This window comes from Elaeis guineensis, chromosome 1 (assembly GCF_000442705.2).
Source record: "Elaeis guineensis isolate ETL-2024a chromosome 1, EG11, whole genome shotgun sequence".
Taxonomy (NCBI): Eukaryota; Viridiplantae; Streptophyta; class Magnoliopsida; order Arecales; family Arecaceae; genus Elaeis; species Elaeis guineensis.
In genome coordinates this window covers 151,065,148-151,137,236 of record NC_025993.2, presented here as the reverse complement: position 1 = coordinate 151,137,236, position 72,089 = coordinate 151,065,148, and the positions used below count along the sequence as shown (strand labels likewise).

At 37.2% G+C, this 72,089-nt stretch overlaps 3 protein-coding genes and 1 pseudogene across 5 annotated transcripts; 3 read left to right on the top strand and 1 right to left on the bottom strand.

Annotated features, from left to right (window-relative positions):
* Positions 1–9,897: 9,897 nt before the first annotated feature.
* LOC105060985 (DNA-directed RNA polymerases II, IV and V subunit 3) lies at positions 9,898–15,875 on the bottom strand. 2 transcript variants are annotated; one of them, XM_010944893.4, is made up of 3 exons: positions 15,300–15,874; positions 14,522–14,759; positions 9,898–10,360 (listed from the first exon to the last, which is right to left on the bottom strand). In XM_010944893.4, the coding sequence occupies exons 1-3, from the start codon at positions 15,767–15,769 to the stop codon at positions 10,097–10,099; spliced, it is 972 nt and encodes a 323-aa protein (XP_010943195.1). In that variant the 5' UTR covers positions 15,770–15,874; the 3' UTR covers positions 9,898–10,096. The 2 variants fall into 2 exon arrangements, with proteins under 2 accessions (XP_010943195.1, XP_029116508.1); XM_029260675.2 differs by lacking the exon at positions 9,898–10,360 and adding an exon at positions 10,538–10,585 and having other exon boundaries at positions 15,300–15,875.
* Positions 15,876–32,009: 16,134 nt separating this feature from the next.
* Positions 32,010–33,286, top strand: LOC105061045 (probable phosphopantothenoylcysteine decarboxylase; annotated as a pseudogene).
* Positions 33,287–43,194: 9,908 nt separating this feature from the next.
* Positions 43,195–51,275, top strand: LOC105060987 (cyclase-like protein 3). 2 transcript variants are annotated; one of them, XM_073243838.1, is made up of 6 exons: positions 43,195–43,740; positions 44,287–44,331; positions 46,276–46,348; positions 48,411–48,508; positions 50,116–50,186; positions 50,902–51,275. In XM_073243838.1, the coding sequence occupies exons 1-6, from the start codon at positions 43,332–43,334 to the stop codon at positions 50,959–50,961; spliced, it is 756 nt and encodes a 251-aa protein (XP_073099939.1). In that variant the 5' UTR covers positions 43,195–43,331; the 3' UTR covers positions 50,962–51,275. The 2 variants fall into 2 exon arrangements, with proteins under 2 accessions (XP_073099939.1, XP_010943196.1); XM_010944894.4 differs by having other exon boundaries at positions 43,201–43,740; positions 50,927–51,275.
* A 10,451-nt stretch (positions 51,276–61,726) lies between these two features.
* Positions 61,727–64,777, top strand: LOC140851734 (pentatricopeptide repeat-containing protein At1g79540-like). The gene has a single exon (XM_073243828.1). It carries the CDS (start codon positions 62,141–62,143, stop codon positions 64,496–64,498), a length of 2,358 nt encoding a protein of 785 aa, XP_073099929.1. The 5' UTR covers positions 61,727–62,140; the 3' UTR covers positions 64,499–64,777.
* The last annotated feature ends 7,312 nt before the right edge of the window (positions 64,778–72,089 follow it).

The window sequence follows — 72,089 nt, the reverse complement described above, 5'->3', positions numbered from 1 at the left end:
TTTAGTTCTAAGTTTAGATACCGATACCTTTATTGCATGAATAGCTTATAGTTTTGGGAGTTCGAGGAATGCAAGGAGAAACTTTAATATATCACGTACTGACATCGTGCCAGCTGGGGCTAGATGCAAGTGTAGGTGAGGTTGTGGCCTTCGGTTTGGAGCAATGTACCCTGCTCGCAACCTACTATTATAGGAAATATTGACCTCATAAATAAATTTAACTGTTTAATTGGAACACAATTTTGTGTTGGTCCTGACTTTATTTTCATAGTCAAGGGGAATAGACTGTCACTTATTTTCTTCCCTTTATGATTACTTTAACATTGCTTTTTTCTAGTTGCCGTATGAAATTTCTGAAATATAATGAGACTGCTCTTATCTTTTTATATTCTTATCTTTTGATATTTCTCTTGGTACCTGAAAGCTACAGAAGTGATCCTATTAAATGACCTAATGTGTACATGTTTGGCACTGATTTTTTGTACATTGAGAGAAGACATCCTTCATTAATGTAAGGGAGTGGCTATATATATCAACAAAAAGCTCAAATAATCTAATGTTACTATTTAACTATTTAATATCAGACATGTATGTAGAAGTAGGTGCATAGCACCACTTATCATGATTTTGCATGCCACCTGAAGAAGATTATTTTGTGAGGAAAAGCCTAAAAAATTCAACAATTTTAGTAGTTTGGTCATAGTCAACAAGAGATTTTTCTTAGTTTACTGATAACCACTGATAATTCTTCTATGTAAATATGTAACTGATTAAAGCAGATAATTTTGATAATAAAAATAATTAGTGGAAAATAAATAAAAGGGAGATGCTACTATTATATATATATATATTTTTTTTTGAAATGACACAATTATACAACTTTTAGACTGGCAATCACCAACATTAACTTGAAGAAAAATTCTGCCTGCTCGCCGGGTGCACAAGCATATGGCCCTTAATTCATTTCTCATTTTGATCATTTAGTTGCTAAAATGGTTTAGCTATGATAATTCATCAAAGTATGTGTCTGTCATTTAACTTTTCCAAAAACAAAGAAAAAGAAGAATATAAGCAGAGATTTTTGCTCCAATTTCAATGGCTTGATGAGTAATCAATAAACTGAACAGTAAAGCTTTACGTACACGCAGCAAGCAAAAGACATACTCATGTCTCATGCACACAAGTCTCATCAACTTGGAAGAAGACAAAATAGAAATGAATTAAAGGATGGAAAGATCCCCACCAACCCCTCACCCCAAAAGTCGAGTGGGGTTTGAAATGGGGAACAAGACTTTGAATTGTGAGGGCCATTCTAGCTTTCTTCACGGTTCCCCGATCTTCTTTTCAAGGCGCCTTTGTTTTTGTCCGAGAGGAAGCATCAAAAAGATCACTCCCTTCACCCCACACAATTATTGTGGAATAATATGATGGCGAGTCCTCCTTTTTGACTCGGTCCGCCCCCTTCTTCCTACAAGGACACCGACAGTCGAATTCCACATGAAATATATTTATATAGAAAGTAATTCGTAGGAAAAATAAAAGAAGAGTCGAAGATATAGAAACATATACATATGCAGGAAAGAAAAAAAACAGAAGCCTCTACTATACCACCTTTCCTTCCTCTCTCCAATATACAAATAGATGTTACCTATTGAGAAAAATATCACCCATCTCTCTCTCTCTCTCTCTCTCAGTCTGGTCTGAAAAGCTACTGTTGCAAAAGCTTGCAGGCCTGAGAGCGAGAATGGGTGCTTAAGTTGGCAATCCTGCGGGCGTGGTACAGTGATCTTTTTGCAGGCTATATATGGCTGTGACAGTGAAGAGATCGGTGCATGCTGTTCTTGAACAAAATTGTGAACATATAAGGACATCTAACTTTTTCCAATGTTTATTTGCTGACAGTATTCAAACTGCCGACTACTATATATGAAAGCATTTTAACAATGATCAATGCCGCTATTCCAAGAATTAACAACCTTTGCAAGAATATAATCTTGGTCAAGCTCCCCTGGAGAAACATGGACCAGGAGTACTGCACTGGGATATGGCATGACAGGCCTTTTTAGATGCATACAATTAGACAATGTCTAACATGGAAGACGCCAGATGTATGTATATGTATATAGGTTCAGTGTTGGCTGAACGGTCTGATTGTCCTACACATGCAGCATCAACCGTACATTTCTTCCTTGAGATGAATGTGATGGATAGAGAATAGGACAACTAGATAGTCTAATAAACAATAAATAATGGACCTGCCTCTCATGCATGTGGCCTTTGAGCACCGAAACATACATTGTTTTCTTACCAAAAAAAAAAATATATACAAGGCGAACAGATTGATCAATGATTTCCGTCTATCACAAGATAGGATTCGATCTTGCCTCAGTAAAAGAATTTCACAATTTCTAGCAAATCACGCATATAGAAAACAACCAACAAAAGGATTGATTAGGAAAAAAGAAGAAAAAAGCATATGTTGTGTGTTCTTCGGGGTGAAATGATTAATGTGATCACGATGAAAGTTACAGATTCAAGGAGTTCATAATTTTTTCCATGGAGTCATTGTGGGTTATTAGGATTCTTACGTGATCGAAGCGGGTTCTACTTCGAAAATGCTAACAACGAAGGATCACTTCAAAGCTGCCGGTGTCCATGTTTCTGTTAAACGGCAGTAGGTTTCTGGAACAATCTCTGCCACATGTCGCCCACGTACTTAGTCATGTCGTCTTCATGCTACGACCGATCAGATCGACTTTATATGCCCCGATATAGACAGGGCCGGTCCTGATATTTTTTAGACCTAGGACTAAATAAAAAAATGATACCTTCTCTATTAAAAATTAATATACATTAAATATTAATTATCATTGAAAAATTAATCTACGTGTAATAATTTTCTATAGATATATTCGTTAAGCAACGTATAAAACCCATCATTAACCTATTTAATTATTTTTCTTGTTCTAATATTGTAAAAAGCCATCCTTGCATCCTATTGGAACATCAATACAAAGTCTAGACCTGGGGCCTGGGGCGGTCGCCCAGTTTGACCTGCCCCAGGGCCGGCCCTGGATATAGATCTTCTATCTCTCTTGAATTTAGGCTAGCTTATTTTTAACCTGACGTTGCCTTATCCTTTTGATGAGACCCTCTAATACACACACGTATGTATTTATGTATGTAGAGGACGTATATATGTCTTGTTGAGCAAAATGTTATGGGATATAACCGCAATTTAATAAATCCTTGTCGAACCACTCGTGTTATGGTAATAATGATCGATGGACCACCCTAATCCAAAGTAGGCAATTTATATGGAACTTTATTATTATAGTGAAGTTTAGCAACGGTTACTCAAATTGTTTCTTCTTGTAGTATTAATTTGGAACTCCATATAACACCAATGACCTGTCAGGATAGGAAAAATCCTTGGTCATCAATTTGGATGAAACCTAGGAAACAAAGAGTGAACCTAAAAAAAAGCTCAATAATGTCTTTAATACCAGAAAGAAGTTTTAATGAGTTGTACTAAAAATGCACTCGGAGTGTACTTAAAATACTTGAGAGCGACGGATATTGATGGTTTAATGCAAGTAACAGTGGTCAGGTCTGGTGCAGGATTGCGAGCATGGCCAATTCGGACGTTTTGCTCACCCCAGTATGGGTCTTAAATAAGTGCCCTGACTCAGATCGAACAGCGTAAAACCAGAAGATCCTGGCCCCAAAAAAACCAAAAAAAAAAAAAAAAAAGGGACAGCTAGGTGCCATGCATCTGTACACTGGGCATCAGTCTCCATGCCTGCATTGGGTTAGTCTGACCACCTGGAGCATTTTTTTTGGAAAATTTATTTTGGGATGAGAAGTACCTGTTTTCTTTCTTTGTATTAAAAAACTAATCTTTATCTAGTCCAGGCTTTTCATATATAGGGCCTCTTTTTCTCATAGTTGCCGTAGAGCATTTGCAGAGAAACCCCTTTGAGTACTAGATTAGTTTATCTGGGATATACCATGATTCTTCTAATTAACTAGTTTCATCGGGGCTAACTCACTAGGTCCACATCTAGGCAATTAATTTCAGTCGACAAGATCTAGACAACATGATTAGCGTTTTGGACCGTGGCTTATTATAGGTCTAAATGTCATGAGGTATTAGTTGGAACCAAAACTACTTACTCCACTTCCATCACTAGAAAAAGTCTCATTAATATATTTGACAAAATAATTGGGAAATTAAGAAGATACAGAGAGAGAGAGATCGCATCTATGTCAACTCCCAAATAATCTTTATTTTCTCATGGTTCCCACATGTCTGTTGTGCATAGTCCAACAAGTATATTTTACTTCGGCATCTTTCCGAGACAAAAATTAAAAAGAAAAAGAAAGTAGATGTTTTATATTCCAGCTACGAATAATTTCCATCTTCCAAGCATTTATTTCTCACTACCTGTAACATACAACTTGCAGCAATCACTTACCTCTTCTCATGTATGTCTCTCCTGCACGTCATTGCTTCAGATATAATGGACAAGTATCACGTGGAGAGCACTTCTTCAAATACTATCTGCAAGAAAAATTATTTGCACAGTTGCTATATATGCATAGCATTCAATTACATTAACTTTTCCTGTACTTTGCCTTTCTGTTATTATAATGTTCTTTTTTTCTTTTTTTTAATTAAAAAAATTAATAATTTTTCTCATCTATTAGATAAATAATGCCACGCTTACAATGGGATACATTAAGGTTACGTTTGACTGCTGACAATCTATCTAAATTACTGATAATTTAATATGATAATCTATATTATTGTATTTAATATATTTTTGAGATGATAATTTTGATTGCCTTGATAATTCAAATGAAAGACAATTTGAATTGTCTTGAAAAAGAGTGGCTATCCAGATTATCACTTCTTTTGATAATATTATAAAAAAAAATTTGGATAATTATGTTTCAAAAAAATCATACAAAATTTATTCTCCAACTCTCTCTCCTCCCCTGCACCCTTCTCTACGTGCGCCTCCGACCTACGACTCTTCCACCTTTATCCACCACCCTCTCGTGGATCCTTCATGTCTGTCCTCACCATCCCTATAGCTCCATATATGCCCGCCTCCCTCTTCACCCCCTCCAGTGTCCATGATTTTTCACTTTTTGGCCCACCATTTTTCTGCACCATCATCATGTCTACATCACTTCTTTTACTTCTAATCAGAAAAAAGAAAAGTATTAAAATAAAATTATTAAAAATATTTTAAAATTTTAATTTTATATTATCGATAATTTAATTATCATACTAAATATGTTAATTAAAATTTTTAATAATTTTATTATAATATTATATATATATTAAATATAATAATTAATATTATTGATAATTTAATGATAATAATCTATTCCAAAGATAATGCATATTATCTTTCAAAATTGTGTGGTGATACATCATGGTGACCGCACCTTGCCCTTGTTGCGCGGCAATTTTGTGGTCAAGTATCCGGATGTGTATTTTTCTTTTAAAAAAAATGTTTTTTCACTATCTACCATGAATATTTTTTTCATTATTTCTTAAGAAATGGTTGGGTGAGTGGTTTGGTTTCCAATCCAACGACGTGGACCAATGGGATACAGTGTTGTGAGTCCTAGATGCGAAAATTTCTAACGCCGGGTCCCCTGCTGGACCTATTAGAAACCGGCAAAATTGTCGGCCGTATTTAAGGCCTCGGCCGGGCAAAGTGAAGGCATCCATCGGAGTGGTTGGCAACAGGCCAAGGGGGTCATTTTGTTCACGGGTTTGGGACCGTTGGCGGATGGAGGTACGTGGGACCAAAAAATCCTTCCAACAGGGATTTAATAACGATTGCAGCGGACGAGAAGACCTCGCACGGTGGATAGCCAATGATACCAAGGACGGCTGGCCCTCTCCCATTTTTATTATATCGTGTACGCTGTCCTAGAGCCTGTTCTAAATGAGACGGTCAGGGAGGAGGGTCCTGCGCTCGCAGTCATAGGGCTTGCGTGAACTCTATGAGGGGAGGGACGTCCACTAGCTTTGCTTGCTTTCTGCATTGACTCCCATGATGAGCCTTGATTGAAGAGGGGTCACATTGGCTGTGGTTAGCTGCCATCTCATCAAAGACTAGAGACAGCTCAAAGAGGTGGCCCCTACCACACCCAACATGTTGGTAGATTCTAGATGCTGTTGTGCGGAGCCATGGACCATGGCAAAAGATTTATTTCTGGATAAAAATTAGTGAATTGATAAATAGCTTCTTTTTTTTAGATAAATTGATGAAAATTTTATCTCTGATTTGTTCTTGAGGAGGTTGAAAATTAATATATATACATATATATATATATCAAAAAAAAATATGATAGATAGATTAATTGGTATTTTATACCGCGGCCTTACCATGTGTTACTATAATAAGAGAATTTTTGATATCCAGGTTGAGCCTCTCGGTATTACTTTTTTTTTTTACTCGCCAACATATGTAACTTATTTAAGTTTTTTCAGTGTTGGATGGGATTTTACAATAGAACTCAATGATTTTATTGTAATATCTATCATTTATGAAAACCTTTATAATTTTTAAAGTACATGACCAAAGGAGTGATCCTATTCTAAAAGTTTTTGGAGAATTGTAGGTAGATGTTAATTGTGTGGCACATGCCTCTCATTTTTTCCAAACATAGATTTCTATATTGCCACATTTATTATAACGCCCTAGACTTTATAAGAAAAGGAGGTAATCCCATATGTTCGCAATATTCATGGGAAATTGAAGCTTTTTTTACCCACATTTTTTTTTCTTATCCTAAACTATTCATAAAAATAAAGTTTACACTCTCTTTGGGTAGCTTTCAGCATTCTATCATTTTTCTTTCAAGGGTTTTGAAAATCATGTGGCTGTAGAATCTAGAGTTCCTTGGATTCCACCTCAGATCTTAGTACCTCCCAACTTGTGAAAGAAGTTTGGCAAAGATTAGTTGGTCGGCCATCCAAATAGATGAGATTGATAGTGACAATTAGGTTGAAAGTGAATCGGAGGAAATCCATCCGGATCCAATTTCATATTCAAATTTATCTAGATATAAAAAAAAATTTAGACGTTCAACTAATATCCATATCTCTATTCATATCCACATCCTTCAAAGAAAAATAGATATGAATATGGATAGATAATTATATGCTTCGAATCCAGATATCCTATTTTATTTGAAACCCCATTCGATTTTATATAGTATTCATAAACTTCTAAGAAAAATATATATTCATATTAATATGCTATTAATTTGATTTATAATCCACTTAATAATATTTTTGATTTTATGATCATAAAATTTAATTATCTATCTGATATCTATATTTATATGCATACTTCCATTATCCGACTTGTATTTGTATTCATTTAAAATAAACATAGATATGAATTTATGTATCTGATTGAAACCATATTTGCATTTGCCAAACAAAAATAAAAATGCATATGGATGATATACAAGCATCTAATCCATATTCGATCGAGTTTTAGCACCAGTGTCAATTGGTTTTTTTATGAAACCACTCTAGCAACAACTCTTATTGGATTAATCGATGTAAAGTAATGGACGTTGTGAGGAAGGAGAGTAGGGCTTGCTCTTGGGCTTGAAGACCGATTTAGATAGGCCACCGACGCACGGAAGTGTTCGGTTGGCCTAAGGTCCTCTCGGAACGAAAGGTGCTTATAATCCTGCAAGTTCCGTCTTACGCACTCCCACGAAGAGAACTCCCATTATCTACCATCAGGTGTTTGGCATATCCTCTCTTGTGATCCCATATGCATGTGAAAGAAAACGGGATAAATAAAAAAGACACACATAAAGGTGCACAGAAACTTCAAAAATTGGGATCGACCAATGAGACATAAGATACTTAATTTTTCAAATTTTAATTTCTATTTTTCATTTTTGATGTATCAAAATGCGATCATTCCCGGACATTTTATTTATTTATCCAGAAACTAGAATATCTTAGAAAAAATTCAATTCAATATTTTTTTTCTCTCCTTTTGAACCAATCCGCAATTGAGTTTTGCGTATATGCTATATATATTGTTCAAGTTCGTCAATCTTATATATTATATGTGTCAAGATGCAGTTAACTAGCCGTACTTAGGATGCAAACAATCTTAGTTTTTTTGGGTGTGATGGAAAATATGTTGCTTTGAATGGCGTTGGAACCTGGAACTATGGTTACAAGAATCTAGAATGCCAGGTTTGAGTAAAAGAATGGTAGGAGACTTCGTAGGGAACATTCTTGGTCTTGGCATTTGTATCAACTCTGAGCAGACTGGCCATCGGTTCTAAAGGTGCCAAGGCTTTGACAATACGAAAAAGAAGAAAGTTTAAGAGGACTCGGCAAGATTTCTGAGAACATAAAGATAACGGCTGGCAAAAGCTCGACCTCTGAGAGGAAACACGCCATTGTTCGCATTCTGAAAGATTTGTCCCATTTATCCAACATGTCTAAGAGTTTCAGCCCTAGAACCCATCCAAAAATAATTTTTAGCCACTTGATGGATTTGATTTGAAGTCCAAACAAATACAACTCTATCATCTGTTTAGTGGTTGTCTTAACTATCACAATAACCAGTCCTCTGTCTACCCCAAGAAAAAGAGTGAAAGCAGATTTCAATTTAACTCTATTGATTCCAGCACCATGAATATCTACCAGAATTACAGTGATATAATGACAAGATCCTCATACAGTAATTCAACAAAATTCCCACGGCGATAACTGCCATGAATGTACTAATAAAAGCAAAGGCAGCCTTGTTTTCATTCTACATTTATATAGGTGCAGTGAGACCCTGAGCTGCCAATCGGTTTACCCTGGTAAACTTACGACAAACTGATTTTTAGATGAATGCATGAAAAAATGAGACTTTACCCTGGTGATTTAGAATAAATAAATAAATAATATGGGAAATAATGGCTGGATGCCGTGACGCCAAACGCTGGACGTGGATCACAATTTAACTGGGCTAAGGTCTCACCGGGAAAATATTATGTCTGACATTTAAAAAAACCGACCTTTTTTTTTTTTTTTTTTAAGTTCTACAATCAAAAAGATGAGACAATCTCTGAAGTCATTAATGGACAATGAAGGCTTAGATTTGATCCATCTTGTATTAATACCAAGATTCAAGTTTGATAAATAATATCAATACCTTCGTTGGTGTTATTTTGACACAGACAAGTGCTTCATATGGTCAGCGGTTCAATGGCTGCCTGGCTGGTTTAGATAGCTTGCTGCCGTACCAGAATTCAGTCCTTCCCTCTCTTTCAGCTGCTAGGTTACAGGGCAACCTGGTTCTGAGCCATCCAATGACTCCAAAGGATCCTCATTTATGGAATTAAATCCATGTAGATGCAGTTAAATATGTAAGAGAACGAACCATTGGAGTATTTTATGAACACAGCCTATCAACACAACTATTACTTGGCTCCACCACATTTTCAGTCGAGGAAACTGCTTCCAGAACTAGACCTCATGCCACAATAAAACAAATTACCAACTTCAAGACTTGGAAAGCCGAGATTAAAACGAGGATTGAGATGTAAAATTAATCCCCTTATACACTATATAGCCTTGAGGAACTGGTCCAAAGTCTTTAGGCAATGGGTTCCAAGCCATGGTTAGGGTAGCAGTTATTTGGATCCAGGTCCTGCCTTCATAATTCATGATCTCCATAAACTTTGATGGGCATTGCCCATCTTCTCCTCAAGAAGGATACTCATTGGCCTCGAACAAAATGGTATTCATGCATGCACATGAATTTTCATGCCCAAGATATGTCAGAGCAGACTCACAGCAGCATTACTAGAGGAAACAAGAGACAAAAGTGAGGAATGTACTGTAGCGGTGGAGCAGCACCCAAGCAGGCTATATGCAGTAATGTTAAGAAAGAAGTGGCATACTTACCATGCAGCATCACGAGAAAACAGTTCAAACACTACAATATTGGTATGCCTAGTCTCACACTTACATAGTAGCAGTAAATATTGAGTCTAGAACAGCAAAACTTGAAGAAGCCATATCCTTCTGCAGTCATTAGCCTCCGCCGTGAAGGTGTGCACTCAGTTCACCAAAATCAGATTCATCTTCTTGCAGACGAACTGCATCCAGCTTCTGCCTCAAGACCTCTAATGCATTGATGACCAATTGGGAAGCCCTGATGGCACCTGTTGACTCGACAGTGAAGATAAAGCTATCTTCTTTAGGATATATCTCAACAAGTCCAGGCTTCCCCATAGCCTCTGCTTTCTTGATCACTTCCTCATCATAAGTGTATGCCTCAGGATCAACCACCACTACCTAAAACATAAATTCGACAATCCACAATAAAATATTGTGGTCAAAATCTGAAGTTTCAAATGATGTGGCACACCATGAAAAATTGTGCATGATCGCGACAATTTGTTTAAGTTAGATCTGCTTGAATAGATCTTGTTGTTGAGGATAATAGTTCTGCCACTCCTATCAATAGGTAATCAAATTACCTCATTGTTATCCAGCGCAAGTTCGTTCAGCTGCAAGCAACTGCACGAAAAGCATAGGACACAACCAAGCATTGGTTCCTATATACTTGAGTTGCAGCAAACATAAACATCTTTAAAAGAAAATTGACCTATGATGTATTACAAAAACCTACTGTTTTGCAAAGAATGCATGTAATGACATCGACATGATATAATATGTCAAGCATAATAAGAGGAAGAATATCAAAAGCACCTTCAGGTTAAAAAAAAAAAAAAAAATCAATAATAAAAGATCTTTAGCCATGAACTGTCAAAACAACATTAGACGTCAGACGTCTCAAATCCTGGCATTGCAACTTGTCCAATCCATTCCCAGATCAAGAACAAAGTCTTGCATTAAATCTTCAAATTTACCCTAACAAGTAAACAGAGAAGATAAAATGCTGCCGCACATAATTTATAGGATATATTCACAGATCATGATGTTTACAATTCCCCCGATAGGACTAATTGCACATAATGTAAAGCTGATGCCATTAAGGTAGCTGCAGATACAGGTTAAAAGAGGCCCGTTGTGGACTGGAGGATTTGTAGTACATGCATTTAAGGAACTCTAAGAGATTCTGTGGAAGGAAAGGGCATGATGAACAAGAAAACAAACAGGCATGCTTACAAAAATGTAAATGGTCCTCATACAGACATCAATTAAGAAGAGTCTACTCACTCTTCTGTAGATGAGAATATCCAGACCCAGCTATTATGACATGGCTGAACAGCCTAAACTCCTCTAATATTACCTACTAAGATGCTATGTCCACAGCCAACAACCATCATATACATTCCATGCTCTTCTAAATTGTCACAATACTAATAGGCAGATATTAAGTACATAATATCTTACTTAATAGTTGTCATTGCCAACTGGAGTAGAAGCACAAACCATTTCAGTTCCCATGTCAAAGACTACAGACATTAGATAAATTCAGCAGCAAGTATTGATTTGCTTCGATATTTCTAAAAAAAATCAAGGATTGCCGACTCGAAACCAGGCACCGTGCCGGTCAGCCAACGGTACGAGTTGGTATGTCCCTATATCAGACTATATCGAGCCCGAACCAACACGGAAACGAGGGATGAACCGGAGAGGAAAAGAGAGAGTGGGGGAAGGAGGGAGAGGGAAGGAATGAGAGACCGATGGAGATGCCTGCAGTGGTTACCGAAGGACCGTTGAGGCCTATCGAGCTCCGCGGTCTTGTAAGAAAAACTAAAGAGAGAGGGGACAGGAAAAGAGAGGAGGGAGGGGAAGACGGCGGGGAGGCTACCGGATGGTCCAAAACCCCCCGCGATAGCCGTAGGGGGTTTTGAGCCACTCGGCGACCTCTTCGCCGCCTTCTCCTCCCGCCTCTCCCCTCCCTTCCTTTCTCGTAGAAGATCGTGGACATCTGGAGTCTCGATAGCCCCCCGATGGCCTCAGAGAGCTACTGTCGGCCTTCCCATATCCTTCCCTTCTCTTCTCTCTCTTCCTCTCTTTCCTTCTCCCTGGCTTCATTTTCGCTAGCATTTCGAATCGGACATTCAAACAGCACCGTTTAGCCACTGATACAGTTTGACACAGCCCGAATCCTCCGATTGGATCGGTTCGGCGAACCATGAAAAGAACATTTTCAGTAAAATATCAACAACGAGATAAACTAAGCTTTGGAAGTCCCTTTATATCCACCGCTACAAATGAGCATCGGTAGACTAGCAACTAATTCCCAATATGAAATCCAAAACCAAGAAATAAAAAATGCAACCATAACTAGTTCATTGAGCATGGTGATGATTGGCAATCTTGATCCATCTTTCTCGATATACCAGATGTGCAAAAAACCATTCATAGATTCATATATAAGACAACAAAGCCATTTGTCTTATTTCCTCTTCAATAGTTAATATCAATGATAAGGAACTCATTTCATCCACCCCCTGGGACCTCTCTAGGGTACAACTGTAGTATGGGAGCAAGGGTTAGAAGCGGTGGATTTTTTTCTCCATGGGTATATAGATCATCTATAGGGACATCATGCTGCACAACAATGTGAATTGGCTCCTATTTAGGATTTCTACAAGGATGAGCTGGCCATGGATGCTCCAACCTGTGGTTGGAGACCAAATTTGTCTTTGGCATGGGCCTCCCAACTTAGGGGGTGTGAACGAGTTGAGCTCCAGTAGCAGGATACTTGACTCGAAAGCTCGTGAGCCTATTTGAGTTCGTATATTTTTTAATAATGTTATGAATATAATATATATTTAATATATATTATTAGTAAGCTAAGGTTAAATTTGAGCTTGAGCATGGCTCGATCGATATTCGAGTTGAGTCGAATCGATCTTGAGTCTTGCCATTTTTCAACGAATTGAACTCGAGCTTAGAATATTAAGACTTAATTGACCTCGAGCCGAATTTCGAGCCCAAATATTTTGAATCTAGTCAAGCTCAATCTCTTAACTAATCGACTCAGCTCGACTCGATTGCACCCCTACTCCCCACCTATGCCCATCTCTGACTTTAGCCATATTTTTTCAGCTGAAGAGAAACACTGGGGAAACAGTCAATGAGGAATTACAGTGCATGCAACTTGCAAAACCTTTCTGCACAACAATGGCCTTTTTAATTCTTGGTTCCGCAATTATTGATTCATGTGATAAACAACTTTGAAAGTTGTGCCTAGGTTTTGGGAGTGGATAATGGATATGGAAACAAGCCATGAATCAACTAGGCCCCAACTATCACATTACATATCTTACTCATATTGCTTCCAACATTTGCCCTCCTTTGTTAAATATTCATTCCAGAATATTAGAACTTGAAGTTACTACCTTTTAATTCTAGAAAATATGGTTGGCCAATCTTGACTCTTGGGACACCATGTGAGGTGCCTGGTCATTATCGTTTGCCAAGGACGTCAAACTTCTAAGAAGCGTGATGTGGAGTCCTCTTTGCTTGAATGCAATGAAATGGGCTTTGGTGGACCATTAGAAGATGACTTTCAATGACTCCATGATCTACCTGCTTACCACAAGCTCTTTTAACAGGAGGTTTCATGGAGATGAGTACTGAAAAAGTTGGCTTAAGAGAGTAATCACAATGTTTTCTTTCAACAATCACTGAGAGGCAATTGACACACACATGCAAACTAAAAATTAGTTTCGAGGCAATAACTACTGAACCCCCTGCTATCTGGAGAGTTGTTTAATTTTCAAGTCCTGGAGGTATCCTTTTCTCACCTTTGTCTGCTTAAATAATTTCCCTAAAACTCGCTTTAAATTGTCTAAAAAGGACATCGCCCAGTGCAGCCAGATCGGCCAACTGTCAAGTCACTCCATAGGTACTAATATACTCCTCTAGCAGTAATAGCCCAACCCAAGAAGAGAAAGAATAAGCAAAAACATGATAATGGAACAAAAAATTAATTGCCAACTAAATCTTCAAGTAATGGTTGCATCAGAATATAAGTTCTTTTTTGTGTCTAAACACTACATCTTATACCATGCAAACAATTATTTTCCTTGATCTGAACATGAATGCAAGAACATATTGGCATTCAGACAATTATACAAATGACAATATTGTACAAGGTCAGCAAGCATAACTGCATGACTTGCAACTCATACTTAGCACAATTATCAAAATCCATATAAAAAAGAAACCCTTGATATGTGTTAGTCCTACTGCAGACAATATCTTCAGAGCCTACTTACAAAACTAAAAGATCAAAACGCCAATATCCTCAAAATAAGAACTTGCAAGAGTTTTACTTCAACATCATGGCAATGGCAAAGCAAAGCTCTGCAGCACATAGAATTGTCAAAGGGGCCCAAAGACATCCATAAACAGCCCATACCAAATTATAACCAACAAACATCTCACCAAATCCTGATTTCACAAGCGAGAAAAGAACTGAAGTCATGCAGCTTTCACACATGTTAAATTGAAAAGCAAAAAAGAGCCTACCTGTTGGGTATTCGGATCCATGCCAAAGACTCTTGTAGGACTGCTCTCAACCCAGCCTCGTTTTTCCTCTAGTGTCAGAGTTTCCATCAACTCTTCATTGATATGAATCTGAGGTTCATACAGAAAAGTAACAGTTGCAGCAGGTGACCATTTTGCATGGTCCTTCCCAATCCCTTTCCTGGCAATTGCTCGCAGTCTCAGTTCTTGCCCCCGTCGCAACTTCACGATAAGTATGCCCCTACAGTTAATAGATGTCCATATTATACAGTGCTTATGAACGGTAACTTATCGTTGTCTAAGCATTCCAGAGCTAAGCAATAGAACCTAAATATAACAAATGACGATAAATACAATACCACAAATTCCATCAAACATTAACAATTGTTTTATGGAATCTGGTTGTGTTTTAGAAGAAGTAAAAGGTAATGGATACGAATGAGGGTTTATTAAGCACTGGGGGCTAGAAAAGAGACAAGGTATAAATGAATCTCGATTCGATGCCAACCAATAAATAGGTCTAATAGCACAGCAGGCAGTATCAAATGCTCCTAGCTATATATTTTTCCCCCAATTTTTTTTTTAAAAAAAAAGAAAGAAAGAAAGAAAAGGAACTAGTTTAATAAGCAAGGCATTTTTAAAAAAAGGAAAAACAAATGGGGAAAAGGGTTCGAGCTAGGGTTAGGGTTTAGAGTGCTTTCGAAACGGTGGCGGCCATCAATCTATCAAAGGAGAGGAAAGGAGAGAAGAGAAGAGAAGAGGGGAGATTTAGTTGAGCTACCTTTGGTCGGAGGAGTCGAAGGAGTTGGGATCGGCGGAGGCGAGGACGCGGTGGGCGACGTCGACGGGGCAGACGGTTGGGGAGGTGCTGCGAAGGTCGGCGCTGGTGACGTCGAGGGTCTGGTCGGAGTCGCAGCGGACGTTGAGGTGGAACTCGACGGAGCAGTAGTCGCACTGGCCGTCGCCGTCGCAAGAGTCGCAGTCGCGGGAGAAGCGCATGCCCATGGCGTCGTCGGAGGTGAGGGGGATGAGGCCGAGGCGGTGGGCGATGAACTCGTCATTGAGCACCGACGAGTTCACCTCGATCTCCACCAGGTCGATCGCCAGCGTCGGCACCTCCGCCAGCATCACCCGCCGCAGCGCGTTGGCGATGCTCGCGTCCGTCTCCCGCAGCTCGAACTTCACATAGTCGTCCTTCAGCTCCCGGATCCGCACCTTCGGGAAACGCTGGTACGACACCCGCTCCGCCATCTCCTCTCCTTCTCTCTCTCTGTCTCCGTCTCGCCCCCTATCGAAGCCCAACGCGGCCAGCCCCGCGCAGCCACCGACTCTTGCTCTACTACCCCTGGAAATAAAGAGGCTCGGGGCCTTGGGCAGGAACTCGCCCGGGCAGGAACAACCGCAAATAAACCAGCACGTGCATAGCGCGTGATAATAAGTAGGTAGAACTGTAGGAGGCATTGGGGTTAAAAACACAGGGTGCCTTTAGTTAGTCATTAAAAAAATATTTTTTTTATTTTTTAATTTTTAAAAATAATATTAGATAAAATCATAAAAAATAAGAAATTAAAATTTAAATAATTATTTTATATGCAAAATAAAAAATTTTATTTTTTAAAATTTATTTTTTTATTTTTTTTTTGCTTCTCGACATCTAAAACGCCAAACCAAAAAATAAAGAGCCCGAACTCTTCTCTCTCACCGAGCTCTTCACCTCCCCACCTCCTTCTTCCTTCTTTTTCAAACTTTTTTTTCTCATCGAGTCTCACTTGTTGTCCCTAAGAGTTATTTTTTGCTTTATAGCAATATAGTTATTAAACATATTTTTTATTTTTTTATTTTTATTTAATAATAAAAATCAAAAAAAAAATTAAAAAATTAAAAAATTAAAATCAAAAAATGTAACCAAACAAATTTTAAATAAATAAATAAGCAGAGGCTAATCCTCACCTATCTACCCTGTAACCATTGCTTTTATTGGGCATTGAATCCAACCATCTTTTGTCCACATGCTTGATTTTTTTGAACTGAAAATCTAACGTACTATCTTAAGACTCATTTGGATGAGCAATTATTTTTTTAAAAAATTATATAAAATATTTATTATATTTTTTATAGATATAAAATCATATTTTTTACTCATAAATTTTATATAAATATAAATATTATATTTATATTAATATAAATATAATATTAATATATTATAATATAACATTGGATCATAATAATTTATTATGTTAATATAATATTAATATATTAATATGATATGAATATTTTAATATAATAAATTTATTAATATAAATATTATATTATATTAATAAAAAATATTATATTAATATTAATAAAAATATTATATAATATATATTAAAATAATATTAAAATATAATAAATATTAATATATATTATATTACTATTCAGTATTTCATTCTAATCGTCTATTGATATTTTACTAAATTTTAACTATGCATCTTAAAAGGACATTTTAGGAAAAAAAATATACCACTACTTTTCATGTCATAGGAAGTGCCAAAATCCATTTCCTCCATGAATTTTCACTTTCCATATGGGAAGTGACTTTCCATGAAAAATATTTTTTTCACTCTGTCTCTTCTTAAAACTCCAACCAAATAAAAGACTCTTTTTTCACTTCTCAGAAAGTGCCTCTTTCTCGCTCCACTTTCTGTCAACTAAATAAATTTTTAATTACCATATTCTCATTATTGGATAATAGCTTGTTTTATATGCTAGTGTTGCTTCCAACATTTTATTATCTAGTACATATTTATTTTTATTATGCATTGTCCTTCCCTTATTGCTAATTGGAACAATCAAAATTAAGTTTTTCACACGTTTCACTTAGTTTGCACCATAACTCACTGCACATGGCTTGGCTCACCACTCTCATGTTTATGAGCATACATCCATCCACACTAGGTCACATTTTATATTTTTTTTAAAATAATGTAGAAGGATATCCAAGAAATGAGCTACATATCGGAGGATAGCTCTCTTTAAAATTTTTCTAACACCTCAAATCCTGATGAAAGCAGGACTTAACTCCAAATAACTTTGTCTAGCTAAAATAAATAATGACGCTATTAAATATGTTGGTCCCACCGTTCAACACCAACTGCAGTGCTTACCTAAAAAAATAACCTGTAGTGCATTAATTATAGTGTTTGAATGAGGCCCATGTCTATCAGGCCCAGCCACAGAATGGGAGCTCAGGCCCATGCATGGAGCGCACGCACAAAAACACCGGCCTAGACCCAGGCGCAAGCAGTGTGCGGGTGCGGTGTACGTGGCCTACCATATTTTTGCAGTCTACGATTGGGTGCATGGATCGAGCATCTATTTTTAGGATATTTTTTGCGGTCTATGGTGCACCGACGTTCATTTTTTATTTAGGCTTAATCCTGATCATTTTTGGATGATTTTTGGCCATGCGATGCAGATCCGACAGTAGATTTTTTTTCTTCGATTCTACAGCGAATAGGAGTCATATTTTGACACGATTTGGATCTGATTTCATTTGGTAATAAGCTCTATTTAAAGAGAGGACTTGGGAGAAGGTTCAGCAGCTTGAGAGCAGTGAAAATAGCAACCAAAAGTGAGGGTTCAAGAGAGAAAAAATAAGATACGTGAGATTCCTTTTGAGAGAAAAATAAAAATATTTTTCTTTTGTAAAAGAGAGTCTGTGTGAGCCTTTTATTTTTCTTCTTCTTTCTAATTTTATACTTTGTTGTACCGTGAATTTTAATAGAAGAACATTGGGGAGATCTTGCCCGTGGACGTAGGCCAACAATCAGGCCGAACTACGTAAATCTGGTGTGCTTTCTTTTCTCTTATTTTTTTGCTTGATTATCTTCCGTATCTTACGTTCTACGTTTGTTCTAGTTATCTTTCTTCTAAAAATGATCTTATTTTCGTTGTACTTGTGTGCTGTGTTGATCGAAGTGTGCTTGATTATCCCATTGCCTGTTCTTTTTGTTTGGTATCAGAGTGCAGGAGATTCTTTTATAGCTGATTTGATGTGAAACAATGACGGACAAGGTGACGACAATAAAATACGAGATACCGAGATTTGATGGATCAAACTTTGCACTTTAGAAGATGAAGATGCAGGCGGTATTGATCAAAAATGGTTGTGAAATTGCTTTGCAAGGAAAATAATACAAACCTCAAGAGATGACGGATGGGCAATATAAAGAGAAAGACAAGCTGGCAATGGCGAACCTCTATTTGATGTTGGATGATTTGGTATTGTTCAATATCGAGATCGAGACTACTGCAAAAGAGGTTTGAAAAAAATTGAAGAATCTCTATGACGGTAAGGCATTGGTAAATAAAAGCTATTTAAGATGGCAATTATACAATCTAAAGATGAAGAATGAGGTATCAGTTCAAGAGCATTTGGGTGTATTCAATTCTATTGTGAGCAAGCTTGCGGCCCTAGATGTCAGAATTGATGATGAAGAGAAGACTAGCATTCTACTTTGTTCTATGCCCAAGTCTTGGGATAATCTTATCATGAACTTGAGTCATGTTGAAATCCTCAAGATGGAGTCAGTTGTTGCATTATTGCTTACAGAAGAGATGAGGCAAAAATCTAGCCAAGAAAGCTCTTCGGGGGAGGCCATGATAGCACGGGGCAGGCCTTTCGAAAGGGAACGTGATGATCGAGGGAAAACAAGATCTAAATCCAAAGGTAAGAAGAAGGTGAAATACTGGAATTGTGGAAAAACAGGGCACATAAAGAAAGATTGTCGGGCTAAAAGAGTTGATATAAAATCTGAATCGAAAAACTTCCAAGGCAATGTAGCAGAAAGTGAAACTGGTTCGATCACTTCAGATGATGGGGATGCATTGACAGCATTGAAAAGATCTGAGCTTGCACGTTATTAGATTTTGGATTCGGGGGCATCTTTCCACATGACGCCTTTTAGGGAGTAGTTACATACATATAAATCATTGGATGAAGGAGTTATTTATTTGGATAACAATATAACTTGTCCTGTGCTTGGAGTGGGAGATGTTCGAATCAAGATGTTTGATGGTATAGTTCGGATGATTTCTAATATACGACATGTTCCTACATTATGTAAGAGTCTACTATCACTTGAAAAATTTTGTAAGCAAGGCTTAAATTTATCGGAGAGAAAAATCAATTGAAGGTGTTCAAAGGATGTTTGGTGGTGATAAAGGGAGTACAAATAGGTGATCTTTATAAATTGATGGGCGAGACTCAGGTGGGAGAGGTGGCAGTAGCAAGTTCAAATATGGCGTCTCGGATGATTTGGCATCGATGTTTGAGACATATGAGCGAGCGTGGGCTACAATTATTATCAAATAAGAAGCTTCTTCCGGGATTCAAGTCAGCGCCATTGGAATTTTGTGAAGCTTGCATCTATGGTAAACAAAGAAGGATCTTTTTCTCTTTATCACAGCAGCGAAGTAAGGAATTTCTTGAGCTAATCCATTCAGATACTTGGGAGTCGCCTGATAGTGCATTGGGTATGTTGATTCTGATTTTGCAGGTGATCGAGATAAGAGAAGATCTACCACAGGCTATGTGTTTTCTATGGATGGCGGTGCTATTAGCTGAGAGTCTAAGCTTCAATCAGTGGTGGCATTATCAACAACAGAGGCGAAGTATATTACAGTGGCACACGCTTGCAAAGAAGCTATCTGGCTCAAGAGGCTTCTTGGAGACTTCAAAGTAAAGCAAGATGAGATGTGGGTGAATTGTTATAGTCAAAATGCATTGCACTTGGTGAAAAATCTGGTGTTTCACTCTCGGACGAAGCATATTGATATTTGCTATCACTTTGTGGGAGATATGATTGATGATGGTCTAGTCTCATTGCTGAAAATTCATATAGATGTAAATCCAGCAGATGTGTTGACAAAGCTGATGGCTCGGGAGAAGTTCAATTGGAGCAAAGCTTCTCTCGATCTTGGAGCTACGTGAGGAGTGGAAGGTTGGCAAGACCTCTAGGGACGATGTTTTCATGAGTTCGGCACATGTTTTCAAGTGGGAGAATTATTTGAATGAAGCCCATGTCTGACCAGGCCCAGCCATAGAACGGCAACCCAGGCCCACGCATGGAGCACGTGCACGAAAACGCCAGCCCAGGCCCAGGCGGTGTGCGGGCACAGCATACACAGTCTACCATATTTTCGCGGTCTACAGTTGGGCGCGTGGACCGAGCGCCCGTTTTCAGGATGTTTCTCGTGATTCACAGTGGATCGGTATCCGTTTCTCCTACATTTCTCGTGATCCACATGAATTTTGATGGATCGGAGGTGCGATCGAACGGTCTTCCTTTCTATCGATTTTGATCCGATGGCTGAGGGCTTTTTTCGATTGATTTAGGTCTGATCCTGATCATTTTTTGAGTGATTTTGGGCCGTGCGATGCAGATCCGATGGTGGATTTTTTTTTCGATTCTACAGCGAATAGGAGTCTGATTTTGACACAGTTTAGACCTGGTTTCACCTGGTGACGAGCTCTATTTAAAGAGAGGACTTGGGAGAAGGTTCGGTAGCCTGAGAGCAATGAAAACAGCAACCAAAAGGAGGGTTCAAGAGAAGAAAAATAAGAGACGTGATATTTCTTTTGAGAGAAAAATAAGTATTTTTCTTTTGTAAAAGAGTCTGTGTGAGCCTTTTATTTTTCTTCTTCTTCTCCAATTTTGTACTTCGTTGTGTTGTAGATTATTAATAGAAGAACGTTGAAGAGATCTTGCCCGTAGACGTAGGCCAATCAGGTCGAACCACGTAAATCTGGTATGCTTTCTTTTCTTTTATTTTTATTGCTTGATTATCTCTCGTATTTTGCGTTCTACGTTTGTTCTAGTTATCTTTCCTCTACAAAATAATCTTGTTTCTACTGTACTTGTATGCTATGTGGATCGAGATATGCTCGATTATCCCACGACTTGTTCTTTTATATTCTTTGTTACATCATACAGTTGATGCATTGATCAAATTTTTAGATAAACAGTAGACTTGATTAATTTGCCACTTCATGCACATCTCTACAATAGAAGTGCAGTGTTGGTGTAGAAAGTTTCGCACCATGCTAATGTTATTTCTATTAAAACAAACCTGCATTGTAAGAGGACCTACATCCATGGTTCCTCGTCTAATAATACAGAATCATCTTACAGGGAAAAGACACACCGATTTCAAATGAGCATCCAGGATTTGTGGTCAGTTTTCTACAATGTCAATATTAAACTACAGTTATAGCTTGCTTTGCATCATCTCTCTCTCATGATTGGTGGTATGTATAAGGCTACAAGCTCATTCATTTTTAAAATAAAAAAGATTTTATAGTTCTAGACTTCAAGTCCGGCCACTCATAGGAAGGTGCACATGGATGGTTTAGGTCTAATTTGCTTCAATCGTGACAAAATGCGATACACAGAAAACTTGGAAGTTCATTTGACAAATGATTTTTTTTTTTTTTTTCCATGGCCTACAAGTAGTTTTCTTGCTGGAGAAAAAATATATATATTTTGTGAAATGGACCTAAACCCCCTGGACTCTATTTTTTTTTTTTTTTTCAGTAATTCAACAGAAGCTTGTGGTAGAAAGTTTCTGCGGCTTAGGCTTGCCGGAAAATCTGCTGGCCGCAAATCCTTGCAATAGGAAAACAAGGTGAAAAGATTCTTACCCGAAAAAAAAAAAAAAAAAAAAAGAAGAAAAAAAGGTGAAAAGACACGTGTACAAGAGTAACAATTTGGGACCCGCCAGGTTTATCATTCCTGCTGCCGGAGGTCCAGCCAGGCGTGACGGCGAATATTGAGGGGCTGGCTCTTGTCACGACCGAAATCTGGACGGATCCGTCTCTGGTTTTCTCATCTCCTTCTTCTCCACGCTCCACCAGCACCGATTCACTGCTCTCCCATCTTCCGACTTCATATATACCGACATATGCTAGACCACAGATTTTGGGGCTGCTCTCCTCGCCGCTTGTTCCCGGAGGGTCATCCGGAACCGCCCTGGTGGCCCTTCTTCCACCTGCAACGACTGCTGCCCTGCGTTACTCTCTCCCAAAGTCTCAATTTCGAAAGGAACCAACGAGCTTTGCGGCCACTGTGCTTTCCCTTTTATCTTTTTCTCATTTAACTACTATTCTATTTGATACATTTATCAATAAATGTAGCTATGAAATGAAATAGATATATGAACTCTCTTCTAACAACATCCAATGATGTAAAAGACGTATAAAATATCAAAACATAATTAGATTATAAATACCTCCCATCATTGATAGCTGCAAATTGATATGGCTTGTGAAATACTGTTGCAATGTGTATCTTTTCTGCTTAATTCCAGTTACGTACCAAACATTAGAACCTTAAATTACAAGAAAATAACTTTATTTTGTATGGAGTACTTCCAAGCTTTGAGATCTCTCACTAGATGGTGTGTGACCAGATGAAAATCTAAGCTTGGGGACACTCCATTTTATACTTGAAGAACCACGTCTCCATCAAACGTGATTAACGTTATGGGTGATGGCCAATAACAACTTGGAGCAGAAACGAACCACTTGAGCCAAACGTGGGTAATATGGGTACTGCTCCGGATCGTGGATGATTTCACGTTTGAATTTCAACAAACGTGGGTAACATGGGTAACTGCTCGGATCGTGGATGATTCCACGTTTGAATTCCAAATTCTCCCACTTGATTCATATACTAATTTACATCAATGTCCAAATCCTCAAATTTGTTCTTAAAAGAAACAAAAAATGCATGAATCATGGGACAAATCCTCTAAGAACGAGTATTATCTTCCATGCATCACGATGCACTTTATTTCTTTATCATCATCCCAAAATAACTTAATGAATAAACCTTATGTTTATTCTAGGTCCAATATTCTCAAACCGAATATATACAATAAAAATGAGAAAAAAATATCTGAATAAGATTTCATTACAAAAATTATACAGACATTATATGATGGAACCAATTCCCATACTATCTACATGATCCTTATAACTCTTTAATGGCATGCCTTTTGTCAAAGGATCAGCAATCATCAATTCAGTACTGCGTGTTCAATGATCACTTTATTTTCTTTAACACGTTCCCTTATGTTAAAAATTTGATATCGATGTATTTGCTTCGACTACTACTACTATTATTTTTAGCCAAAAAAATAGTAGCTGAGTTGTCACAAAATATCCTCAATGGTCTAGCAATCGAATCCACAATCTTAAGGCAGAAATGAAACTCTTCAACCACACACCATGCGAAGTAGCCTCAAAACAAGTGATGAACTCTGCCTCCATAGTAGATGTGGCAATCAATGTCTGCTTGGGTAGCTCCGCTGGCAAATATGAAAATATATTTTGAAGTCAATTTTCGTGAATCGATACATCCAGCGAAGTCTGAATCAGAGTAGCCAACTACTTCCAGTTCATCTGATCTCCTATACATGAGCATATAGTTTTTGGTCCCCTTAAGGTACCTCATCACCTTCTTCGTAGCTCCCAGTGGTCCATACCTGGATTACTCTGATATCTTCCTAACATTCCAACAGCAAATACAATATCGGGCCTTGTACAAACTGAGCGTATATAAGGCTTCCAACAGCTGATGAATATGGAATATTTTACATTTGTTCCCTTTCCAGATCATTCCTCGGGCACTGGTTCAGACTAAACCTATCACCCTTCACAATGGGTGCCACATTGGTGAACAATCCTTCATATGAAATCTCTCCAATACTTTATTGATATAGGTTTCTTGAGATAGACCTAAAATACCATGAGGTTGTCCCTATAAATTTTAATACCAATGACATAAGATGCCTCACCCATATCCTTCATATCAAAACTCTTAGAGAGAAATTATTTCACCTCATATAGCAACCCTTATCATTAGTTCAAGTAGAATATCATCCACATACAGAATGGATAAAAATTTTACTCCCACTGACCTTATGCTATATACACTGATCCATGATGTTCTCTTCAAAATCGAATGAAAGATAACATCATGAAATTTTAAATACCACTGACGGGAGGCTTGTTTCAATCTGTATATGGACTTCCTGAGCCTACAAACTAACTGCTCACCATCATTAGAGGAGAACCCTTCTGGTTGTTTCATGTAAACCTCTTCCTCTAAGTCTCCATTAAGGAACGTTGTTTTCACATCCATTTGATGCAAAATCTCCATTAAAGAACACTGTTTTCACATCCATTTGATGCAATTCCAAGTCAAAATGGGCATCCAATGCCATAATGATACGAAAGAATCTTTCTTGGATACAGGAGAAAAAGTCTCCGAATAATCAATTCCTCCTTCTGAGTAAATTTTTGGCTACGAGTCTTACCTTATATCTTTCGATGTTGCCTAGTAATCTTTCTTAGTTTTAAAGACCCATTTGCATCCAATGGCCTTTACACCTTTAGGCAACTCGACAAGATCCCAAACTCTATTTGATGCCATTGAATTCATCTCATCCTTCATGGTATTATACCACAGTACTGATTCACTGCAACTCATGGCTTGTGAAAATATTTTTGGATCATTTTGGCCCCCACATTGTAGTCAGATTTGTAGATACACAATATAGTCACTAGGAATTACCGATTTTCTTATTCTAGTAGACCTCCTTAATGTTGTGTTATCATCCTCGGGAGTAGTATTGTCCGTAATTGAATGTTCAACATTTTTTGATAATTGTTGAATAATTGGATCTACTTGATTGTTATCGACAACTCGTGGAATCTCAATAATTGATTGTACTACACCTTGCTGAGGTGCATTATGAATGACAACCAATCTTTCACTTGAAATAGGAGTTTGAACATTCGAATGATTATTCTCAGAAAATGAATCCTGAGTTTGATCACTCCAACTAATCAAGTCATTCTTAAGAAATTTTGCATTTTTGATTCCACAAATCTAATGGTATGAGATGGACAATAGAATCTGTACCCTTTGGACTTTCAGCATATCCAACAAAATATCCACTTATAGTTCTTGGTCCAGTTTCTTCTCTTGCGAATTATAAATTCTTATTTCAGACGGACATCCCTATACGCGCATATGTCGCAAACTTGGTTTCTAACTTTTCAATAACTCAAATGGTGTTTTAGGAACAGCCTTGGTTGGAATCCGATTTAATATATATGCTGCCGTCTTAAGAGCTTCGGTCCACAAAGATCTAGGAAGCTTGGAGCTGCTAAGCATACTCCGCACCATATCCAATAATGTTTGATTTCTTCTTTCTGCAACACCATTCTGATCTGGAGATCCCGGCATGGTGTATTGAGCAACTATGCCATGCTCCTTAAGAAACCTCGCAAATGGATCAGGTGCTTGTCCATTCTCAGTGTATCTACCATAAAATTTACCTCATCTATCTGATCTCACGATCTTTATTTGCTTTCCGCATTGTTTCTCTACTTCTGCCTTAAAAATCTTAAAAGCATCTAATGCTTCATTCTTATTATGAAGTAAGTAGAGATATATGTATCGTGAATAATCGTCTATGAAAGAGATGAAATATTTTGACCACACGAGTCCATATCTGGACTACAAATATTTGTATGTATGATCTCTAATATTTTTGAACTCCTCTTAGCACCTTTCTTTAATATGTTAGTCTGCTTTCTCTTTATGCAGTCTACACATATTTCAAAATCAGCAAAATCCAAAGTACCAAGTACTCCTTCATTTATCAATCTTTTAATTCTGTCAAGAGATATATGTCCCAACCTTCAATGCCATAAATTAGGGGAATTTTCATCTATAACACTTCTTTTAATACCTACTTTATTTTGAACATGCAGTGCATTATAGGTGGAATTATCTTGCAAATCAATTCTGAAAAGACCATTAGACATTGTATCATTCCCAACAAGATTAGATTTGTAAAATATACTACATAACAAATCTTAAAAATTAAAGGAATATCCAAAGGGTACAAGCCTAGATACCGAAATTAAATTCCTAGAAAAGTTTGAAATATAAAAAGTTTTTTCTAAATACAAGATAAAACCAAAATTCAAAATAAGCTTGCACATCCCAACGGCCTCCACAGGTGAGCGTATTCTATTTCCCGTATAGATGTAGTGCTCATTGCCCACTGGCTTCCTGTGGTTTAGAAAGTCCTGCAAGGTATTTGAAATATGGATTGTAGAACCAGAATCAATCCACCAAATATTATGACAAACATCAGCCATATTAGATTCATAACAAACTAGAGATGTTGATTTACCTTTCTTATCCAGCCAAAGTTTGTACTTGAAACAATCTTTCTTCATGTGCCCTTTTTTTTACAGAAGAAGCATTTGGACTCTTTCTTAATGACAGCATGAATGGGTGCTTTACCCTTTCTCTTATGCTTGGCTTGAATCTTCTTTCTTCCTTGAGTGGCCAAATGTGCACTCTCACCCATCTCAGCAAGCAGCCTTGCTTCCTCTTGCACACACATGGTCAGGAGCTCATTGATTAACTATTTCTCTTATGTGTGTTGTAAGAGATTTTGAAGGCACTGTATTGCTGAGATAGGGAGTTTAGGATGAAATGCACAAGGAAGGATTCAGACATATCCACCTCTAACTTCTTAAGTTGGCCGGTATCCCTCATGTGCATGATATGCTCACGAACACCTTTGATTCCGATGAGCCTCATGGATGATAACCTCATCATGAGAGTGCTGGCAAGGGCCTTATCTGAAGACTCGAATTGCTTATCTATGGCCTTCAGCAAATCCTTTACATTGTCATGCTCTCCTATGGAACCACAAATACTAGCAGATATGTGCATCTTTATGAACATCATACTTAGACGATTGGATCGCTCCCATTGTTCATAAAGAGCAACTTCAATCGGAGTGCTAGTATCTGTAGGAGCATGTGGTTCCTCCTTCCTTATGGCGTAGTTAATGTCCATGCACCCCAATTCAAGGAGAATTCTCTCCCTCCATGTCTTATAGTTATCACGCTCAATTCGGGAATATCAATCTTATAATCAGAGTAAGTCACAGATGGTATAGCTGCAAATTGAATAAAACATGTCAACATAAAATGTAAATCAATACAATAAAAACTGCCTGTGGGCTAAGCTTTTATTTTAGGATTCATATTTAACTTTATTTGATGAAACTAATAAATTGTATAACTTTCTCAATCCTGTGGGCAAATTAAGAAATAAATTATTATTCATCCTGATTAATCATATGACTGTAATAAAAATTCTTATAGAATAAAATTTATTACATTAATTATGATTAACCACAATTTGATGTTATTTTTCTAGATGTGATCTAATAAAACTTAATGTATAATTTGATAAAATTAGAGATGCTGTGGCTAATTTCTAATTAATCAACTTGTAATAATCACAAAACATCAAATCAAATATAATATATATATTTATACATATTTATATGTGATTATAATAATCACACTGTTATATATTCAAGTTTATAGGAGCATAAGTAGAAATTTATATGACATTTCATTTATCAAATAAGTTACATAGACATGTTAGAACATATCACCAAAAAATATTTCAATTTATCAAATAGTCTCAAAATTGGCTACCACCATATTCAATGAAACTGTGACATGCCGAACATAAAGTCTTGCACATGTTACTTAAAATGGAGTGTGGTTGAAAAATGCAACCATCTATTAATGAAGAAAAGCAATACAGCAGTATTTTAAATATACTGAAACAGAGACCACATTCTATATGTAACTCAACAGTATTTTTAATATATTTTTTTTTAGTCCAAGCCGATATGGAATACAACTCAAATCAAGAGAGAGATAATCTAACCATGGCTCTAATACCAAAATGAAAGATCATTTGAACAATAAATGTAGCTATGGAATGAAATAAAATATATGGAACTCTCTTTTAACAACATCCAATGATGTAAAAGAGGTATAAAATACCGAAACATAATTGGATTATAAATACCTCCCATCATTGATAGCTGCAAATTGATATAGCTTGTGAAATACTGTTGCAATGTGTATCTTTTCTGCTTAATCCCAGTTACGTACCAAACGTCAGAACCTTAAATTATAAGAAAATAGCTTTATTTTGTATGGGAGTACTTCCAAGCTTTGAGATCTCTCACTAGATGGTGTGTGACCGGATGAAAATCTAAGCTTGGACCCTCCATTTATACTTGAAGAACCACGTCTCCATCAAACGTGATTAATGTTATGGGTGATGGCCAATAACAACTTGGAGCAGAAACGAACCACTTAAGCCAAACGTGGGTAACATGTGTAACTGCTCCGGATCGTGGATGATTCCACGTTTGAATTTCAACAAACGTGGGTAACATGGGTAACTGCTCCGGATCGTGGACGATTCCACGTTTGAATTCCAACATAATCATGATATCAAAAAAAAAAAAAACTGTAGATTTAGGTTACTTCCTCTAGGTGTAAAGCTATTTTACTTCATCCATGCAATCATTTCTTCCACTTGCACTCCAAGTCAAGGCTGCTAAGAAATAGTAGTCAAAATTACGGAAATATGGATTGGAATTGCATAGTTAGAAACAACTAATGTCATGGGAGTTGCGAGATATTTTAAAGAATCAACTGAAAGTTCGAGGTGATGATCTTTCTTGAAGGTGCTAGTTTGTTAATATCATAGATTGAAGAACAATGGTTTAAAGGAAAAAATCGGGGTCTGTTGGGTATTGCTTCTGTTTTCTGTTTTTGTTTTCAGAAACCCAATGGACTAGACTGAATAACATGCATGATGGACCCTTTGGTTTTTATGAAATTGGTTGTCAAATCCTTACGGCATTTGGAAGCAGAGGTTTTCTGCTTTCAAACAAGAGTGAAAAAAAAAAAAAAAAAGAAGCAAATAGTAGAAGAAGTGTTGTGCAAATGATGCTTTCAACTTCAATGTCCATGAGGTTTCTACTAATTTGTAGAGAAAACGAAAACAAAACAAAAGCACAAAAACAACGATGATATCAAACAGGGCTTTAGCTAACGAACAAGGTCATTTGGTAACCACTGAAATGTTATTTCTTAGGTTATAAGCACATGAAAGGCATATCAGTTGTCTTGTATATGTGGGAGGATATTACAAAATCCTAGTTGGAAACTGGTGTGCTATTCAATCAATGCTTCCTTTGCTTGAGGTGAGGTTTATGACAAGTACTTGCAAAGTGTTGCCATATATAATTAGTGCGCCATGTACTTACTGTTCATGGTGCCCTGGTGGATGATGTGTCTGTTTTGGCAGTTTGATTTTCTATGGCATAACTTTATATTACATTTTAATCCACCATTTTGCCCAGGAGAACAACTTGCATTTGAGGACTTTTTATTAGTCTGAAAATTGCAAGACTTATTTTGCTTTTAGCATATAACTAGCATTTAACGCATGCATGAACATGTAGGACATTACCGGCCATGCTGATACACTTTGTATGGCGAGAAGTATTTGAACTCTAAATTATGGAGGTTTTTTTTTTTAAATTTTTTGTGTGTTTTTTCTCCAGTTGCATTAGTACACTAACATGGCATGACCATGCCCTTCTTCCCCCCCTCCCATCACACCCAAACTAACGACCAAGAAAAAAGCCATGACCTTGCTTTTGCAACCAAAAAATATCTAGCTATAATGTGGCAGTCTAACATCAAAAATCCTTTCCTATTTAAATAGTTGAACTGACGTCCATAGATACACAAAATCATGTGTTACTGCAAGTTCGACTCCAGTGTCATTCTTAGTTCTAGAAGTCAGCACTTTTTTTATCTACCTATCCATTAAGCATAAACACATTCAACTTTCCAATATGAAGGTCTTTTTCTCCAATTGCTTCCCCTTGTCTCATCTGAGAACTGTCATCCATTTCTTCTGTGCTCAAGTCCTAGATGATGTGCATATTCTCAAATTACTTCAATATCTCCTCTTACATTGAATGTCCATTAGCTTATTCTCTTTAATTTGTTAATTATCATCTTTTGTTCCCATTGGTATTACCTTTTCTTTCCCTTGCTAGGCTAGCTTTATTGCTTGTCCTTGATCATTTTACTTGCTGTCTCCCTATTTTTTGCACTACCACGTTCCACATGGCAGCAGGAATTCGAATAGCATGCCTGGATTTCATATTTAAGAATCAAGAAATCAGAGAGAAATTCAAAGGAGATTTAGAGGGAAAAGATTATAACCTGAATAATGGAGCATAAGAAAAACAAAAATATTTTAATATTCTTAGATATATAGTTCTGTCTAATGTACATTATATTATAAATTAATAGTTTAGTGTTTCCATATGTAATAAAAATAGATGTTGCCAAAATTTGACACAGATTACCAAGTAAGAACAGGACAAACCCGCAAGTCACAAAGGCTTCCTAGCAGCAGTAATGGTATATAAAAGTGGATGAAGCCAAGCCATATGTTTTAATGTATAATTAATATCATTAAGATTATGTTGCATTTGTTTTCTGAATGGTTTCCTAGAATCTTACTAATCTTGTTCAAAATAGAATAAAATGTGTCAAATAGTTAATTGCGTGCCTTGTATTTGTCATGATTTGGTGACACTAAAACAATAATTAAGATATCGGGAGACCCTTAGAGATGCATTTGATTGCTAAGGATCATTTGTAACTATGGACGCATGGATAAGATGTTTAATTAGTTGCCATCTCCAGCATAATTTTTTCCCTCCACATACTTGATGAAGTGGGAGAAAGATTAACCATGTTGCAAGTTGTTCAATGTGTGAGTTATTTGACTAATGTTGCAAATTGGGGATCTGGCCATCCAACACCGACGGCCATTGACCAAGATTGTTAGAATATTGAATGTCACTTAAAAACGAAAGAAACAGATTAATTTGTCAGGGAACGCAATTTCCCAATTTTTTTTCTATATGCAAGAACTTCTTCAAAACTGATTACCATCCACCTCAACTTCTAGAAGATTTACTGATAATTGGACATTTCTACTGTATGATACTGTTTCTTTTATGTAACTTATCAGTACCAAATGATATGGGAATATAGCTTTCTAGATAGAAAAGTTCCTTCTGTAAGGAAGTTAACTGCATATCATCTTGAATCTTGTTTATTCTTCCCTATATTTGGCCATGCTGGATCAATTTTCGTCGTCTTATGGAACTAGATAGCTGTAATACAATGTGTATCCTTTTGTTTATGATGGTCTCATTTGATTATAATAATCCTATTTTAGTTAACTGATCCTAAAATCTACTTAGTCAGGTTGTTTTGCATAATTTTTTAAGCATTTATTATGAAATTTCAGTGAGGATATTGGCAGAATAGATGGTTCATTTACATGTTAGATCTAAAATGGTCTTTATACATCAGCTCAATCAAACAGATATACTTGCTATAGAATGTCTTAGTCTTTGGTTCTATTTTTTCTATTATTGGTTCTCATTGTTACTATGTTTCTCTACTGCAGTTAAAGGAAAAATTTATTACTGTGATTAGGACTTGATGGCTAACACAGAATCAGTATCAGAAAATATGATGCATGATGGTACGCAGTCTGCCAATCCGCGAATCCTCCTAGCTGCTTGTGGAAGTGTAGCTACCATTAAATTTTAGTCCTATGCCAAATTTTTTCTGAGGGTCAGATGTCAGAGCTGGGGCCACCAAGTGATCCTTAGTTTTTTTCAGATAAATTATCACTGCTGAGGGACGTGATCCTGTACGCTTATGATGAGGAATGGTCTAATTAGAGGAAGATAGGATATGGGTTGCTGCACATTGGGCTACAAACATGGGCATATATCATGGTAATTGCTTCATAATCAGCAAATACACTTGCAAACGTATATTTTTAAGATTGAATGAAACTAATAGTATTAAGCATATGGTCTCATCATAAGAAAATTATCTGCAAGGCAAGTTTGAATTGCTTAAGCACATGGGTCCATTTGCCTAAATAAAATTACAAATTATCAAGATGCATGGTCAATTTCTGTCATGCAGAATATCTTCTTCAACCAGTTGGGACTGATGTTATATATGTACCTTACCAGATTTCCTTGTTTACATTGCTTTACACAAATTTTATATAATCTTTGGTCCTGTCATTCAGATTGCAGGTTGATTGTGTGACAACCTTCTGACATGCATTGTTTTAAACAAGGGATCGCAGCAAACCTCTGTATGTTGCTCCTGTCATGAACACTTGCATGTCAAATAATCCCTTCACAAAATCTCATCTTGAGGCAATCAGTGAACTTGGCATGTCTTTAAGTCCACCCATCACTAAGATGTTGGCTTGTGGCGATCATGGAAATGGTACAACTGCTGAACCTTCTGAAATATATACTACTGTCAGTCTCTTCTACAAGCCACAACCAGCTAATAGATGTGGTTGATGTTTCCAGATTGTTGAAGTCATATAGGGCAATGACTTTGTTACAGGTTGCTATTTCAGCTTAACAGTTGCTTCGCAACATGGTAGTTGATGTCTCTGTTCAGTGGCAACATTTGCTGTTACCTTTTTCTGTTAATGTCAATATAATTACACCATGTTCCTTTTTTGTTTGCCGATACACTTTCCCTTGAATCTAAAATATCGATGTGTTTTTCTTCCAGTTCTTGTGCCAGCAGGTTGCCATGTGAATGGATCTGGTGATTATTTTGTTAATGAATTACCTGAGTCAGGTGGCATTTCAGATTTCATGGGCAAGCTTGAAGCAGAGGGCTGCAATATAAACAGGAACTACAACCAATCCATAAGTTTATGTAAGCAGATGTGATTCAAACTTTGAAGCTTAGGGCTTATCTCTATCATGCTGCAGTTCAATATTTGAAACTTGGGCTTGTGTGGTTGCTTGTGACTGAATATTTTGGGTAATTGGAACTTGATACAGCTGGCTATGTGGCAGTTTGTTTTCTAAATTCTAAGTTACATCTCACTGCTTTTTGAAAATTTGGCTGCAATAATCTGTACCTGAGAGCAATGAAAAACCAAAAAAGTAGTAGTGGTAGTGCTGAGTGATCAGTGGCTTGGTTACCTAAATCATATGACCGTTTTGTATATTTACAACTGATTCACAATATGATTTTATATGATACATTATATTTGGAAGATAAGAAAACCCTACTTTCCTCTGATAGATAAATTTGGGATCCATCTTTTTTATTATGAGATTTTGTGATGCTTGCTTATATAAAAATCTTACTAGAAGGTAATTAGATTGTGAATAAGCAGCAGAGTTTGGGATTTTATAATAGTGAAAATTTTTCTTGCATTAGGAGACAGACAAATGAGAGCTTGGTTGGTGCAAGAACCGGTTCAATTGGATCCAGTTCGAGTGAAGTAGGCAAGGCATGCCAACTTCACCGTATATCACACACACACACACACACACACACACACACACACACACACATACATACATACATACATATACACACACACACACACACACACACACACACATATATACACATACACATACACATACACATATATACACATATACATATATCATATACATACACATACACATACATACATACATACATACATACATACATACATATATATATGTATGTATGTATGTATGTATGTATGTATGTATATACACATATACATATATGTATATGTATACGTATATGCATATGCATATGCATATGCATATACATATATGCATATGCATATGCATATGCATATACATATATGCATATGCATATATCCATATACGTATATGCATATGCATATGCATATACGTATATGCATATGCATATACGTATATATATATATGCATATACATATATGTATATGTATATGTATGTGTGTGTGTATTACATATACATATACATACATACATACATACATACATACATACATACATACATATATATATATATAATATATACTCTATGGAGGGATATTATAGTATTGCTAACTCAGCTCTTTAGATAAGTTTGGTTGTGCCATATGTGCATCAAAAATGATGGATCACGCGGAGGGTTTCAAAGAAAGAGCGAGCCGCATGTGGCTACAAAACCCCATGCATCGTCTAAGCTTCCCTATTTGGCTGTTCAAGCCTTCCACCTAGTTGGGTTAAGGAGCTCTTGCTCCTTCGCCCACATCCTCCACGAAGACCGTGACGATGCCATCGTCGGACACCTCCAATGACCGCCTCTCCCTTCCTCTCCTCTAATCTTCGCCTTCTTCCGTCATTGGTTTCGGTGGTGGTTCTTTGCTCCGGGATCTAAGAACTCTCGCGCAAATTAATTACATCAGGTCACATGCGGAGGTGGTGCCGATGTCGGAAAGGTCCCAACTGAGGCGAGGGGGGTTGGTGGTGCCGGAGCCAGGGGAGGAGAGGGGGGTTAGTGGCACCGAAGCCAGAGGAGGGGAGGGGAGAGGGTTTGATGGTCGCATGGAGCTAGGTGCGGCGCGGACGGCAGCAGGGCGGGGCCGCAGTGGGGGTGGCATGGACAGCAGCGGTCTGGATCTCATGCGACGGGGGTGGGGGGAAGATGGCAGGAGGAAGGGATGGGACCATCGTCACGAGAGCAGGCGCTAGCATCGGAAAGCTCCCAAGTGAGGTAAGGGGGGTTGGTGGTGCCGGAGCCGGGGGAAGAGAGGGGGTTTGGTGGCGATAGAGTTGGGGGAGGGGAGGGGTTTTGGTGGTTGCGTGGAGCCAGGTGCGGCGCAGACAGTGGGTGCGGCGACGACGATGGGGCAGGCCCGCGGCGGGGGTGGCTCAGATAGCCACGACCTAGGCCTCACACAGTGGGGGTGGGAGGTGGGTGGGGAGGTGACGGAAGGAAGGGATGGTAAGGAGAAAAAAAAATATTTGGAGAGAGAGGAAAAAAAAATATTATTATTTTATTATTAATAATAATTTAAATATTATTATTTTTAAATAATATTAATTTTAAAATAATAATAATAATATTATTTTTTAAAAATAATATTTTTATTATTAATTTAAAAATACTATTTGTATAATAACATATTATTTTTATAAAATTTATTTCAAAAAATTAATAATAAAATATTATTAATAATAACATATTATTTAAATAATATTAATTTTAAAATAATAATAATAATATTTTTTGAAATATTATTTTAAAAAATAATTTTTTATTATTAATTTAAAAACTATTTGTATGATAACATATTATTTTTAAAAAATTTATTTCAAAAAATTATAATAAAATATTATTTTAAAAAATTTATTTTTAAAATAATAATAATATTTTATTTTAAATATTAATTTATTATTAATAATAATTCAAATAATAATAATAAATTATTATTAATAATAAATATTATTTTATTAATAATAAAATATTATCATTTGATAAATAATAAAAATTATTATAATAATAATAATAAAATATTATTATTTTATTAATAATAATATATAAAAAAATAATATGTAAGTAGAGAATCCATAGATTTTTCTATCTCCCTCGGCCTGGGGGGAGGATTGTGGTGGAGGCACCATGGGTGAGCAAGGGGTGGACGGCGAAACCGAGCCCACCCCCTTACTTGGAGGCTATTAAATGCAGAGATTTGGCTTTCAAATCGACAGAGTACCATGCTCTATTTGTGGATAATTTATCAGGTTTGATCTGATCCAGTGGATCGATTCAGATCTCGAAACATATTATTTTAAGAAAGTAATAAAAATATTATTTTAAAAAAAATAAATCAGTATATTATTACTTTTAAAATTAAAAAATAATATGTTAGCTCGTATAGTTATGGTACATGCTTATATATACTTGATTTGTCATTTGAGAGATTATGATGCACTTATGGGTTGTATGGCCGTAGGGTTGAAAATAGATTAGACATGGATTGAAGTATTGTCAACTCAGCTTCTCAAATGAGTTGAAAGAATACTTTTTCAGTGCAACTATTTAATACTAAAACTACATCCGGCCCCATGCAATGTGCGGGTCTTCGGCTAGTTTTCATAAAAAATGAAGGACAAAAGAGATCGAAATAGGAGAACTTAATTCCCTACCCAATCGCATGATGTGGATGAGGATAAGGCTGCAAAAGTGGCTGGACGGGTGCCGTACATTGGTGGAGAAGCGACCAAGGGGTGTTTGGATGGGATATGCTAATGAGACCCAGCTTTATCCAAAGATAATCAAACCTATCCCTTCTCCATCTCTCCCTTTAAAACCCCTCCTCTCTCAATCGATTACCACCATCGAAACTTCCCTGTCTCCCTCTTCCTTCTTCCTCACCTTCGATAGTCACTGAAGTGCCGCAATCAAGCTGTCGTTGCCCCAAAAACCCTTCTTCCTTTTCTTCTTTCCCGGCTTCCCTATTACCGTCTGTCGGACCGCCGCCTTTAACCACCGTCGCACCGCCAACACCATCAACCCTATCTCCTCCTCCCCTTTACCCTTCCCCTGGTGAAACCCCCATTTGGTTTGGGAAGAGAGGGAGAGAGAGAAGAAAAGAAAAGAAAGGAAAAAAAAAAAGAAACAAAATGAAGAAACAAAAAAAAATAAGAGAGATCAAAGAAACAGTCTACCTTTTTGAAATTGCTCTATTGATCGAACCTCAATCTAATTGGATTTAGATCAATCGAAGACAGTTAGATTCATCTCATGATCCGATCCAAATTACGATCTAGATCGAGCATCTCTCTTCTTTTCAAATTAGTTGAGTCAGATGAAATAGATAGAATCTTGATTGTTCTTTCTTTTATATCTCTACTGATCAAGTTTAATTAGTCTAATTTTTTAATTAATTAAATAGATCTGATCGAGGGCTTTGATCTTGATCAGAAGAAGCATAAATCTGAGAATCAGTCACGTATCGAAATCATGATTTTGGATTCAACTGATTGTAAGTTTTCTTTTATCTTTGAGTTTTTAATGTATATTCATAAAAATTAATTTTTATACATAAAAATTATTAAAATATTTAGAAATAAAAAAAGTTTGAAAGTGTGTATTTATACATAAAAAGTAATTCAAAATATTAGATCAAGTATAGTGTCACCTCAGCATGATTATAGATTTGAAATGAGATAATTTTTTTATTTTAATATTGCATGATTTATAAAAATAAGATTATTTATGTTTATTCTCGCATAAATTTTGAATAAAAGTTGTTCTTTTATTTCTGAAAATGAGATGTGAAAAACTTGATTTGATACTATTTTGAAAATAAGTAGGGTTATATAGTTTTGATGAATTATAATAAAAACTCTCTAATTGACTATGATTCGGGTCTAGCCAATGGGACTGATCGTTGGTCACATATTATAAATGCATTTCTTCTGAGCCTAGCCAGTCGGGGCAGATTACTGACAGAGCTAGTTCTTTCACATCCAATCAGTCGGGACTGATTGCTGGCACATGCTGATACATTGTGTGTATATATTTCAGAATTAGTTTCTTTGTTTTGTCACAGGGCTAATTATGGCCGTGTGAATTAGCGCTAGTTTCTTTCGGATCTAACCAGTTAGGACTAATCATTGGTACATACTGATGCGTCATATATTTATTTTTTGGAGCTAATCTCTTTCGAATCCTATTATGGGACTGATCATGACATTAGTCATCAAAGACTGAGAGAGAATTTTTATAATTTATACTGATAGGCATGGCAAATTTTAAAAAAAATTATATTGTTACATATTATTATTAAATTATTAATATTTTAAAAATTAATTATGCTTGATCCCTCAAAGATATTGATAACTTATTGAGTATGTAAAGCTCACCTCCTCTTTTCTATTTTTTTCAGATCCAGAAGATTATGTGGGGCTTGAGACCGAATAGTGAGGAGCACAGGATCTTAGAGGATATTTGCTTAATTTATTTTTTAAAAAAATATTGACCTTGATTATGATGAGAAATTGATAATATATATTTTATTTGAATCAGTAAAATTAAAGATTTACTTTTACTACTACTGTCTGAGTTGGATTTGATATAATACTTTTGAATGTAAAGATAGGCCTTGCATATTCTTTAGGGCATTATCCTAAAAATTATGCAGCCTCACGTATCCGATTCGGATACAGGATTCAGGACATGACAAAGTGGTATTAGAGCTTAGGTTAAAGATCATAAAAACTTAGATTAGTGAGAGTGAGATAGAATTAAGATCTTGATTAATTATCTCAAAATAATTATGAACATTTAAGGTCGATTAAATTATTATACAGTGTTTGAAATTTTTTTATGAATATAAATTATGATCCATAGGATTGAAATATAAAAGATTGACACAGATTAAATTTTGAGGAAGTCATTAAGGATAAATAACCGATATAGTAAGAAATATATATTTTGAGTAATATAGATGGGTTGTATTATGTTGCATTAGCATTGGATTTTTTTTGGGAATTTAATCTCTATATGATTATATAATGTGATAGCAACCTTGAGTTTGTTGAAAGTTATTTTGAAGTAGAAGACTATAGTTGTTTTAAAAATAATAGAAAGAAGGTAATCAAATAATTACTCAAAGATATTACGAGTAAGAAAGAATTCTATGATCATGGCAAGATCTAAATAATGGAAGGATATTTTATTAATAATTATCTAGAATATATTTTTTTACCTGATATTTTGAGTGGATTTTCTAAAGTTAATTCATTTCTCTAATTATGATGCTCTAGCGAATTACAAGATCATGATGGATAAGTTAGGAGTTGATTTTCTTAAAAAAAAATTTATTTTGAATTACCTAAATTGAACTGTCAAGATGATCCAGAGTTGGTCTGACTCAAATCAAATTTAGAAGTTAATATTTTAATCATATAATAGTGCAAATATGAGAATCATGATATCAATATTTTATCTTCTTATATTTAATTTTTATGATTCAATTCTGGGATTATTTATATAATTATTATAGATCTTTATTGCCTAAAGCCATTACTACATAATCATGATTCCTTTCATAGTCATTTGAAGATTTGATCAAGATAGGTCATTATCTTTTGTAGAATCAAAACTTCATCATAGTGTTTGTGCCGAATTCATTTCAAGCTTTATTCCAAATACAATTAATTTTAATAATAGATCTTGTTGTAAGGTTTTTGTGTTTAATTGATCCTAACTCAATCTTGAATGAACGAGCATTCACGTCATTAGTGCTGATCTTATTAATCTATATCTTAATCTTAAATATAATAGAAAACTTTTGTTCACACTAATTTTGGTCGAGAAGAGATAAGATCTTTGATTATACATCAAAAAAAAATATTTATTTGATATGAAGTGCTGAATTATGAAGTATTCTTGGGAAGATTCTATGCTTTGGTATTGAAATGTGCATAAGTATTATGGTTGACTTCAGGGGTTAAATTGCTTGCGAGCATTTTAGTAATGCGATCATGTATTCAATTTAGCAAAAATGCTATGTCGGAATAAATTGGTACATGTAAGATTTGGGTTGAGCATTTTTAACTTTTGAAGATCTAAATTTTTCAAATTTTGAGATTGAAATTTTTGTAAGGGGGGAGAATGTAAGAACCGATCTAATTGGACCTGGTTCAAGTAAAGTCGGCAAGGCATGCTGATTTCATCATAAATTTTCAAAAAAAATGAAGAGGAGAAGATATCGGAATAGGAAACCTTAATCTCCTGCTCGATCTCATGCCATGGATGAGGATAAGGCCGCAAAAGTGGTCGGATGGGTGCTGTACATCAATGGGGAAGCGGCCAAAGGGTATTTGGATGGGATACGCTGGTGAGACCCGACTTTATCCAAAGATAATCAAACCTATTCCTTCCCAATCTTTCTCTTTAAAACCCCTCCTCTCTTAATCGATTACCATCATCGAAGCTTCCCCACCTCCCTCTCCCTTCTTCCTCGCCTTCGATAGTCACTGAAGTACCGCAATCGTGTCGCTATTACCCCAAAAATCCTTCTTCCTTTTCTTCTTTCTCGGCTCCCCTATTACTATCCGTCAGATCGCCGCCTTTAACCACCGCCGCACCACCAGCACCATCAACCCCATCTCCTCCTTGCCTATGCCCTCCCTTTAGTGAAACCCCCATTCCGTTTGGGAAGAAAGAATGAAAGAAAATAAAGGACAGAAAGAGAGAGAGAGAGAGAAGAAAAAGGGAGGAAAGAAAAAAGAAAAGAAAGCAAAAAAGAAAAAATGAAGAAACAAAAAAAAAGAAGAGACATCAAAGGAAAAATTTATCTTTTTGAAATCGTTCTCTTGATCGAACCCTAATCTGATTGGATTTAGATCAATCTGAGACGGTTAGATTCATCTCGTGATCCAATCTAAATCACGATCTAGACTAAGCATCTCTCTCTTTTTCAAGTTAGTTGAGTCAGATCAAATAGATCGAATCTTGATTATTTTTTTTTGTACATCTACTGATCGAGTCTGATTAGTCTAATTTTTCTTAATTAATGAAATAGATCTGATCGAGGGCTTTGATCTTGATCAGAAGAAGCACAAATATGAGAATTAGCCATGTATCAAAAATCATGATTTTTGAATTTGACTGACTGTAAGTTTCTTTTTATCTTTGAATTTTTAATGTATATTTATGTATTTAAAAATTAATTTTTATACATAAAAATTATTAAAATATTTAAAAATCAAATAGTTTGAAAGTATGTATTTATGTATGAAAAATAATTCAAAATATTGGATCAAGTATGATGTTATCTCAGCATAATTACAGATTTAAAATGAGATAATTTTTTTATTTTAATGTTACATGATTTATAAAAATAAGATTATTTATGTTTATTCTTGCATGAATTTTGAATAAAAATTATTCTCTTATTTCAAAAAATAATATGTAAAAAATTTGATTTGATATTATTTTGAAAATAAGTGGGGTTATATGGTTACGATAAAATTATGATAAAAACTCTTTAGTTAGATTATGATTGGATTTAGCCAACAGGACTGATCGTTGGCTATATGTCAGAAATATATTTCTTCCGAGCCTACAAAGTTGGGGTTGATTGCTAACGGAGCTAATTCTTTCAGACCTCATCAGTTGGGGCAGATCGTTGGCACATACTAATACGTCATATGTATGTATTTTAGAACTAATCTATTTGCCTTATCATGGGACTAATCGTGGCCATGTGAATAGAGCTAGTTTCTTTTAGATCTAGCCAATCGAAATTGATCGCTGGCACACGTTGATGCATCATATATTTTTTTTTTGAAGGCTAATATCTTTCAAACTTTGTCACAAGGTTGATCGTAGCCGTAGTCACCAAAGACTAAGAGAAGATTTTTGAAATTTTTACTGATAGGTATGATATATTTTGAAGAAAAATTATATTGTTATATATTACTGTTAAATTATTATATTTTAATAATTAATTATACTTGATCTTTCAGAGATATTGATAACTTATTGAGTCCATAAAGCTCACCCTCTCTTTTCTATTTTTTTTCAGATTCAGAAGATTATGTGTGGCTTGGGACCGAATAGTGAGAAGCATAGGATCTTAAAGAATATTTACTTAATTTATTTATGAAAAAAATATTGATCTTGATTATAATGAGAAATTAATGTTAGAGATTTACTTTTACTACTACTGTTTGAGTTGGATTTGATATATTATTTTTGAATGTGAAAGAAGGTCTTGCATATTCTTTAGGGCCTTGTTCTATGGAGTGTGCAGCCATCACATATCCTATTCAGATGCTAGATTTAGAGCGCGACAGTTGGTCTGTGAACATCGAAAAGAAAGGTGGAAGGAATATTTTCAAATCCCTCCAAAATAAAAATTTCTCTTAACATGGGAAAGAAGGAGATCTTCTGTTTTCGAGAAAAAACAAAAAGAAAAAAAAAGAAAGTGTGGGGAGGAAGGAAAGAATATTTTCTATTATCTCTCAAGTTAAAAATTATTGTCCTGTATAAAACTCAATAGCTAAGGCTCTGTTTGGAATTGCTGTTGGTAATAGAACTTTTGAAGCTTTTGAAAGTAGAACTTTTACAAAAAGCTATTTGTTGTTTGATAATCATTTTGATAAAGTGCTTTGGACAAAGCCAAAACAGCTTCCCGACATTAGTTAGAAAATATTTTTGAAAAAAATTTCAAAATATAATTTTTTTCAAGTGGATTTTTTCAGCTTTCCGACAAAATCAAAACAACTTTTGGATATTTTTACCAAACATCACTGTATCACTCTAAAGTACTTTTTGAGAGTCAAAAAATATTTTCTGACACTCTAAAAGCTTAACCAAACAGGATCTAAATATCTCCATCTATTTTGTATAAAGATTATTAGGTTTTGCCTTTGGCCTTCAATTTTTTTGTGGTCCTTTTCCATAAGAATCTTGATAGCTATAGAAATTTCATTAAACCCTTCAAATTTCATACATTTTTATTTTTTTTTAAAGAAGCAAGTGTGTACTTTTGGCTCTTAAACCTGGATCTGCGTTGTGAAAGGTATCTTTCGCGCAAAGGAAGAATTCTCCTTTCTTTACGTGAATCCATCGTTGGATCGCACAATAGTTGTTTCGAGATTCGTACAATGTGAACCGTCGACGCTGTGAAAAGAGATCAATCATGCTTTCGCACGAAAGAACAACTCAACCCTTAGGATCCACACACCTATACACCCACACACGTCATCGATGACCCTCTAAGTCCAAACAAGCGGTCGATGACGGTCGTATCCTAACAGGAGGCGTACTCGTTCCGAAACGTTGCCGGCCGCGAATAAAAAAAAGCGTTGTTCCAACGCTTATTGGGCACCAGGTTCAGCCATTCTTGGCGTCATCCCTCACGCACTGGTCGCAGCTCCCTCCTCTTCTTCTGAGTGGTGATCTGCAGTCCCAAACTTACCAGTTATACCAAGAATGGCAAAGATCGTGGGACTGATGCTTCTGGTCCAGATTCTTTTCCTCGCCGCCACGGGTGCCGCCGCCTCCTCCGCCCACCCGGCCTACGAGGAGGAGGCAGCGGCGTGCGGGGTGGGCGGCGGCGAGGAGGAGCTGGTGGTGATCAGGAGGGAGGAGTACGACGGGGGCCGGATCCTGGACATCACGCACGCGTACAGGGAGGACATGCCGTCGTGGGAGACGGACGAGGGGCTGGGCCAGTTCCTGTGTTTCCCCCGCTCCATGAAGAACGGCTCCCTCGCCAACAACTCCGAGATGAAGATGGGCACCCACTCCGGCACCCATGTCGATGCCCCCGGCCATGTCTTCCAGCATTACTTCGAGGCCGGCTTCGACGTCGACACCCTCGACCTTGAAGTCCTCAATGGTCTTGCAATAGCTCTGATTTCATTTATCTTCTCTTGCCATCATATCCATTCTTATATAATTTTCTCTCGATTTTTTTTGCTTCTAATCTTATGTCATGTGGTTTCTTATCTGTTTAATTAGTTCCCTCCGTGGAGCTTTGATTCCATTTCCGAACACACAGAAATAAGATGATTAGTGTTATTTTGAAAGGAAAAAGATGGGAAAGAAGTGGAGATATCTTGAAAGAAATAAATTGATGCTCTTTGAGAAGGGCAGACATTATGTTTGGCAGCTATGGTTTTAAGCAGGGCATCATCTAGAAAAAGTTAATCAAGAGGAATCAGTTGGTGACTCAGGGTTATAATAGCTATAAATCAGAAGCAATATTTCTCCCCTAATTCTATAGATCCTGATACTTAAAATTTGCATGCTTATTACATTTCCGTTGTGACATTTATGCAATTATATTTCACACCGTTGATGCTTATCGGGTATGTATAAAATTGCAATAACATTTTATGCTTTCTTCTGCTGGTTCTGCTAATGATTGTTGATTTTTAAACAGGTCCTGCATTGTTAGTGGATGTTCCAAGGGACAAGAATATAACAGGTAAGTTCTGCTACTGAACTTTGCAGGCTCGATCAGATGATGTTATTTAAGCATCTTGTTGTTTACTGTGCTTGTGAAGATTATCTGTGTTCATTTTGTTCAGACTATACTTTTACAGGTTGATAGAACCTGTTACGATAATGTTTTACGTTGTTGTTTCCTCATGCACCTGTATCATATGATCACGCTTAAAGCAGATAAAACAACTTATCATTATCTAATTTGCACGTATAAAACTATATGTATCATAATCATGTTTCTAGAAAAGTTTCAAGTTAGAGATTTCAGATTTGTAAGACAAAAGTATCACAAGTTCGCCGAATCTTCGATTTGGAATTTGCAAGATTCACATGAAACATAATCCAATGAACAATAAAAGATAATTTTCTTATATTTTCCCTCATAAACAATAAATTACATGGAAACTAGCTGAGCTCAATTGAGCCTAGATCTAATCAAGCTCAACTTATCACGAATTTCAAGCCTGTAATTTGGATCAAGTTTGGCTTGTTTCCGACTTGAACAAGCTTGATCAAGCCTCAATTCAAGCTGAGCTGAAACCGACCTATTTTAAGCAACTTAGTTCGATTGAAACCTATAAATCAAGTTACACTTTAGTTCAAGCTAAGATCTTTGAAACAAAGCTGATTTAAGCTGCGTCAAATCTCAATTCGAGCCCCTAGTTTAGGGTTGTTGAGCTTTGAATTCAGTAACTGGACTGACTCCAAAGGTCTGTGTGTCAAGCAAACCTAAATACAGTGGGATTCATTCATAAGTGGTTTACAACTAATTTTGAGCCTAAAACTCGAAATCAAGCTAGCTTTACTGTAGATTTGAATTTGACCAAACTTAGAATGGAGCAGGATATAAATCACTCATGATTGGTTGGTTCAAATACTAGTGCTAATTTCTCCCCCTTTCAGTGTTCAGTTTTTGTATAGACACCTTCCTATTGGGACTAAAGCACCTCTTATTCTCCAATGGAAACAAATAACATACATTGACTTGACACATGATCCATTGCTCAAGCAAATAAGGGATAAAATGTTGAAATCTGCTGTTATATAACAAGAAACTCATGCTTAACCCTTTGGCTATTGTTGGACCCAACTTTAGAGGTTCATGATGATAATGTAGTTGAAGACCATTAAATCAAGACAATTATGTTGTTTTGAGTGAGATCCAAAATAGATACTTGCATGCTTGATATACTTGTGCAAATTGAGTAAGTCCTCTTAGAAGTACTCATTTTATGCAAAAAAAAAAAATTAACATTGAGAGATTCTATGTTTAAATATAATAACCACCATCCTTTTTATAAAAGGCAAATACTTAAGTAGAGAAAAAAATTATATTCTAACACCCATTGAAAATTCAGATTAAATCATATTGGAAATCAACTTTTACAGCAAAATAATCATGTGAACATCATTGAAAGCATGCTTATTTGATTCTTTTTTGGACACAGCATGTGACATACTGCCTAAGTGAACACATTCATTCTCCATTAAATATTTAAAGCAGTGCAAAATGTCCATAACTCTTTATTTAAGCATACTAAGCATTTTTGTGTTTCTCCAGCTTTGTATTTATAGGAAGTTTGTTATTATTAACAAAAAAAGCAAAAGTATGCTTACTTGCTAAAACTTTTACTTGCATATTATATGCTGGAATTCTGAAATAGATTCTTGACATCTTATTATCACTGAATAAAAGAAATTGATAGCTCTGTATAAGCAGAATGATCTGTGATCACATTTCTTTTTTTGCTTAAGAAGAAAAATCACCATTTACATTTTTCAACTTCATTGAGTAGAGGCAAAATCTAACTGATTTGTCTGGCCCGTGAATGCTATCTCCTTTAGTGTTTTTATTGACTCTTGAATTATTTTAAACATCATGATCTAACGTAACTCAACCAAGGATATTATCCACCTTATGCAGCTGAGGTAATGGAGTCTTTACATATTCCCAAAGGAGTTCGTCGTGTGCTTTTCAGAACATTAAACACTGACAGGTGATGGATATAAGAAAGTTATGTTTTTTTTCCCAGTATAATTCATGATTTATGTTGTTCTAACATATACAAGACTAGTTTTTGCTTATTGCAGTCATCATATATCAATAATTTATAATTTCAACATGTCATTAATGTTTATTTTATGAACCTGCATCCCTCACCATGGTAACTTGGGAAGCAAGAGTGGAAAATGCAAAGTACATTCTCGGTAGGCTGTATGCTCAAAATATACTTGAATAGAAATGGTTTTTGTCAATATATGAGATAGATAAGTGCAATGGGATGTATGTATGCATGCACATAGCATTCCCTTAAAATTTGCATCAAGTCGTCTGAACAGTTAGCTAATTAAGCAATGATGTAAAATATTATGGGAAATGGGTCTACTTGGCATGAAAAGATTCAAAGAGGCTTAAGAGCAAAGTAGAACCTAGCTAGCACCTAGGTTCAGATCTTAGGCTTTGGTATAAGTAAGCTAGTGAAGTTGTTTTCCTGAAGAAAATAGATGATGTGACTAAAATCTAACATCAGCAATAGGATCCTAGGGTTTAAATTGGGGTTCTTAGGGTTATTATGAGAGGATAACTAGATTTTAATGTTTTCTGGCATTTTCCAAAAAGATACAACTATTTGTGAAAAATAAATATGGATAAAATGATGAAAATATATATAATGTTGCAATAAGATATAAAATATTGAGATTTTGAGCTTCGATTGAAGAGAAAAGCTTACATTGTAGAACAAAGGAAAAAGGAAAACAAGGCGAACAACAAAAAGAGGGGGACAAGGACTATGGAATCACACTGCACGGAGCGAGGATAAAGAACTTGCAACTAATCAAAATGACTTCATCTTTTTTGTCATCAAGAGATGACGACCTTATATATATTTTGACGAGCCTAATATACATAAATTCTAGCAAAACTTGTGAAATTTGGATTCCCATTGGAATCCTAATGACTTTGAAATTATTATAATACAAGCTATGTACTAGGTAGGACCTATAGATGCTAATTTTACTTGAAAATTAGGACTTCAGAATGTACTTAAATTTGTTCCAAAATTCAACACAGAAATTGCAATAATTAAAAATTTCTAAATCAATCATCATCCAAGTCGAACTTTTGTAAGAAACTCAGTAAGTAAAAACAGCATTCTTACATCAACTAATACACCACCCTGGAGTTCTGCTATTTTGCTCTTGAATAAAGAATCAAGAAAAGCTAGATATACCAAAAGATGCATGCACGATCAGTATTATTAGTATATTTATAATTGTCCTAGTGATGATCATGGAAGCATCAGCATTCTGGCCTAGAAACTTACATTCCACTTTCAGTTTTTATTTCATAGAAGTTGCCAGAAATTACTAAGTTATTCTGCTTCCTAATTTTATTTCACTTTAGGTGATATATTGAAGTTTTAGTTGGGTAGGAATACCGTTGCTCTGTCTTTCACTTTAGGTGATATGTTAAAGTTTCACTAACATTCCTTCATCATTCATGCAAGTTTCTTCCATAGGATTACTAGATTTTGGTCACAGAAGTATTGAATCCATGAGTTTATGTAGATTAAGAACACACACAGTGCGAAACCTGCAGTTGCATTAAATTTTATCTTCAAAAGTTGGATTAAACTCTTTATTATCTCCATATAGTTTTACCTTATATAATACAATGAGGCAATTGGTAGTCATTCGTTATCATTATCATCTTTGTTGTTTATTTTTAAAAAATACTCATAGCCGGAGCATTACTTCAATATAGTGCACTAGCTAATCTGTGCAGTAAAGTAATGAAGTCTTTAGGATGATCACCAAGGAAACATCTTTTAAGGCATAAAAGTTGTAACAGAGCAAAAGAAAAATCAGTAATTATAATACTGATATCAGGACTAGTTACTAGGCAACATCTTTTAAATCATAGAAATTGTAAAAGAAAAAAGTCACCGGTTATAAATACTAATATTACTATAATAGATGCTTTTGATACTACAGTGGAACTAGATGCATTTGATGTAACTGAATACATGTCATTAAAATATTGCACCTTTTTTGCAGGAAGCTTATGTGGAAAAAGGAGTATCATACAGACTACGTTGGGTTCATGAAAGATGGTGCTCAGTGGCTGGTCGATAACACTGATATCAAACTTGTTGGTGAGTTGCAAATTGTTTCTTTGCCCGCACAACTTTTCACAATTATATGCGTGCGTACATATTATTTGGTAGCTCAATCAATTATTTATAAGATTTTCAGGCATTAACAAATACATACATAAATTTTAGGTATCCCATATTTTGATGTGACAATAACTAACAAAGTTGGGGCTAGTGGTTGGAGCTTGTTACCTCAAAAAATTGGGGACTTATGAGATATTCAAGCATGAATAAACTAATTTTGGTACTGCAAAACCTCATTCAGATTTACTGTAGTGTAGACTGTTAGATGTAATTTGACTGGTCATATTAGTTTGATTTGATATTTTTTTAATACCAAACTTGAGGCACAAACTTTGACAATTATTTTGAGTAGATTCACTGTTGTTGCAGCGAAAAATCTGCTTCTACACATGTTACCTTTAAGGTGCGACTTCCAAGAGATATCTATTTGCATACAGAAACACCTCATTTAATTTAAGCAATAAGCTTGCCTAGTGAATTCACTTGATTGCTTAACAACTACCTTAAATCAAGCTTCACACTTTCATCAATAAATCTAGTAGTAGTAAAAAGAAGAGTGGTCAATGTCTCAGTGAAAGCTCTCCATATTGTCTTGCAAACGTGTGAATTTTGAATACCAAAATTCTGCGAGTGTTAAACCCCCTTTTGGATTTACAAGGGATGTTATATGGAGCAGAGTTACCTAGACACTTTACATTTTGGAAATTATGAAATGCTGACAATTCTGGACACTTGCGCATGAGACGACATGGCGTGACACTCCTTAGCTCTTCAAATACAAAGTCTACTCAAGGAACACTTTATTTAAAGTAATGAGACTTAATTCTCAACTATATCAAGTGCTAAATAACATTATTTGTTTAGACATCCATTTTCTTTTTGTGATGAATGTAATATGGCATAAGTGCAACGTTATTCAACATTACTACCATTCAGTAATTATCTTAGCCTAGTTTCATGTTACGTCTCTTGTTGGCACTGAACTATCTATTAGCTATGGTCCATGTGAACATTATATATTTTCTGAGCATCTGTCAGTTTGATATTGGTGTAATTTGATCTGCATGATTCAAGATTTATCATTACTTATATGTTCATTGGAAGTGCACCATATAAAAATATTTGGTGATTTTTCATTTAGGTTATGATAATGTAAGGAATGCATAGAAATTAGATAACAAAAATGTTGTTCATCATAAATCTAAAAATCATTCTGACTCATATGGCATTATTTCTAGTGTTCTGGTGTTCTATTCATAATACAACATATATAGTTCTAACTTCACTGACTCCATATTTTTAACTTCATTCTCTTGTTTATGCTTCTTCATGCTGTCCATTTGTAGCAATGTTCAAGAATATGGTAGAGACAAAAATATATGCAAAGCTTTCTAGTTATTGATTTGTGCTATTTCATTTATTCAGTTTATGTTTTCTAATGGGGGTGGGGAAGCCAAAAAGGGGTGGGGGTGGTTTCATTGTTGCTCAATTTTAGTGCAGTTCAGTTTTCCAAATTGAATGGTGCAATCAATGTTTGCTTTGCTCTTTGGTCTTACTTCTCACATTTTCTGCCTTGTTGATAGGTGTTGACTATTTATCTGTTGCTGCATATGCTGATTTGATCCCTTCTCACTTGGTTTTTCTTAAAAGCAGGGTATGAGACTTCTTCTCAGACCATAATTTTACTTTCAATTTTATCTCTTAAACTTCATAGGAGAAGCTTTATACTTTATGTCCTCACTGAACACCCAATATAGATGTATTGCTTTAAATCATCCATCATGGTCTTTCTCATCTTTTGCCAACAATAGTAAACATATCGAGAAAGCAAGAATAAAAGAAAATGTAATTCTTATCAGTTAATATATTGAGAAACAAGCCAACATGGAGACAGTAGTAAATATTCTGGTATGTGATTGCCACCAAGGCTTACGTGACAATATGACATGACATATAAAAGGGGGAAAGGAAGTGCCATGTTTGTAAAAATATATTCTTTCTAATATTCTGTATTACATATTAGTTTCACAAGAGGTTATAGCTTATTGTCCTTGCATTAGTTTCCTAATCAAGGAACTACCCTCAAGTTTCACTTTTATGTTTTCTTGGAAGCACAAAATAATCAAACAAATTGTAAACATCATCTAGGGAGGACAGATCAATGCCAAACCAGCAAAATCGTCATCAATTGAAACTGATCTTAATCTGTACTTAATAAATAATAAAGTATCGGTTGATGTCTTACACTATCCTGTCCTGTACTATCTGTAATCTGTCAGTGTTCTTAATTAAAGAATATGCAACAGGCTCTGTGACATACATCACATTATGATGGACTATGCAAGTATTATGCCATTTTACCAATGCAGGACCAATTGTGTTGGCTTTTTTCAGGAAATCATCCTTGTGGAAGCCTTAAAACTAGATAATGTCAAGCCTGGGATATACTCCTTGCATTGCTTACCTCTCAGGTTGCTTGGGGCCGAGGGTTCACCAATCAGGTGCATTCTTATCAAATAAGCTATGCAAGCCTTGCATGAAAGGGTGACATTGCCAGCACAGATTTCTCTCTATTAAGTGCTGTAAATAGGTTGTTCTCGAACCTTTCTTGACATTATCTCTCTGTTCTATGTAAAGTTTCAGTATTTGAGTGATACCAGTGTGGCATAATAATCTCTTCGATCATCAGATGTTAGGATAAACATGGTTTTATAATATTTTAGTCTCTTAGTTTTAGACACAAGTCTGCTTAAATGGTACAGCTTGTTGATTTGAAATTGCATTATATGAGGCATAGATTATATGTGTAATAGAATGGTGGAAAATGCTTCATGTCTTCTATAATGACTTAAAAGTCTGGATCATTAGGTTATGATTTCATCTTGTCTTATATGAATCATGCCAACTAATATAGCCATGATAGCAACATTGACTTTTGGTTATCACATGTTTGGTGCATCAGTGTCTTATGAAGAATGTTTTTGGTTTCTCTGTTATATCATATCAGTAATGGAACATCTGATGCAAGGTTTTGCATTATTGTTGTGCTTAGGAGTGGGTAATATCATTAAGTTTACCTTTTAAATTTCTTTCTTTTCTGTTATAACAAAAAAAGAAGTGATGCAAGTATAGATGCAGTTGCTCATGTGGGTCTTGCATAAGAAGCCCCTTGATTCATGATTCCTAATGTTTCTGCAAATAGGAGTACATCGTTTAAGAAAAATATGTCATATAACAAAGTCAAAGGTGTACAACTTAGTGAGTGCAGGATCTAATTGTGGCAAGACTGATGGTTGAAATTATTGAAAAGTTCTGCAACCATAATAATCCTTGAAGTCAAGAGGTCAGTTTCAAATACAGAACTGTTAAAATTTGCCTTCTGTGGAAAGATCCACTAGTTTTGACACTGTTATACTTGGTTTAATCTTTTGACTACAATATGTCAATATATGTCAATGGACAACAGAAGAGGAACAAAAATCTTACCTTGGTATAATGTTGTTGGAAAGATTTTGGTTAAGCTTCTCTTAGCTACAGACTTTGCCTTGAAAAGAATTCAAAGGAATAATAGCTGAAATTAAGCTTGTTGGTTATGTTAAAGGATATTACTGTACTAGTTCTTTGCGATCTTTTTACTCAATATGACCACATTATCTACCTAGATTAAGGCCATTCAATGAATTTACATCCAAGGAATATGATTCTAAACTTTGTAAATCACATCATCAAATGTTAAAGATGGAAGGGATGCTCTAAGAATCTTGTTTACCTATTTCTTGCGTTACTTTTCTTTGCAGTAGGTTTCTGTCTTTCAATGATTTTCTTTTGACCAAAAATAGCAAGACCACCTTTTTTTTTTGAAAATTTTAAAGGAAATTATAAAAATTGAAGGCTCCATGTATGGGCTGCATGCACACGTGATACAACTTCCATGCATATCCAGCCTAAAATGTTTATCTTATGATCTTATCAGTGTTGCTTTGTGAATCTCATTAATACATTGCACCAGTGTACCCATGATTTTGCTAAATGACCGATGTGCATGGTAAATCTACCATTTTAAAGAACCAAGGAGTAAGTAATTATCAGTTCATGTTGTGATTCAAAGCATTATGGACGAGTCGGTGAACTGAGAACTTTCAATTTTGTTACAGATTCCTAGCCTCTTTCGTCATCTATACCCTTGCCCTCTAAAGCTCTCCCAAATTTTGGGTTTAAAATTGCAGTTATCAAACCTTAGAGTAACTGGAAATTTAGAAATTACAATCTCCTATTATATGTAAGAAGGCCCTACAAGGCTCCAAAGATATCTCACCAAGGAAACTGATAGATGAACTCTTCTTTTGTTTCATTTCTAGGAAGAACAAAAAAGGGAATGTAGTTTGGCTGCCAGATGCTTGCTCCCTTGTTGATCTTTTGTTCAGGTCTTTGGTCTTGTTTTCAGATTCTGGCTTTTTTCATCATCACGTTCATGGCATCTCATGATCCAAGTTTCTTGCATACACTGCATTGCCTTGAATCTGATTATTTCAGCTGAAAGCTTCACAAGCTCACATGCTGTAAAGCATGAGAGCTTATTTTCAGCAGAAGACCGTCGGCAATGATGATAGCATTTTCTCAGACTCTGAGGTCAAGTTTTCAAAAGTTAAAAACCAGTTCACCATGCAGGCCATGATATTCTCATTATCGTCGACATTTTTAACTTGTTCATTTTATCATCTTCTTGTTTACTAACTATGAACCTTCAAAGTTTCATGGATGAAATTGGAAGCACTAGACATAAAGAGGTGTTTCAAATGTGCAATTGTTCCCATGAACTTGTACCCCATTTGAGAAGGTGAGCGTGTTGCCCATTTGTTACACACATTACCTGATTGTTGTGTTTTGTTGATGTGTTTCGGATCCCTCAGCAAGTCGTATTCTAGTAGGATCGGCCTAGTCGTCTCTTCTTAAATAGGATACAGATTGAGAAGCCGACCTGTCAAACAATTATTGGCTGGTGTATTACGGCCTGCAGGCTGCATAGGGGGGTGGCCCTCTGTACCTTCTGACTCCTCTCTTGTTGCATCAGCTGACATGTTTTGTTTCACCACATCTAATTATCAGAGTACGGTATTCCAGCTCTAAAAGCTGAATCCTCCAAGAATACAACTTCAAAAAGCGGGGAGAAAAAGAAAAATTGGAAGAACTTAAAAGGGGATCATGGTAAATGAACTTGTTATGTCTTCTACACAGATGATGTTGGGAGTTCAATTTTCTGCAAAGTTGTCGCCTTTTCCATCCAATTATTTGTGTACCTACCTTCAAAAATTTTGTAGACGTTGGCCTCGAGTAACATGTCTATCTTGCGTTGGATGCATGTCCACGATGGTTTATCTTGGACGCAAAAGATCAAGGAATCCTTTGGCTCGGGGGAAGTAAAGAGGGGCAAAGTCTGGTCAATGAAAAGCGGAAAAAAATCATCCTTATTTGGTTGAAATTGTCAAAGGGGAGAGATTGATTTTTTTTTTTTATAGAAATATAATTTTTATGTTTCACGGAAAAGAAAGGTTTACATAGGATATGGATTTTTGGCTTTTCTATAAGATAGGAATTGGAGACTAATATTTTTTCAAAAATATCTTTTAAGTCATAAAAAGATCTGTAGCTGAAATAAACACTCTCTATTATAATGCCTTAAATCCTCTTCTATTATGATCCATGGTCAAAAATATTCTTAACCATCATAATTTTTTATTTACAAATAATAGTAATATGTAGAATTAGATAAGATTTTTTATTGTCTTAAAGGCTAGTATTTATATAGTTTTTCAAAAAAAATGAATACTCAATGAAATATAAGTTATTTTAAAATAAATTATTTTTATATAGTTAACCAAACGTGCTAAAATTATTTTTTTAGACATCATATTCTCGTAAATCAGCTTCTATGGAAAGAAATTTTTTTGTGTGAATCAAATGAATCTTTTGTGTCATAAACAAATGAGTTAGACAAATTAATTGATTGATTAAGAGAAGGATATAAACGAAGAGGAATTACACTACTATTTTCACACTCTTTGTTTCAGTCTTTTGCCTGAGTTCTCGTGTGTCAACCGGTTGGATACCTATTATAACAGATTGACAACCAACAGCCTGGATCGCCTTCATGCACCAATCCATCTTGCCCATCTCATCGCGTCACATTCTTGTTTATTACTTAGAAAAAAGTTCATGCAGCAAGTCATTAACTTCTACCACTACTTGTTTAATAATAGGAGTATGTCTGAAACATAAGGTTTTTAAGAACTGAAAGATGTATAAAAGAAAACTTTCGGGATCATTTGAATTTCACATTATAAGAAAGCAAAGAGGAACATACAATATGCTTGAAAACAACTTGATGGTATTTTCATTTATCATAGAAATTTTTGAGTATAGGATGGAAATGACACCCAAGCAAGTCAACGATGATCCAACAAGTCTGGCGTACCCAACCAACTTAAAGCAGGTCCAGCTAGAGAGAAACACTTGAAGTCTTCTGGCACAAATTTAATAATATTGTTTACATGGAATCATTTTTATAAAATTGTCGTGTTTTAGTCAGTCGTTGTTTTTTTTCTTTTTGGTAAAGACAAGCAGAGCTTGTTGGAGTGTCTAATTTGTTGCTTTTTTGAGACTCAGACCTGGTTGGATTGGACTAGTTAGCAATACAGCATACAATAGCCCTAGTCCAGAGCAGGCCATCTGAGACTTGGCTTGAAATACGCTAATCTAAGTTTAGCTAAACCAGCACAGCACTTTGGCTATTTAAGCTCTAGATTGAGTGACCTTTTACTCGATTTCATCACAAAATTGCTGAGAATTTTTTTTCTTAGAAGAAGAGCCAAGCAACTTGTTTTCAGAAACGAACTTTAAGTGGAGGTGTTGCCATGATAGGCTACACAACCGAGTTGCGGTTCAAGAGAAATTTAGCAGATAGCCCTGCGTGTTCAAGATGTTACTCGTAATCCTGAATCTATTCTTCGCAACACTAAAGACAGCTCAAAATCGTCTGTGATATGGTGCTACTCCTTCCCTATAGCAGAATATGATGTTTTCTTCACGTTACCACTTACTGATTGGTTGAAATTAAATCTACTTCAAAAACCAAAATCACCTAGTCATGCTAACTGGTTCATGACATTTCTAGCAGCTCTTTTTTTTTTTTTGGTAGAAATTTCTAGTAGCTCTTTGATGTGCAAAAACATTGAAGTGGTTGACAATATATTTATTAATCATATAAAATATATTATAATAAAAAATAATATATCTATTATTATATTAATTACTAGTATATTCCATAAAAATCTATTTATTAGTTCTATACATTTATTAGTTCCATAAGTATTTTATATTTTTACTATAATTTAAAACTATCGTTGAATAATAATATGACAATAATATGATTAATAATATATTATAATATGTAATATATATAATATCAATATAATATAATATGAATATAATATACTAATGGTATCTTGATATATTAATTTTTTTTGTTATATCGACAGTTACTTTTGTCCTCAAATTTTAGTTTAGATTACCGTCATAGGATTATCTTGAATTTTCGACCTCAAGAATGGATATCCCATCATTAAATTGGCAGTAATTTGAGAAGCAGTCAGTACTATGTAGAATAATCTGGTAACTAAAGAGGATAATCTTATCATGTCCATCTATATCATCCTTGATTTTGAAATAATCACATTAGACCAAATGCCCTCTAAAAATAATCAAGAAAATATCCAAATATAGAAAAGATCTGGATGCTGCTTTTCCATAGCTATACCAGCCATCGGTGGGTAACGTGGTCACTAACTGTGTGGTTAAAATTTAATACCGACATTTATAGTAAAGGAAATCTGGAATTTACCATGCTGGTGGTTGTTTTCAGGGTGATGATGGCCGATAGATGATGGGTGCTTGATTTTAGTTATGAAAGGGATATTTGGTATGGGGTGATCCATCTTAAATCAAGGATGATATGAATGGAGATGATAAGATCACGATATTTGGTTGCACCATGATAATCTTATATGATAGTGATTTCAAATCACTCCCATTCTTCAAATCATCTCCCAAACCAATGATGGAATATCCATTGTTGAGGTCGAAAATTCAAAATCACCCCTAGGCAGTGATCTTGGACTGAAATATAAGAACAAAAATATCCATCAGTCTAATAAAAAATTGGTCTATCAATATATCATTAAATATTATATCAATATCGTATATATAATATTATGTTACATTATATATTATATTTATGATATACATTACATGATAATATATTATTAATTATATTATTATCATATTATAATTCAACGATAATTTTAAATTAGAGTAAAAATATCTTATTATACTTTATATTTATATAACAAAATATTTAATATTTTATTTCGATTCATCTTATTGTTCTAATCAAAATAAATATTCATATTAATAAATAATATATTATAAATTTAAATAAAAATACTAATTCTATAATAACAATTAGTATATTTTTATAGGATTAATAATTTATCAGATTAATAAATATCTTTTTATAGAATATATTAATTATTAAGATATTAATAAATATATTAATATTTTATTTATAATATATTATATATGATTAATAAATATATTTTTATGGAATATATTATAGATGTTGGGTGGATGTCTGGCCAGGACACCACTTCCCAAGATCTTTTAAGTACCACGCGATGCAGCAGGAAGAAAGAAAAAATAAAAGAAAAGAAAAACAATTAAAATACGTGGATCAGCCACAAAAGGGCTCGCCTCCACGGGGCATGCAAACTTCACTATGAAAAAAAAAATTTACAAGAGGAGACCTCATCCTCAACCCTTGTACACCCAATTCTCTCTCACCTGAAGTTCCCCTCACAAAAGCTCTCCCTCCCTTAGAAGACCCCCTGAACCCCTGAAGTGCCTGGCGACCGCTGTCTAGGAGCCTCCTGCTCTTTCTCTCTCAGCGCTCTCGCCTCTTTCTCTCTTCTCGGGTTCGTACGGTGCGAGAAAACCAACCACTACCTCTCTGTTCGTCACAGGCTTTTTATAGACCTTAATCACCACTTAGATCATGATTAGGACTCCTTAATCAACCCAAATCACGTCCCAGACTGTCGGATCAAGATCGGGAGGCACCTGGGCCCTCTGATCGCGCTCCGATCCACGGAATAGTGCCGTGGACCGTGAGAAATGAGTGGGAAATGCCCATGCGGTAGGCCCAGCCGTGGACCGCTCGGTCCACGGTGGACCGCTCGGTCCACGGTGGACCGCTCGGTCCACGGTGGACCGCTCGGTCCACGGTGGACCGGGGCAAAGGGGCCAGCAGGCCGCCTGGGCCTGGGCCGGCCGCGCGCGCAGGCCTGAGCCGCGCCAGCGCGCGCCTGGGCCGCGCACCCGGTTGAGCCGTCCACCCGCATGGGTCGCGCAACCCGCACGGGCCTGGGTCGCACGTCCCGCGCGCCGCTGCCACCCGCCGTCGGTCGCCGGTGGTCCTCCGCCACCTCGAATCTCGTGCAGACTTCAAAAGCTCGTATCTCCTCCATCCGAGCTCCATTTCAGGTGATCTTGGTCTCGTTGGACTCCATTTTTCGCCGCAAACCTCGCTGTGGACTCAATGTGGGCTGAATCTTGAGGCGTCAAATCCTAACAATCTCCATCTTGACTCGATATTCGGCCTCCTCCAAACTCTGAGAGCTTTTGGATCTCCTCGCCCCCATGCCCTGGGATAATTGCCTGCTGATCATGGATGGGCAAACATGGGAGTCGAGCCAGGCTGCTCGATCCTATCTCCGTCGTATGCTGTGCTCCTCCTGACCTGAGACCTACTCGGGGCATCATCCTACGGCAATAGGAATCTCACCCTGCGACGTCGCCTCTCTCCTCCCGAGTCTTCTGTCTCGTGCCCGATCCACCTCCTGGAGCTCCACCTCGCTCTGGGCCCCACCTGACTCTCGAAGCTCCACCTCGCACTGGGCTCCCCACCAAGTAATAATGTCCTCTGCTCCCCTTCTTCTCCTCCAGCATAATCCTATTATCGCGTAGCACCCTCAGGATTCCCCCACCAGCTACCATCCTGTAGCCTCTCGAATCCAGTCTGCTAAGTAAGATAAGATTCCGCTGAAATCGGGTATGTATCGGATCTCCCCCAATCTCCTCACTGTACCGTTATGTGTCCTCCAGCTGACCGTCCCAATGCCTCTGATCGCACAGCTCGATCCATCTGGCAGATATACAGTGCCCTCACTGTTCTCCAGGGAGTCAAGCTGCTCCTCTCTGCAACATACATGATAGGGGCATGCAGAATCTAATATCCACTGCTGGGAAGAAGTAGATACCTCATCAGATATCTCCAAGACATCTTCATCTGAATCGCTGCCGGCCGTCGCTATAGCAGCCACCGTCCGATTTTTAAGTTGAGGCAATCTCTGGCTAGATGCCCTAACTCCTCACACCGGTAACACTTGTTTTTGCTCAAATCCCTCCTGGACTTGAACCACCCTCGTTGCGATCTCCTGTTGCTCCGTCTACCGCCTCCTGCTCCTTCAGAAGCCACCAAAGCTGAGCTACCGCCACCTGAGCTCGAAGCTGGGTTCTTCCTCCTGAGAACCTCGTTCTGGAGTATCGCTGCGGTGACCTCATCCATCTTGATGGTGCTCTTCCCCACTAGAAGAGCAATCACCAAGGACTCGTACGAAGAGGGAAGCGACGCCAGCAAAACCAGCGTCCTGGTCTTCTCCTCAACATTCTCGCCAACGCTGAGAAGGTCGGTGAGGATCTTCTGAAAGTGTCTGAGATGCTCCTACACGCTCTATCCCTCAGTCATCCGTAGTTGGTAAAACTGCCTCCAGAGGAAAAGAGTATTGGTGAGAGACTTCGCCATGTACAACTCCACGAGCTTCGACCACAGCACCGTCGGGGAAGTCTCGCTCAGCACATGGATCACCACCTCATCCGCCAGGTACATGCGGATGGTACTCACCGCCTGCATCTGTAGCCGTTTTCAATCCCGCACCTCTATGGTGGTCGGCTTCTCATCGCACAAGAGAGCATCGATCAACCCCTGTTGGATGAGCACGTCCTTCACCCTTGCCTGCCACAAGGAGAAATTGCTCTTACTATCAAACTTGTTGATCTCCATCTTGATTGTTCCTGTCTTCTCCATCTTCAGTCTTGCTCACCACCGCTGCAATCTGCGTCCTTGAACCGCCTTGCTCTGATACCACTTGTTGGATGGATGTCTGGCCAGGACACCACCTCTCAAGATCTTTTCAGTACCACGCGATGCAGCAGGAAGAAAGAAGAAACAAAACAAAAGAAAAACAATCAAAATACGTGGATCAGCCACAAAAGGGGTCACCTCCACGGGGCATGCAAACTTCACTATGAAAAAAAAATTTTTACAAGAGGAGACCTCACCCTCAACCCTTGTACACCCAATTCTCTCTCACCTGAAGTTCCCCTCACAAAAGCTCTCTCTCTCTTGGAAGACCCCCTGAACCCCTGAAGTGCCTGGCGACCGCTGTCCAGGAGCCTCCTGCTCCTCTCTCAGCGCTCTCGCCTCTCTCTCTCTTCTCGAGTTCGTACGGCACAAGAAAACCAACCACTACCTCTCTGTTCATCACAGGACTTTTTATAGACCTTAATCACCACTTAGATCATGATTAGGACTCCTTAATCAACCCAAATCACGTTCCAGACAGTCGGATCAAGATCGGGAGCCACCTGGGCCCTCCGATCGCGCTCCGGTCCACAGAATAGTGTCGTGGACTGCGAGAAATGCGTGAGAAATACCCACGCGGTCCACAGGCCCAGCCGTGGACCGCCCAGTCCACGGTGGATCGGGGCAAAGGGGCCAGCAGGCCGCCTGGGCCGGCCGTGCGCGCGGGCCTGGGCGGCGCCTGTGCGCGAGCCTGGGCCGCGCGCCCTCCTGGGCCGCACGCCCGACTGGGCCGCCCGCCCGCGTGGCCGCCTGCGGCCGCGCAGCTGCCGCCCGCCGCCGGTCGCCGGTGTCCTCTGCCACCTCGAATCTCGTACCGACTTCAGAAGCTCGTATCTCCTCCATCCGAGCTCCGTTTCAGGTGATCTTGGTCTCGTTGGATTCCATTTTTCGCCGCGAACCTCGCTGTGGGCTCAATATGGGCTGAATCTCGAGGCGTCAAATCCTAACAATAGATAATTTTGGTATTATATAATCAGTGATCTTGGATTTTTATAAAATACCAAACAGGTTACTCGTGAATACTCAACGATCTTTAATTACTAAATCATGGCCTAACAAACGTCGTGATCTTAGATCATTGATGATCAAATCACTACAAGATTCGGATCACCGATGATCTTAAATCATCGTGATAATCTCATTTAGATCATTAAACGCTATCAAAATGTGGATACTCATGGAAGGCTAAATTTGGCTATTTTTAAGGGCCATCAGCGAGTCATGATAGAAACCGACTCTCGTGTTGTTGAAGATTGTTTGGACGGTCCTCATGTAGATGTTCACTCATATGGTGCAGCGATTGAAGATTAAAGACAACATATGAGACTAATTGATAGTTATAGAATGATACATGCATTAAGAGAAGCTAATTTTGTAGCTAGTAACTTGGCAAATTTGGGCTTAACATGCATTGAGGTTCTCAAGCAATATTCTTTTTTATTTTGACAAGTTGGAAGACCCATACAATACCAGACGACCTAAAAGGTTAGAAAAAAGAACGTCCCAAAATGACGTAGGCAAAACAAAAGTAACAGTCCATAGACTCCCTCCCAAGTGCGAGGTAATATAACTAGCTGTCCAATTGACAGTGCTGTTTGCATCCTAGTAAATATATCTGGTGTCAATAGTGTTGCACCCTCCTGGAAGTCTCCAAACGTCATGGATGAGACGGTGTTGAGCCGCTCCACCACCCCGACTCTGCATCCAGCTCATCATTGTGGTAGAATCTTCTTCGATGACCATCCAGTCAGCCCTCGGAACCTGCCTCCGACTACATTGTTGAACTTACAACTGGGACATACTATAGGAGGCAGTTACTCCATGATATAGTTTTTTCTTGCTCTTTTTCCCTAGCACAATTTTTTATTAATTTTATTAATAACATAATTATATAATTCTTTTTCTCTTGTCATTCTATATTTGGATATTGTGAGCAAACACGAAGATACATGCAAACCTACTTCAGGTCCACTGAAAACTCTAATTAAGCGAGAAATTTTGGAAGCCCCAAAAACCGGCCACCTGAACGCAGAGCGGTCCAAAACCCAGCACTAGAAAATCCATTTTCTGTTGGATTGAGCTAAGCTGTAGAACTAGGTCGAACTACGTCCCGGTCCAATAGAAGTGAGGCTTTGCACTTGAAAAGTTTTCCGTAGCCGCCGCTGGAGAAGGGCGGCGGAGACCGTGCGAGGAGCACCGAAGAGGTGAAGCCATTAGATGCGGTAGGAATTCTCTCCCGCCGCTATTATTGTTTCCAAAGTCCAAACGCCCGCTATTCCTCATATCTCTCTCCTCCTCTTCTCCCGGCCTCCTCTTGCTTTTCGAATTCCACTTTTCTCTCTTTCCATGACCGTATGAGATGGGCAAGAGCAGCCAAAGCCCCATCTCTTCTCCGGAGATCGGAGGCTCGTCTCCTCTCCACCATTCCCTCCCTCTCCCACGAGCTCTCCCTCTCCGAGCAGGTCCACGCCATCCTCCACACCGTCCCCACCATCGAGCCCCCCCTCGAGTGCATCGCCCCCCTCCTCACATCCCACGTCGTCGCCGCCGTCCTCGACGAGACCCCTGCCGTTCGCTCCGCCTTCCGCTTCTTCGTCTGGGCCTCGAGGCGCCGCCACCTCCGCAGCTGGGTCGGCCACAACCGGATGATCTCCCTGCTCCGGGATGGCGAGGAGGGGTTCGAGTCGGCCTGGCAGTCCCTCGTGGAGATAAGGGACTGTGGCGAGCTCATCCCGCCCGCGGCATTCACGGTGCTCATCTCGGCCTATTCGGCCTCCAGCATGGCCGAGAAGGCCGTGGAGTCCTTCGGCCGGATGGTGGAGTTCAATTGCCGGCCCAATACCTTCACGTACAACACCGTTCTCCAGATTTTCGTCGATAAAGATGTCATCTTGCTCGCCATGGCGGTCTATAATCAGATGCTGAAGTCAGATTGCCGCTCGAATCGATCGACCTATAATATCTTGATGGACGGGCTGTGCAAAGCGGGGAAGACCCAGGACGCCTTGGCGTTGTTCGACGAAATGCTCCAGAGAGGTATCTCACCGAATACCATGATCTACACGGTGTTCCTCTCGTCGCTTTGCAAGGCCGATAGGTTAAATGATGCGAGCAGGCTATTGGATTCCATGAAACAGAAGAACTACAAGCCGGACTCGGTTACCTACAATGCATTGTTGAGTGGATTTTGCAAGTTGGGGAGAATTGACGGAGCTTTCGAGCATTTGAAATCATTCAGGGAGGATGGATTCGTTCTTGGATTGGGTGGTTATAGCTGCTTGATTGACGGGTTGTTCAGGGCTGGGAGATTTAAAGAGGCATGCCTGTATTACCAGGAAATGTTGGAAAATAATGTTGTTCCGGATTGTATCCTGTACACTATATTGATTAAGGGTTATGTGGAAGCTGGTAGGATTGAAGACGCTTTCTCTTTCTTGACTCAGATGACCGAAAGAGGTTTAGTTCCCGACACCTACTGTTATAACACTCTGATCAAGGGTCTTTGTGATGCTGGCCTTTTGGACAGAGCTCGTTCTCTGAGGTTGGAGATTTCACAGCATGACCGCTTTCCTGACTCTGCCACCTACACTATCATGATCTGTGGATTATGCAAGGAAGGGCTTGTTCATGAGGCACAGCAAATCTTTGATGAGATGGGGAAGCTTGGGTGTGTACCAACTGTTATGACGTTAAATGCTCTCATCAACGGGCTTTGCAAGGCTGGGAGGCTGGAAGAAGCTCACATTCTTTTCTATAAGATGGAAATGGGAAGGAATCCTTCTCTGTTCCTTAGACTCTCGCAAGGTGCCCATCAGGTTCGCGATAGTAACAGTCTTCATAGATTGGTGGAAGAGTTGTGCCAGTCTGGGCTTGTACTTAAAGCGTATAAGCTTCTCCGAGACATCATTGACAGTGGAGTTGTACCTGATGTCATTACATATAACATACTGATCAATGGCTTGTGTAAGGTGGGCAACACTGACGGGGCACTGAAGCTCTTTAAAGAGATTTATTTCAAGGGGCTCTCCCCTGATGCAGTCACATATGGGACACTTATTGATGGGCTCGTAAAGGTCCATAGAGAAGAGGATGCCTCAATGGTTTTCCAACATATGTTGCGGAGCGGATGCACCCCTAGCTCATCAATTTACAGTACTCTTATGAGAACATTGTGCAGGAAGAAGAGAACCTCACAAGCAGTGAGCCTATGGCTGAACCACCTCTCACAAAAGCACCGGATTCCTGAGGAAGCCAAGACCATTGCAGTGGTGCGCAAACATTTTGAGCAAGGTTACCTGGAAGAAGCAGTTAGAGGATTATTTGAGATGGATCAGAAGCATGGATCTGTTAATTCATTCCCATACACCATCTGGCTCATTGGGTTTTGCCAGGTGGGAAAAGTTGATGATGCTCTTAAGATATTTAACATCCTCATAGAGTTCGACATTGATGCCACTCCACCCAGTTGTGTACTTCTCATAAATTGCCTGTGCCGTAAAGGGAAGCTAGCTGCTGCATTGGATGTTATGCTTTATGCGTTGAGAAAAGGTTTCCTTTTTATGCGACCTGTGGGCAATCGTTTAATTAAGAAACTTTGCATGCATAACAAAAGGGAGGCAGCACAAGTGCTCGCATGGAGAATGCATCTTGCTGGATATGATATGGATGCATATCTTCGAGAAACTACAAAAGGCCTATTGTATGATAATTAGATTGGTGGCAGCTGAATTCTGCTGTAACATCAACGTGTTCTCAGGTGAGTGATCGGAGAGGTTTTTGTTATTACTCTAAGAAGTCTGTGGCTCGGGTAAATTACCAACTTTTTGAAGTAAAAATCAGCTGCATAGGTTCCAAATGATTAGCTATTCTTTTGGGTTTTGTGTAACTCACACACTGATCTTGTAACATCAATAAACAAAATGCAATTGGAAACAAGGTCATGGGTTGTGCTGGTTGTGCTTTTTTACATTATGATTACATCCTTTCTTTCACATGATGCTTTGTTGAATATAATGCGTGAGTGTTGTAAAGTACTTCACTGGCAATCAGGATAATCATTAGAGGAGTAATTGGAATGGCAGCTAAGTGGAACATTAAGTGATGCTTGTTAAGACAGTAGTGCTGAAGTTAGTCACTGTGACATTTTATGCTGCCTTATGGTGAAAGGTAAGTATGTGAACATAGGTCGATTCTGATCAATGAATAAAGGCAATGTTCATCTATGTAAGCCTTTAAAATTGGATAGCTTCTTCAACACTATAAACATACAAGGAGAGTATCTATTTATGCCACATTCGCGCTTTTCACTTTCTCCAGAGCAAATTCAGGTGGTAAAGGAACTAGACTCCTTTCTAGTCCAAGAACGGAAACTTTTTGCCTAGTCTTTGGGTATGTATGGTTGTCTTTTTTCCCCTTCTTCATTCTGATTTATTACTTTCCTTTTTCTTGCATCGAACTCAACCTTTGTTTGCAGTTTTAGCACTCCTGGGAGTCTCTAACAGAAGGTGAATGCATATTCTGTGAGCAACCTGTAAAATAAAGGCTTCAAAATGGCACAACCTTGATACAGTCAACAAGTTGACAGGCTTTTGCCATTGGTAGATTTTAAGATGATAATGCTTTCTGTGTTTTATTCTAAAGATATCTCCTCCTTGTTGCTCTTCTCATCTTTTATTGTTTCCATTAATTTGGTTTTTCGTGAAACTTTTTCTCTAGATATTGCCTGACTTAAGAGTGATTTGTCAGACTTTTCTTTGAGAGCGTTTCCAATCCCTATATCACTTTGAACTATGAAAAAGAGAAATTTAATTGTTCTTCAATTGTCTCTTGTTCCTTCCTTCACCCATATTCATGTGCAACCCAGGAGACAAAAGATATTGTGTCAAACCTTGCCATTGTTGGGATAGTTTAGCTTGCGCTGAACATCAGGAGACTTAACAATATGATTTTTTTTCCCCAATTATGTTACATAGATGCCTTAGTAATTTTATATGTGATACCTGTTAAATGAATAGATGTTAGTGGGCTAACTGTGATATTAGGAAAACTTCCACTTTATGATTTTTTTTTTCATGAATTTATGCAGGTTTGGAATTACTTTAGCTCAGCTAGCTGTACGTTAACAGTCATCTTTTGTATCATTTTTGTATTAGTTGTTATTGCACTAGCTTTTTGCATCTTGTCACATTTTTTGCTTCTTGATTTGTAACATGATCTTTGCATTTACAGGAGTGAATCCTCTAGTATGTCAAGGAATTCCATCACAAAGCCATTTGATCAAAAAGTGTCCATGCACCAGTTATCATTGCTATAGAGGTTGGTCCTTGTTGTCCAGGTAAATTTCTCACACACAACAGATTTAACAGTTTTTTATCAATATAGATTTCCAAGTAATAATCCTTCATTGTCTGGTTCTCTACAATTCTATATTGATAGGAATTCTTGTGCTGGCACTCACTAATCACATTACATCTTGTTGTTGTCTTGCCAACAAGTGAATGAAGTCTCAAAAATGCCAGAAAGATCAAAGGGAACTGTACATCAAGCTGTGTAACAGAGTAGAAAGAGCACCGTCCATATCGTCGATGGAGTCAAGCACCTCGGAATGAGCAGATCTCAGTTCGTTAGATGGTTAGGTTTTACACAGAAATTGAGAGTCAGTTGAGAATCACCCTTTCGTTATCATTAGACACTTAGGAGAGAGAAAGAAAGCTGATAAACATTGTAACAGCCCATACAAAAAGGACAGAAAAGTGCAGTGGATTCTTACTTAGGTTTGTCAAGCAAAAGTAAAAGAAAGCCCATAAATCCTCCCTTTGTGGCTTTGACAAAACCAAGGACCAAATAATGGGCTAATGTTTTTTCGGAATATGGCATGATCCTAGCAGAATCGGTCTGTTCAAATTTTAAAGTTATTAGTTAAGACATGTCTTTATTTTATTTTGTTCAGTGGGTTATCCAGTTTTTTTTTATAATTGTGCTAAGTAGAATAGAAAAATAATATGAAGGCATCTGGTAATCATGCTTAAATTTTAATTCTGTATGCCCATACCATCTTAACTAATTCTCCATCCTTTGTCATCAAATAGATGCAACTCCTATAGCTTCTCTAATGTATTCAGTCACCACTCATTCTCCCTAGTTTCATCACACATCTGACTCAACATTCTATTTCTTGGACCATTGAATGAAATTAATGGTCAGGGAGTATGGACAAACTGTCCCTAGGAGTAGTTTAGTTTGTCGGTTAATATTATGGGGGTATTTGATTTGTAATCGAAATCGGAATGAGAATGAGAATCGAAATGGCTTGGAATCGGAATGGTCAAATCTTTTAAAGCATTTGGTTCGTGATCGGAATCAGAAACGGAATCGAAATTGAAATGAAAATTTGAATCTATAGAGGAGAGTAGAGATTGAGTTCTATATAAATTGAGTCATTTCTATTCCATCCTAGAATCGAAATCAGAATGGAACTTCTCTCAACCAAACAGTTGGAATGGAAGTTACTCATTTCAATTTCAATTTCAGATCCTCATTCTTTCCAATCAAATGCCTCCTATAGCTTAATACACAAATCAGACTAAATTAACAAATTCATTATCTTCTCCTGTGAGAATTTTCATATATTGGATGATTTTTTTTATATGCTTACTGAAGCAAGGGGATGTTTGGTTCGTAATCGAAATCAGAATGGAAATCGAAATCGAAATGGCTTGAAATCAAAATTGAAATAGCCAAATCCTCTGAAGCGTTTGGTGGGTGATCGGAATCGAAATTGGAATAGAAATTTGAATCCATAAAAAAGAGTAGAGATTGAGTTCTATATAAATTGAGTCATTTTCATTCCACTTTGAAATCGGAATCAGAATGAGACTCCTTCCACCTAAATGGTTAGAATGGAAGTCATTTATTTCGATTTCGATTTCAGACTCTTATTCTTTCCAACCAAATATTTTTGAAAAAAATAGATTTTTAATTTATCTGAGGCTGATTGGTGGGCAAATAAATCCACCTATGCGAGCACAGACGTGGTTTGGACTACCATGTTCTTGTCTGAGCTCCTGCGCTCAATTGACAGAGATGCAGCGGGTGTAAATACGAGAGACTACAGCCGAGAAAGTGCATCCAATCTGTTTTCCTAGCCCAAAAAAGTCTCATACTTCACAGCTTTTATAAGCAGAAAGTACCAAGTCTTTGCTAGAGCACTCCTGACCAATTTTTCGGGTTAGTACCGGATGATAACAGTCATCTCTGCATCCCATTATATGTAATAGTCAACTCAGTTTTGTGCCTCGACCACATCGCATGAGTTGCTTTACCCTAGTATCTATTTGATTGTTATGCATCACCAAGTTGTCATGGAGATTCGATCATCTCAGGAGGTTGTTTATGCACATGTGAGAGGTGCTAGAGGTGGGAATCAAGTCGGGCCATATCAGGTTGGATGCGAGTCAGGTGGAATATATGTCAGCATGGATCAATATTTTTGTCGAGGGTCTATTTAGATGATTGGACTGAAAATTTTATAGGATTTATATGTTAGATTAATACAATTAGTAAAATTATAAGTTGGGTTAGGCCTGTATTTATAAATGTCTAAAGTAGCTTTGGAGTGGGCTAATGGGAATCCTATAAAAAGAAAAAGCATATGGGCCTCAAAATGTTTAGAGGATCAGCTAACATGGATTTTGTATCTATGTGCTCAATAGTTATATTCTTTTTCTTCACAAAGTCTCTTATTGTCAAGTACTTCAGCTCCAAATATTTAAATTCGCTGGAAGATTTATTATTCATTGTAAAGAACATAGCAGCTTTATTATCACAATAGATTGTCAATGGTCTGGTGGTAGAATGAATAATCTGAAGCACTGAAATAAGATTTCTCAGCCAAATAGCATAAGTAGCAGTCCCCTAGCAGGTAATAAATTTAGCTTGCATAGTGAAAGAAGTAGTCAAGGTATGTTTAACACTCCAGGATACAGCATCTCCAGCTAACATAAAAATATATCGTGAAGATTTAAAATCATCAAGGCATTCAGCAAGATCTGAATTTGAATAGCCCACCAAATTTAGGTTATCAAATCTTTTATACGTAAGCATGTAGTCCTTAGTTTTCCATAAGTATCTCATCACTCTCTTTGCAGCAATCCAATATTAGAACCCTGGGTTTGACAGATATCTACTAAGAACTCCTACTGTGAAGATGTTGCCCAGCTATGCAACCCAAGAGGAGGGAGGGGTGAATTAGATTTTTTTTTTAATTTAAAAATTAATTTACAACTATGAGGATTATTTAACAATGAGCAGGATAAATATGGAGAGTAAAATTTATGCAAGGTGTAGAAGTTGGATGCAAGAATGCAAGAAGATAAGAAAATTTAAAAGGAGAGCAAGTAAGCACAACACAAACAAAAAGGTTTATAGTGGTTCGGTGCCAATCTTGCACCTACGTCCACTCTCCAAACTCCTACTTGGAAATTCAAATCCACTAAACCGTATTCAACCCGAATATAACGTCAGAATCTCTGACTCTAGCTATTCCAAGCTAGAACACTTGTTTCTCGGATACAAACCAACCCAATACAATCCGATTCAAGGTTCGAATCAACCTTTCTACGTTTTGGAACCCTTCCAAAACAAAAATTCAACTCAAAAATAGAGTATAACAGTTAATCACATGAAAATACAGATGTAGCTCCTTTAATGAGCGAATAAAACTTTAAATATACTTTACACAAAGAGAAGCAAGTTTTTCTGATTTCTCTCAAGATGGTTGAAGACTTGAATGAGCTCTTGAGGGGTTGGTGAACTTGAAATAAAAGCTTCTTTAACTTCAAGAGGGCTCTTGCTTGGGGTTGAAAATGAATGCTTGAAGAACCTTTTCAAAAACCTTATTGATTCCCTCCTTTAAGTGCCTTTTATAACTTCAAATGATGGTGGAGAGTAATCTGGGCTGAAATAGAGCCGTTAGAGCATATTAAATGGGTATTAAATACAGCCAAAACGAGCTGAAAACTAGCCGTTGCGGAATTTTTTCGTCACAGGGGTCGACTCATAGGGTCGATTCATGCTCATGAGTCGACTCATGGGGTCGACTTCTGTGGCACAGAACAGAAAATGACTGTTTTGTAATTTTGGCCTACACAGCAGCGGAGGTCGACTCATAGGGTCGACTTATGCTCAGGGGTCGACTCACAGAGTGTGCCAGCCAAAGAATTCAGCGTGCTGTTCAGCCCCTTTTGCCATAAGTCGACTCATGGGGTCGACTCAAATATATAAACATGATTTTCTTTCAAAATACATATTCAAAAATATTAAAATTACCTCCAATAGATTACAAATCTTGTGTTCTTGCTCTTGAGGCTTTCGAATCAGAACTTGATAAAATTACGATTTTGCTCCTGAAATACAATAAATCTTTTTTCAAGTCAAAATCATTAGTAACCCCCTCAAATGCTTTGTAATCATCAAAATCAATTCAAAGAGAAATAATCTCCCCCTTTTTGATGATGACAAAATACTTGAGCAAAAGCATATATAAAGCATTGAACATGAATTTCAAATTTATGAAGATGCATCACTTCAACATCATAGTCAAGTATTTGAATGAAATGCATCATAAGCAGTTTGAAGATCAATTTAAAATTTGCTTATAAGTTCATTTGCTTTGAAAATTAGATAAAATAGGAGTTGACGATTTTGGTTCTTTGACACATTTGCTTAACAATTTTGCTTATTACTAATTTTTTTATTGCTTATTGCTCATTTCTTTATTGCTTATTGCTCAAATTCGATTTTGATTCTCTACTCTTCTTTTTTGACAGTATCAATTAAGATTCTCTACTCCTTTTAAGAGATCTTGAAAAGACAAATTTTCTTTACTTCCCCTTTTTGATAGCATCAATTAAGATCTTAAGGGATTTTAAAGATAGAGAAAAGAAAAGAAAGATGATAAAAAGGATATATTTTCTTTACTCCCCCTTTTTGATACCATATTTTACTTCTTTAGCCTCCTTCTTTGATTTCTTATTTCTCTACTCCTCAACATAGCAAACATAAAGGATATATCAATTTGTTCATCTAGAAGATATTGCAATTCATAGTATTTCTCAGCACTAATATGAGTTATTTTTCATATCTCATAATTAAAATAATTCAATTTGATCATATTTATAGTATTTCGCTTGCGCGCGCGTGCGTTCAAAAGTGACTGAATACAAAAGGTGTCCCAATACACATGAATCAACTCAAAATATAAAAGTCATGGATAGAAACTATCCAAAAGTTAATTAGCCAACAAATACAAGGCCCATAAGATAGATCCTAGACATAGGAGACAAACTAATCTAGATCTAATAGATGTCATGGCTAGAGGGATCAGAATCTGAAGAATCAAAGATAGAGTGAGGAGATGTAGGATCAAGTCCACGAGCACGATCTCGACCACGTCTGCTTCGGCCACGGATAGAGGTATCAGCACGAGTAGAGGGGTGAGAGGATCCTAGAGCCTGAGAAGCTACGGACTGTGCAATAAGGAAAAGTCTGATGGTGTCCAAAAGATCCAAGGCTCTCGATACAGACTGCATCATGACACTGATCTGAGTAGAAGCATTCTCACGGAGCCCCTGATCTCTCTCCTCAAGAAGTCAAAGCCATTTTCTAAAACTCCTCGAAGTCTAGCCGCCTCTGCAGATAGGTCGAGACCTCTGTGATATCCTCATGCACCTGGAGATGGGCTAAAGCTAATATTTGCCCCTGCAAGTCTAATACTCTGCCTGTCAATCTCAAAATACATCCCTCAAGCTGTTCAATGCGTACCGACTGATCAGTAAGCATTTGAAAAATAGTAGAAATGCGAGGGATCAGAGTCTGGTCTGAGTCATCCTGGGATGTCGATCTCTGAGCAAAGACTGAAGTGACAAACTGCTGAGATAGAATGGAGGCAACACGCTGGGACATCATCTCAATCTGATCATCTGCTAGTCTGAACTCTGAAGGATGTGCCCTGCTCTCTGACTGTGGAACTGAAGATGCCTCCTCACAGACTCTGAAGGACCAGTCTCGTGATCAGATATGAACTGAATATCTGAGGATGCTCTGTGATCACGAAAAGGTGAAGATGGTCCCTCCTCCTCTGCTTTATCCTCTGCTCTCTCCTCAACACCCTTTGTCCTACCGCCATCAGTCTTAGAGAAATCCATGCAATGCAGTGTGTGGCGGTTGATGGTGTCAGAATGAGATAGTCTAGCAACTGCCTGCCCCTCAAAACTCATTTCGAACCTTCTAGAAACTAAGGTGAGT

Coding starts and splice junctions, on each gene's coding strand:
- LOC105060985 (XM_010944893.4), bottom strand. CDS start 15,769: ATGGCGGAGCGGGTGTCGTACCAGCGTTTCCCGAAGGTGCGGATCCGG. Junction 14,760..15,299: donor TTCGACTCCTCCGACCAAAG/GTAGCTCAACTA, acceptor TATTAACTGTAG/GGGCATACTTATCGTGAAGT. Junction 10,361..14,521: donor TGGATCCGAATACCCAACAG/GTAGGCTCTTTT, acceptor TTTATGTTTTAG/GTAGTGGTGGTTGATCCTGA.
- LOC105060987 (XM_010944894.4), top strand. CDS start 43,332: ATGGCAAAGATCGTGGGACTGATGCTTCTGGTCCAGATTCTTTTCCTC. Junction 43,741..44,286: donor CGACCTTGAAGTCCTCAATG/GTCTTGCAATAG, acceptor ATTTTTAAACAG/GTCCTGCATTGTTAGTGGAT. Junction 46,349..48,410: donor AGAACATTAAACACTGACAG/GTGATGGATATA, acceptor CCTTTTTTGCAG/GAAGCTTATGTGGAAAAAGG.
- LOC140851734 (XM_073243828.1), top strand. CDS start 62,141: ATGAGATGGGCAAGAGCAGCCAAAGCCCCATCTCTTCTCCGGAGATCG.